This window comes from Nyctereutes procyonoides, unplaced genomic scaffold (genome assembly GCF_905146905.1).
Source record: "Nyctereutes procyonoides isolate TBG_1078 unplaced genomic scaffold, NYPRO_anot_genome, whole genome shotgun sequence".
NCBI lineage: Eukaryota > Metazoa > Chordata > Mammalia > Carnivora > Canidae > Nyctereutes > Nyctereutes procyonoides.
This window is the reverse complement of record NW_026575126.1, coordinates 30,782,597-30,854,685: the sequence shown is the minus strand read 5'-3', so window position 1 is coordinate 30,854,685 and position 72,089 is coordinate 30,782,597. Positions and strand designations below refer to the sequence as shown.

Here is a 72,089-nt window from a genome sequence, read left to right as displayed (position 1 = left end):
TCTATCAACCCTGTCACTTAACTCTCTCTCCTATATTGTTCATCTCTTATTATTGGCAGCCTCCCCAAATAAGATATTTAGTTAAAAATCTAACAAGATAGATATACAAAATCTATGTGAAGAAAGTCACAAAAGTCTGATAAACAAAATCAAGGAAGAACTAAATAAATGGAGAGATACTCCATGTCCAAAAGTAAAAAGAACCAATATTACCAAGATAGTAGTTCTTCTCAATTTGATCTATAGAGTCAATTCAATCCCAATAAAAATACTAACAAATTATTTTGTGGATATCTACAAATTCTAATGCTTACATGGAGATTCGAAAGACAGAATAGCTAACACAATATTAAAGAACAACAGGATAACAGGCCTACCTGACATTAAGACCAAATAAATCTACAGTATTCAGGAGAGTGATATTTGGGGGAGAAGGGTAAAAAAGGGACAAACCAATGGAACAGAATAAAGAGATTATAAATAGATCTACAAATATAGTCATCTGATCTTTCACAAGGTACTAAAGGCAATATATTTGAGAAAAGACCATCTTTTCAACAAATTGCACTGGAACAACTCGACATCTAAATGCCCCAAAACAGGGTGAGGGTGAAGAATGCTAGACAGAGTTTATACCCTTTACAAAAATAAACTCAAAATGGACTATGGACTTAAATGTAAAATGTGAAACTATAAAACTCCCAGAAGACAGCACAGGAGAAAATCTAGATAGCCTTGGGTTTGAGAATCACTTTTTAGATGCAATATCAAAGGCACAATCCATGGAAGAAATAATTGATAAGTTTGACTTTATTAAAAATTTAAAACCTGTTCTGAGAAAAATAATGTCAAGAGATTCAGAAGAAAAGCCATAGACTGGGAGAACATATATGCATAAGACATATCTGATGAGTATAATTATACAAAATATACAAAGAACTTTTAAAACTCAATAAGAAAATGAACAATGCAATTAAAGAATGAGCAAAAGATCTAAACAAACAATGAGGAAGATATGAAGACGGCAGGCAAGCATATGAAAAGATCCACAACATCATTTATCATTAGGGAATTACAAATTAAAACAAGATACCACTACACACTGATTAAAATGACAAAAAACCAGAACACTGACAACAAATGCTGAGGATGTGAAGCAACAGGAATTCCCCTTCACTGCTGGAGCAAATGCAAAATGGTACAAACACCTCGGGAGGCAATTTGGCAGTTTCTTGTAAAACTAAACATACTCTTACTATACAATCCAGCAAAGCTGCTCCTTGGTATTTACCCAAATAAATGGAAAACTTATGTTCACAGAAATTGTACACACAGATGTTCATAGCAGCTCTATTCCTAATCTCCAAAATGTCAAAGCAACATGTCTTTCAGTAGGTGGATTGATAAATAAACTGCGTACATCCAGACAGTGAAAAATTATTCTGTGCTGAAAAGAAATGAGCTATCAAGCCATGAAAAGACATGGAGGAGTCTTGTATGCATATTACTAAGTGAAAAATCCAGTATGAAAAAGCTACATACCGTAACAGAATATGACATTCTGGAAAAGGCAAGTTTGGAAACAGTAAAAAGGTTAGTAGTTGCCAGAAGTTAGAGGGAAGGAGGGATAAATAGGTGGAGCTCAAAAGTCTTTAGAGCAATGGATCTATTCTGTCTGATAATGGTGGATACATATTATGCATTTATAAAAACAACACATACAATGCCAAGAGTAAATCTTAATGTAAACTTTGGGTGATAACAATGTGTCAGTGTAGGTACATTATTATGATGCAGAATGTTGACAGGAGCCAAGGTTGTACATGTGTGAGGGCAGGTATTATCTGGGAACTCTGTAGTTTCTCTCAATTTTGCTGCGAACCTAAAACTGCTTTTAAAAAAAAAAGATGATTGTTTTAAATAAATAAATATTTTGTTAAAAAGACATAAGGCCCTATTCCCTAGAACCTATAAATGTTTCCTTATTTGGAAAAAGTTTTTGTAGTTGTAAGGATCTTGAGATGACTAGAGTAACCTGAATTATCTGGCTGGGTCATGAATATCATCAAATGTATGAGAAAGAGGAAGAAAGAGTTAATAGACATAAAAATAGAAAAGGCATGAATCATATGACCATGGAGGCATAGATTGAAGTGATGCAGCCAAGAGCCAAGGAATGCTGGCAGTCACCAAAGCTGAAAGGAAGGTTTTGTTTTTCCTTAAAGCCTCTAGAGGTTGCATGGCCCTGACAACATTTTGATTAGAGAAAAGGATTTTGGATTTCTGCCTTCCAGAACTGTAAAAAAAATAAATTTCTGTTGTTCGAAGCCATTAAGATTATAGTAATTTGTTACAATAGTGATAGGAAACTAATACAAATATGTATTCTTTGTACTTCAGTAGTTGTTTCAAAAATATTTACTATTGTGGGTTTGGTATAGTGATGTCAGACTCAGATCAAGAGAGAGAAACCAGAAAGTTTTGCAGTGTGTTATGCTTACAGTCTCTTGAGGAGAAACAGGACACCACACAGGCCCGCTCAAAAGAAGAATCAAGGTTGTTTACTCAACAGAGGAAGGGAAAGAAATTATGTGCAAGTTCCTTTTTTGATGGTTTCCATAGGAAGGAATGGGTGAGGAAGGGTAGGCAGGTTTAGGATGTCTAAATAATTTTAGTGGGCTCTGGAGTACAAGGATATTCCTGGTCCCTAGGTGATTAGGGAAGGTAATATACTGACTCAGGGTGTGAAAGTCTGATAAGAGTAGTTTGGGATGTGGACATAACCAGATGCCCAAGAAGGTCTGATTGATCTGTAGTCAGGGCCTCAAAATTGGATCAGAAAGCATTTGTAAGAAAATATATTACAGTAGTCTGCTACTGAATGGTAGTTTATTATATGCATGTACCATCATTTGTTTATCTAATGTGTTGATGGACATATAGGCTGTTTATATTTTTTGGCAAACATGAATAAAGACTTTTTATAGACATGTATTTTCATATCACATGGGTTAAACCTAGTTGTAAAATTGTTGGTTCTTATTGTAACTGTATGTAAAATGTATAAAGATTGCCAAACTATTTCCAAAGTGATTATACCACTTCATACTCCCACTAGCAATCTACAAGTAATCCAGTAAGATTATTATTTTTTTTGTAGAAATCAGAGCTTTAATAAATGCATAGCATAGACTCACCTCAACCACCACATACAATATTCCATCACACCCCAAAACACCCTCATCCCTTTGTAGTCCATTCATCCACTCACCTACCCCCTGGCAACCACTTAGAAGATCTCTAATGAGTTTAGTCTTTATATAATTTCATGAAAATGGAGTCACACAGTGTGTGACTTTGTGAGTCTGGCTTCTTTTACCTACAATCTGTTTGAGATATATCCATATTGTCACATGTATGTCATTGACATTTCATATAGAGATATGATAGTTGAAGAACATTTGGGTTATTTTCACTTTGGAGAATGATGTTTAAACCACTATAAATGTTCACATCATGTTATTCATGTTATCTTTTATTAAAAATTTTATATTGTGGTAAAATGCATGTAACAAAGTTTAACATTTTAATTTTGTTAAATGCATAGTGCAGTGTCATTAAATATATTCATACTGTTGTGCAACCATCACCACTATCAATCTCTACAGTTTTTTTCATCTTATACAACTGAAACTTTTTTCCTATTAAACAGAAACTCTCCATTCCTCCCTCTCCCCAGCCACTGGCAATTACTATTCTATTTTCTGTCTCTATGATTTTGACCACTCTAAGTATCTAAGTGGAATTATAGAGAAGTTGTCTTTTTGTGACTGGCTTAGTTTATCATCATAACATCAAGTTTTACCTCCATTGTAGCATACTGCAAAATTTCCTTCTTTTCAAAGGCTGAATAATACTCCCTGGTATGAACATTACCACATGTGACTTATCCATCTGTTCATGTACACTTGAGTTGCTTCCACCTTTTTGGCTACTGTGATAATGCTGTTATAAACATGGGTGCATCACTGTCACTGAGAACTTGCTTTCATTTCTTTTGGGTGTGTATCTAGAAGTGGAATTGCTGAATCATATGGTAATTCTCTTGTAGTTTTATTAAAAACTGCTCCACTGTTTTCCACAACAGCTATACAATTTTACCTTCCCACCAACAATGCACAGGGTTCAATTTTACCACATCCTCAAAAGCATTGTTTCTTGTTTTTTTTTTTATAGTAAACATTCTGAGAGTGAGTTGATATATATGCATTTGATAAATTGTACATCTTCTTTAGAGAAAACTCTACTCAAATTGTTTTTTAAAAAATATTTTATTTATTTATTCATGAGAGACACACACACACACACACACAGAGGTAGAGACATAAGCAGAGGGAGAAGTAGGCTTCATGAAGGAAGCCCGATGTGGGACTTGATCCCAAGACTCCAGGATCGCACCCTGGGCTGAAGGTGACGCTAAACCACTGGGCCACTGGGGCTGCCCTCAAATTCTTTGCCCATTTTTTTAATTAGGTTGATTTTTGTTGTTGAATGTTAGGTATTTATATATTCTAGGTATCAATATCATCAGGTTTCTGATTTGAAATATTTTCCTTCTGTATACATCTTTTGATGTACAAACTTAAAAAATTTTTTGTTAAGTCTAATTTGTCTATTTTTTTCTTGTTATCCATGTCTATGGTATCATATCTAATGAATCACCTGTAAAATCCAAGGTTGTGAAAATTTTGTTCTAAGAGGTTTTTTAGTTCTTAAATTTAGATATTTGATCCATTCTAATTTTTATATACAGTCTTAGGTAAGAGTTCAAATTCAATCTTTTGTGTGTGGATATCTAATTTTGCCATAGCCATTTTTGAAAAGACTGTCCTTTCCCAATAAATGGTCCTGTTATCACCCTTGTCAAGAATCATTTGACCAGAGGTGCCTGGGTGGCACAACAGGTTAAGTGTCCAACTCTTGGTTTTGACTCAGGTTGTGATCTTGGGGTCCTGGGGTTGAGCCCCGAATCAGGCTCCATGCTGAGCATGGATTCTGCTTGGGATTCTCTCTCTCCCTTTGCCCCTCCCAATTGTTCAGGCTTTCTCTAATAAATACAATAAATAAATCTTAAAAAAATCATTTGACCATATATGAGAAGACAGTTTTCTGGATTTTATTCTAGTCCATAGATTTATGTCTGTCTTTATCACAGTACCACAATGTTTGATTATTATAGGCTTATAATTGGTTTTAAAACCAGAAGAAAGTCCTCCAGTTTTGTTGTTCTTTTTCAAGATTGTTTTGGCTACTCAGGATCCCTTGAGAAACAAATTTTAGGATAGGATTTCTTTTTTCTTTTTTAAGTCAGTGGGATTTGGATAGAGACTGCTATAGATCATTTGGGGTAAACTGACATTTTGATATTATTAAGTATTCCAACCCATGAAAATAGGAATGTTTCAATTTATTTATGTCTTCTTTAATATCGTTCAGTAATATTCTATAGTTTTCATTGTACATGTTTTTCACCTCATTGGCTGATTCCTAAGTATTTTATTCGTTTTCATGCTATTATAAATGATTTTTCCCATAACTTCATTTTCAGATTGTTCATTAGCTTACAGAAATACAACTGACTTAACGCATGTTGACTTTGTATCCCACTTCTTTGCTGAATTCGTTTATTCTTAAAAGTTTTTTTTTTTCTATCAAGTTTTTTTTGGTGGAATCTTTAGGGTTTACTATATATAAGATTATATTTAAAACTCAAGTAAAACCCAAATATCTTAATTAAGAAGTGGACAAGGGCCTAACTAGACATTTTTCCAAAGAAGAAATACAAATAGAACACTGGTATACAAAAGGTACTCAATATCACCAAACATCAGGAAAATGTAAATCAAAACCACATAGAGCGACCTCTTCACACCTGTTAGAATAGTTATCATAAAAAAAAAATCTGAGATAACAAATGCAGGCAAAGATGTGGAAAAAGGAGAACCTGTACACTGTAGATGTTAATGTAAAGTAATACAACCACTATGGAAAACATTAAGGGGGTTCCTCAAAAAAGTAAAAACAGAATTACCATATGGTACACCAATGCCAGTAATTTGTGACTACATGGATGTACTTGAAGAACATTATGCTTATTGAAATAAGCCAGAGAGAAAGAAAAATACTGTATAGTATCACTTGTAAGTAGAATCTAAAAAAAGAGAGGGAAGAAGTCAAACTTAGAGAGTAGAAGATTAAATGAGACTGGTGATGACATAAATACAAAAAATTTTGGTAGAACTGGGTTGAAGAGAAATGGTGAAAGTGAGATTCCTTGACCTGCTCCTGATTGCACAAGAAAACATTTCCCTACTTTTTCAGCATGGAGTATGATGTTCACTGTGATTTTCCATATATGGCTTTTATTATGTTGAGTAGTTTCCTTTTATTCCTAGTTTATTGAATGCTTTGGTCATGAAAAAGTATTAAGATTGTGTGAAATGCATTTTCTGTATCAATTGAGATGATCATGTGGTTTCTGTTCTTCATTCTGTTAATGTGGTGTATTATAGCAGTAAGTTTTCATGTGTTGAACCATCCCTGCATTCCAGGAATAGATCCCACTTGGTCATGATGTATAATCCTTATAATATGCAGCTGAATTCAGTTTGCTAGTATTTTGTTGAGAGGTTCTGTGTGTGTGTGTGTGTGTGTGTGTGTGTTGTGTTTTGCATCAATGTTCGTAAGGGATGTTGGTATATATCTTTTCTCTTATAGTGTTTTTGTCTGGTTTTGTTATCAGAGTAATGTTGGTTTCACAGCATGAGTCCAGACTGTTCCCTCTTCTTCAAAATTTAGGACAGTTTTAAGGAAGGATTGGTATTATTTTTCCCTTGAATGTTTGGTAGAACTCAATAGTAAAGCTGTCATTTCCAGGATTTTTCATTGTCAGATTTTTGATTACTGATTCAATCTCCTTACTAGTTATAGGTCTATTCAGAATTTCTATTTTTGTGTGTAATTTAGTCCTAGTAGGTTTTGTATTTCTAGGAGCTTGTCCACTTCATCTAGTTATCCAGTTTGAGAATTGTTCTTCACACTCTTATAATCCTATTTCTGTAGGAGCTGTAGTAATGTACCCACCTTCACTTCTGATTTCAGTAATTTGAGTCTTTTTTTACTAGTTCATCCAGTTCTAAATGTGTCAAATTTGCTGATGCTTTCAAACAATTTTTGGTTTCAGCGATTTTCTCTATTATTTTTCTATTCTATTTCATTTGTCTGTAATCTTTGTCATTTCCTCCTTCTACTAGCTTTGGATTTATTTTACTTTTTCTATTTTCCTAAATTGTAAAATTTAGCTTGTTGGTTTGGGAGCTTTGTCTCCCCTTAGCACCACTTTTGCTGCATTCCATAGTTTTGGTACATTGTTTCATTTTCAGTTGTAAGTATTTTCTAATTTCCCATGTGATTTCTTTTTTCACCTATTGGTTGTTCAAGAATGTTGCCTAATATTAATGGTAAAGTGAATTTTCCAACTTTCCTTCTGTTAATTGACTTCTAACTGAATCCTACTGTGTTAGACAACTACTTTGTATGCCTCTTTTCATAAACCTACTGAAACTTAATTTGTGGCTTGATATGAGGTCTTAGAAAATGTCTCATTTGCTTTTGGGAAGAATGTGTATGCTGCTGTTCTTAGGTAGTGTTCTGTATATGTTAGATGTTGTTAATCTATTGTTTGTGTCATCTATTACCTTCTCTTCTATCTCAGTATATCCATGATCATAAAAGGAGTACTAAAGTTTTGAAGTTTATTTAAAATTGTCTATTTCACTCTTCAATTCTTCAGTTTTGCTTCGTATTTCATTTCATATTCATTGGGCACATAAATATTTACAATTTATGTATTTATAGATTTACAATTTGTTTATAATTCATAAATACATTTTGCTGTAATGAAACTTTTATTAAAATCTTGTCTCTTGCAATCTTTTCGATTTAAACTCTTCTGTCTGATATCAGTAAAACCACCCCTGCTTTCTTTTGATTACTGTTTGCATGCAGTAACTTTTCCTATCTTTTCACTTTTTTAAAAAACTTTTTTCCATCCTTACACTTTAAATCTGTCTTTCCAGGGATCCCTGGGTGGTGCAGTGGTTTAGCGCCTGCCTTTGGCCCAGGGTGCGATCCTGGAGACCTGGGATCGAATCCCACGTCGGGCACCCGGTGCATGGAGCCTGCTTCTCCCTCTGCCTATGTCTCTGCCTCTCTCTCTCTCTCTCTGTGACTATCATAAATAAATAAAAATAAATAAAAAAAATCTGTCTTTCCATCTAAAGTGTTTCTTGTGGACAGCATGTAGGTGAATTAAGTATCTTCATACATTCTGCCAATTGTTTTGATCAAGGAGTTAAATTCATTTATACTTACTTAAAATGAGAGACTCATGCCAATTTGCCTGTTTTCTATATGCTCTACAGCTTTTTTGTTCCTCACTCCCTGCCTTATAGTCTTATGCTGAGTTAATTTTTTTGTTGTGACATGTTTACTTTCTCATTCATTTCCTTCCATGTTTATTCTGTAGCTCTTTCATTTGTGGTTATCATGAGGTTTAGGTTTAGCAACCCTAAAGCTTTAACACTTAACTTCAATATACAAAAACTCTGACTTAACTGATGTCCTCACTTCTTTTCATTGTTGAAGTCCCCCAAATCACATCTTCATATATGTGTATCCCAAAACATAAAACTAATTATTTTAAATGTCATTAGTCTCAAATTATGTAGAAAACAACAGATAAAGTTACTAGCCACAATCACAATTCTGACTTAAAAACTAATAATTGTTTAAAAAATGTATTAGCCTCTTCAGTCATGTAGAAAACAGGTGTAGTTATAAACCACTATTACGATATTAACTTTTATAACTGCCCATATATTTCCCTTTATTGAGATCTGTATTTCTCCAAACATCTTTGAATTACTGTCATGTCCTTTAAGTTCACTCTGCAAGACTCCCTTGAGTACTTCTTGCAGAACCGATGTGATATTCACAAACTCTCAAACTTTTTTGAAATTATCTTAATTTCTCCCTCACTTTTGAAGAATGGTTTTGCTTATAGGATTCCTGGTTGACAGTTTTTTTTTTTTCTTTTTACCACTTTGTAACTATCATCCCATTTCCTTCTAGTTCTCCAAAGTTTGTGATGGAAAAAAAAAAATCCCCTGATAATCTCATTAAGTATCCCCCTGCATGTGACAATTCAATTATTTCTTGCTGTTTTCCAGATTCTTTGTCTGTTGAATGTCTGAGTACAGTGTGTCTTGATGTGGGTTTCTGAGTTCATCCTACTGGAAATTTGTTGAGCTTCTTGGATCTCTATATTCATAATTTTCATCAGATTCAGAAAATTCCCATTATTTTTTCAAATATTGTCTCTTTCTCTCTCCTTTTGGGACTCCCGCACAATGTGTACACATCTGCTTGATGGTGTCCCGTAAGTCCCTCAGCCTCTGTTCACCTTTCTTCAATCTTTTTTGCTTCTGTTCTTCAGACTTAATAATGTCGTCTCTTTCTTCTGCCTACTCATATCTTTCTTGGAGCCCTTTTAGTGATTTTTTTTTTTCATTTATTTTTCAGCTACAGAATTCCTTTGGCTTTTTTAGCCTTCTGAACATCTTTCTGTAGTCTTCTGAGTATCTTTATACGTTGTTTTAAAGTCTCTTTGTCAGGACGCCTGGGTGGCTCCATGGTTGAGCATCTGTCTTTGGCTCAGGTCATGATCCCAGGGTCCAAAGTTTAAGTCCCAAGTTGGGCTCCCTGCACAGAGCCTGCTTCTCCCTCTGCCTGTGTGTATCTCATGAAAAAATAAAATAAAATTTATAAAAAAAAAAAAAAAGTCTATGTGTCTAGTAAATGTCACCAGGTCTATTTCAGGTAGTTTTTGTTTCCCATTTGAATGGGTCATATATTCCTGTTTTTGTTATGGTTTTCTGTTGAAAGTGACATTTTAACAATATCTTAATCCTGGAAATCAGATTTTTTTTTTTCTTTTCCTGGGGTTTGCTGTTTTGGGTTATTTTTTTAGAGAGAGAGTGCACACATATGCCTTCCCATGAGTGTGGGGGGGGGGGGGCGCTGAGGGAGAAGAATCCTAAGCAGGCTTCACCCCCAGTGTGGATGGAGCCTGATACAAGGCTCGATCTCAAGAGTCTGAGATCATGAACTGAGCCAAAATCAAGAATGAGATGCTTAACCAACTGAGCCACCCAGGCACCCTATTGTTTGCTGGTTGTTTTTTTCCCCCTCTGTGCTAACGATCATCAAAGGTATAAAACCCAAGTTCTCAGATCTTGTTTGGATCATTCCCTGGACATTCATGTTCAATTTCTAATTTTTCCCATATGTGCAGTTGTTTTTGAATGGCCTGGCCTTTAATGTCTGGCCCCCAAAAGAAAAAAGAAACCGAAAGGAAATAAAGGGGATGTCAGTCCTTTTATATCCTTGGAAGTCACTTCACAAAGTGTAGGGGTGTGTGGTTACAATTGAAAGAGGTAGAACCACCATGGTTTCCCACTTTGCACCTCTGTAATTGAATGCAGAAGTCAGCTATCAGCACGGATTCCCAATATTTGGAGTTGAAGGTTCTTTTTGCCTACCCTGGCTCCTATGGACTGTACGCAAGCTCTTTAAGGAACACATGCAGTTGCCTGCTACATGGCTGAAGTTGGGAAATGGGTAGCTGCTGTGTTAAGGGCCAAATTTGAATGAAATTAACAACTTACTGTTCAACTTACTTACTTTTCCCTGTTGAATTGCAAAGCCTTAATATGACTCCAGTTCCAAAATAATTACATCAAATAAATTCTACCACTGCAATTGTCATCTAGGTGGGTTAATGGATTCCTGACACTTCCTATGCCATGTTCCCAGTACCCTTTCACGTACAAGTTTTTTTTTTTCTGTGAACATTTATCTTTTTATTTTTTTTAATTATTGTTCCTCTTAAATACTCCGAAGTGCGATAGCTAGGTCACACATAAGTGTCATATTTAACCTTTTAACCTTAACAAACTTCTTCAATCTGGTTTTCAAAGCAGCTGTACCATTTTGTACTTCCATTAGCAATGTATGAAAACTGTAGTGCTCCATTCTTGACAAGTGTTGGTACTGTCAGAATTCCTTTTAAGGCATTCTGATAGGTGTGTAGTGCTGTATTATTGTGGCTGTTTTACATTTTTCTAAGGACTAATGGGCTAGGGCATCTTGTCACGTGCTTATTGGCTATCTCTAAGTCTTTGGTAAATTATATTCAAATTTATTGTCCTTTTTATTTTCGAAGTTTTGAAAATTCTTTATATATTCTGGATAAAATTGAAACACATACTTTGCAAAGATTTTTCCCACTGTGTGATTTGCGTTTTCAATTTACTAGTGTCTTCTGAAAAGTTCAAGGTTTTTATTTGATGAAGGCACATTTATTTTTAATGGTGTTGTATATAAGAACTTGTCTAAGGTCATGCAGACTTTATCCTGTTTTTTTCTCCCTCGGATTCTATACTTTTACACTTTATACTTAGGACTATGACTCATTTTTGAAAGTTTTTGCATGAGAGCAACATACTGGGTTTTTTCTTTTTTTTTTTTTTTTTAGCATATAGATATCCAATTACTCTAGCATCATATGTCGAAATGACTATCCTTTCTCCAATTGCCTTGTCACTTTTGTAAAAAATTATTGTTCATGTGTGGGTTTATTCCTGGATTTTTACATTCCAGCGTTCTGTGTGTCCATCTCTTTGTCAATACCAAATCCATTTGATTATTCTAGCTTTGTAGAAAGTCTTAGAATTAGGTAGTCTAAGTCATCCAATTTTTTTTTCTTTCAAAATTGTGCTGCCTATTCTCATTGTTGCTTTTCCAGAGAAATTTAATTCAGCTTGGCAAAAGCAAAATACTATACTGCTAAGATTTTTAAATAGTAATGAGTCAAATTTGGAAAAATTGATATTCTTAAAAATCCTGAGCTTTCTGACTCATACACAGTATCTCTCCCACTTAGATCTTCTTCATCTTTCATTATCAAAATTGGTGAAGGGATGTCAGGTCTAGTACACATTTTGGTAGACTATATAGGTTTGTTTTGGTATTACTGCAAGTACTATTTTTAGAAAAAAATTTCAATATCCAGTTATTGTCTTTTTATTTTGCAACCTTGCTTACCTCACTAGTTATAGGAGTCATTTTAATCCTTTGGGATTTTCTACATAAACAATTGTCATCTCTGAATGGGGACAATTTTACATCTTCATTTCCAATTACAATGGCTTTTCGTTTTATGTACTGGCTGTCAGTAGATGTTGAATAGGAGGGATTAGTGTGCACTTTGTTAACTTGTTCTCAATTTTGGAGAAAAACATTCCATTTTTAACCATTAGGATAGCTGTAAGTTTTGTAAACACTATTTACCAGATTAAGAAAGCTCTCTTCCATTCTTGTATTATTGAGTTATTAGGAATGTTTATCAAATGCTTTCATTTATTAAAATGATCATATGCTTTTTCTTCCTTAGTCTGTTGCTATGGATTACATTTGATTTTCAAAGGTTGGACTAGCCTGCATATCCCAATAAAAACTGCATTTGATCATGATTTATAATATGCTTTCCACATATTACTCAATTCAACTTAGTATTTTGATGGGATTTTTACATTTATTTTCATGAGAAATAGTTTTCGTGTGTCTTACCGTATTTCAGCATCAGGGTACAGGACTCATAAAATGAATTTGGAAGTTCTGTCTTGTAGAATTGTTGGTTTTTTCATTTAATGTTTAGCAAAATTCACCAGTGAAAGTATTTATCTAGGCCTTAAGTTTTCTTTGCAGGAAGATTTTTAACTACAAAGTAAATTTATTAAGTAGGCATAGGATTGTTCAGGTTACCTACTTCTCAAACAAGCTTTGGTAGTTTGTCACTTTTATGATATTAGCCCATTTTATCAAAGTTAGAAATTTATATAAATACATTTGTTCAAAATATTCCAAATATTTTCTTACAATTTTAGGGGCGTTTTTTTTCTTTGCATCTGGCTAGAACTTTTTCAACGTTATCAATCTTTTCAGGAACTAGTTTTATTTACAATATTTTCTACTGTTCTGGTTACAAATTCATTGACTTATGCTTTACTTCCTTTTTCTGTTTGCTCTGGGTTTAATTTGCTCTTCTTTTTCTAGTTCCTTAAAGTTGAATCAGCAATCTGCGATTTTTCTTTTCTAATATAAGCAAATTCCCTTTAAATACTCCTTTGGTGTATTCCATAAATTTTTGATGAATTTTCACTTTAATTCAGTTTAAAAACTTTCTAATTTCCCTTAAGAATTCTGCCCTGATTCATGTTATTTAGAAATATTATTTAATATTCATAAATTTAAACATTTTTCAAACGTATTACTGACACCTAATTTATAAGTTAGTTCAGCTAAGGTCAGAGAACATATGATCTGAAATTGTTAATGTCTTATGGTACCAAATCATGTATTCACCGTTTAGTTCTTGGCTGGAAGAAAATCTTCCTATTTTTATCCAAAAAGACAGATACACATACAGTTCAAAATCAAAAAATACACTGTGATATTAAAATTTCACGTAGAGCAAGTAGTGAAAAAAAATTCTAAAAATGTTCCTTTGGGGAGGGCAATATGAAAACATAGCTGCAAAACACTGGATTAGAGGTGTTCCACTATTTTATTTTCATTCAAGTTGTGATTTACGTCATACAGAAAAATTTATCAGCCCCCCAAAAATTATCAGCCCCATTTCCCAAGACCCAGATTTAATGTTAACATTTTATCAAAATATCCTTCAAATAATTTTTTAAAGAAATGTACAATATATACAGAGCTGCCCACTCAAACCTCAATCTTTCTTTCCCTTCCATCCGTTTCTTACACAGCAAGATATTAAATGTCTCCATAAACAATATTTAATGGTACTTTGTATATCTTTTTCTAAGCTCTGAGAAGCCTCATACAATAATCTCTTGTACAGACTTTCTTCTTGAATTCTTAAGATTTTCAAGTATCCTGGTAGATAAGTGCTACATCATTTTAAAAAATTAAAATTTCTTCTGTGTAGTCAAATACCTTTTCTCATTTCAGTTGATGTAATGTTTTAGTAGATATAACTCCTTTTAATCAGATGTTCTGAAGTTTTGTTTGATCCCCTAGCTTCACCGCAAGCCATTAAAGCCTATGCTTGTTGAGTACAGGGTCTCTCTTTCCTAGTATTTTTTTCTTTTTCCTATACTAACAGTATAGGAGGCAGAGCCATGCTAGACTGGGATGAAGAGCACTTGCATTATTCTCACAATTACTTCTTAAATTTTACACTATATGTGCCTCACTTGCCTCATACCATTCCCAGCTCTTATAGAAGGCACAAGTGAAAAACCACTACATGGAAATATGTGTTTTATATATTATAAACTTTAGTATCACATTTGTTTTTGGTTGTGTAGTACCTACTTTCTCTTAATATCTCTATGCTTTTCCTTTGGGGAACAAGGCCTTTCTCTCACTTCACGTGTTCCATATGAAACTTCACTCCTTATACCATAAGGGTGACATATATGACCTATAGTTAGCCTATGCCAAATCCCTCCAGCAAAAGGAAAAAAAAAAAAAACTTATTTCAAGTTTACTTCATATGAACTAAAAAAAAAAAAAATCCATGAAACACTAGCTGTTAGGGCTTATGCTGTTGGTTTAAGCTATTAGCACTTCTCCATGATGAATTTTTTAAAAAAAAACTGATAATGAACTGTCATCCTAATTATCAGGATAATGTTTATTAGCAGCACCAGGCACAGCTCTACCTAGTTAAAAAAAAAAAAAAAAATCTGTACAAGCCCTGGAAATTCCTCTAATTGGATCTATTTGGGTCACATTCTCAATTTATGAAATAGAGTGGAATGGTTTTGCATTATTCACGAATAGTTAATTCCTAGACACCAACATTCTTACCCTTGTCAAAGTTTCATGGTCCAATTGTGCCAAGGAAATGTAGCGGCTGAGCACAGACAGTCCCAAATGTGCCACTTTGGCATACTGATTAAGAATGTTCTTCCCCTTCCCACTTCATTTCCAGAAAGCAGGAAATAAATCTCCCACGTGAAAGGCACTCTCCCTAAGATATCCTTATCACAAGACAGGAAACTCAGAGGTAAAGCCTATTAATTTTAATAATTTATAATCTTAGTCCAAATTGTTTAAAATCCTTTACTATGTAAAGCTCCCAAACAAGTTTTCTTTATCCTGTCAATTCCTCGTTATGTCTCATATTGGAGTAGGCAGTTAGGTTCTAATAAAATACTTGGTGGCCAGCTATTAAGAAAGTCAGAGGCCTGTCCTGGTAGCATTCTACAAGAAACCTGATCAAATCTGGCCCAAGATTATGGATGTCATGATAAGAAACCCTTGACCAGGTCAGGCTCGGTGGCGCAGTGGTTTAGCGCCGCCTGCAGCCCGGGGTGCGATTCTGGAGACCCGGGATCGAGTTCCACATCAGGCTTCCTGCATGGAGGCTGCTTCTCCCTCTGCCTGTGTCTCTGCCTCTCTCTGTCTCTGTATCTTTCATGAATTAATAAATAAAATCTTTTTAAAAAATAAAAAAATAAATAAAACTCTTAAAAAAAAAAGATGCCCTCACCAAAATAGGAAGAAAAAGTACAAAACCCTACTTCCTGCTTTAAGTAATAAATATTCCACCCTCTAGTTAACAATGGTCAATAAAAGAACCTTCAGGGCATGCAGTTCTTGCTCTCTCAAGCCCCCCTGCTCTCATATCTCTAGAGTGTACTTTTCATTTTATTAAATTTTCGCACTTATGTCACTTATTCACTGTTACATGTCTGTCCTTGAATTCTTTCTCAAGACGTGAGAGAATTTTTTTTTTTCTTTGAGAAAGAACTTTTAATGACTCCAAGATGGGCTGGGTTGAGGACTCAGGGCCCAGGGTCTCCCCATCACCTGTCTAATATGTATACAATAAAAGCACAAGACTTGGACGTTTCATTGAGACTGTATTAGGACTCCATGTGCACGTAATTATAGTATGTTTTTTCCTACTATTAATCTGTCCCATGTCAATTTAATTCTTAGACCAGTTAGAAGAATCTTGAAGGAAATTTTTTTCGGCCCTAACAGTTGGCTAGTTGGCAGGATAAACTTCAAATGGGTAAATACTGCTCACCCTGAGATCGCTGTAGTTAAGAAATACTGGGTCATTTGACAAATGACATTTGACAAAGCTAGCAAAAGGTATGATTTCTTACCATGCCACACTCCTGGAAATTGTCTGTAAGACCTAGTGGTACAAGAGTGTTTTTTCTTTTTAAATTAAGATGAGCAGAAAATATTTTTGGAAATAGTTCCTTTGGCTCAGCATCTCTGATAAATTTGGTAATCTTGGTTTTATTGATCCATTTCCACCCAGAGATGATCACTATTTTTGTCTTTTGTGTTGTTATAAAAAGGAATTACTATAGGGAAAGAATACCAGCATAGACCCTTATATGCCTGCTGTTCAAACTAACATTATAGACTGCTGAGGTTCATGGTTCTTATCAGACTAGTATGTTCCCACAAACCTTGCTGTGGGTCTCACATATGAAATCTGGATAAGGTTTTTCCTTGTCCTGAGAACTTGCTTTGTGACCAGTGAAAATATTATCTGGTCTCCACCAGGCAGATAGTGCACTTACTGGGATACACCTTGGTACCTAAAGTTGCTAGCAGCACTCTTTGTCCAGCCATGCCAGCTCTCAAAAAGGTAAATAATAAGAGGTACCAGTCCATAAGGGACTTTTATGCTCTCAAACTTTGTTGCCTATTAGTACTGAAAAGTCCCATTCCAGTAGCACCCACCTTATGTCACACATTAGTAGATCTGTGACTTTGTTGCCTATTAGTACTGAAAAGTCCCATTCCAGTAGCACCCACCTTATGTCACACATTAGTAGATCTGCGACTGGAGGCATTTCAGGATTTTTTGGGTAATCAAAGACACGATTTTCACTAACCCATACTTACTGCCTGTGTAACAAAGGCTTTTGCTTTCTTAAGACTATTTTTGGGAGTAAACTTTTGGATCATGGGGACTGTATCATCCATGTCCTCTCTAGGGATGCCTCTTACTTCCATGGTCTAAGCCTAGAAACTTGCTTTTGGGTCTTTCCAAAAAAAATGGCATACTGGTTTGAGTTGTTAATTAAAATGAGTAAGATCCGAGGAGACTGGCAAGATGACAAAAGAGCAGGGGTCCTCAACTCACCTGGTCCCACACTTACCTAGATAAGTTTCAAAACATCCTGAATACCTACCTATGCATTCGCTGTGAGATGTAAAGAGAGAACAGCTGGAATGCTACCGAGAGGAAAGCTTTTGCTTCTAAAAACTTTTGAAGGCAAAAAAAAAAAAAAAAAAAAAAGAAGTGGCGGAGGGGAACCGTGACTAGCATGGCTGAAGTGGAGTGGCGAATGCTTTCAGGGAACAAAAGCCCGGCCCGTACAAACAGAAACTTTAAAAATCCACGCCTGAGTGTTACCTGACGAAAAGCGCGTAGCAGGAAAATGGGCAGAACTGCAGGAGGGCCAGTTAAGTATCAAGATTCTCTGAGACACTGTTAAGACTGGGGCACCCAGGAAAAAGCTCACCCCAAACTGCGGTCCAATCTCAGTAAAGGGCTGGAGTGCCACAGCCCTCCGGGGCATTTGCAGAAGTAAACCGGTTACTCCTGGAGTTCCCTTGACCCTAGAGCCCAGCAACAATGGAGACGGCTGTCCTCCATTCCCTTCGGGAGAGGCGGACCCTAGGAGTATGGGTTCAATGGCACAGAGCCCTCGATTTGAGGGCACCAAAGTGGACAAAGCTGGCTATCCTCCGTTTCCCCTGGGACAGGTGGAAGTGGGGAGGGCATAGGAAAGCAAGAACTCTCCTGCCACTGGGCACCCCGCAAGCTGTGCAGATCAGAGGACCCACACCTGCCCCCAGGAGCAGCTAGGCCAGTGTGGACTGGAAGACTGCAGTTAATTACTCTTGGAAACTCCACACCAGAGCAGGACCTCCTGCTGCCACCATTTTTTTTTTCCTCTTCAATTCACCTTGCATCTGGGAGAGGAGGGGCATCTATGGAACAAACGCCCCACATGATAAACAGCTCACACTGAGCCCAGCACCTGGCAAGGGGCAGGGCATCTCCACCCAGGCACAGACACTTGAGAATCAGCACAGCAGACCACTCCCCCAGAAGAACTGCAGAAAGTACAAGGAAAAAGCAAGTTTACTTAAGAAACAGCACTGGAAAGCTCCAGGACTATGGGAAAACAGTATATAGAACCTTGAGGGCCCTTCCCCCCCCATTATGACTCAATTTTTTTATCAGGCTAAAAATTTCCAATATATTTTCTCTTTTCCCATCTTAACTACAATATTTTACCAACTCTGCATTTTTAATTTCTTTTCCTTTTTGACTTTCATATTTCTACAATTACGTATCTTATATTTATTTTTCACTTCTGGATTCCCTTCAACATATTCAATTTAATTTTGGTAGATATACCAGATACGGCTTTTTTGTTTTTGTTTTTTCTGTCTTGTTTTCTGATGGTGAAAGTTTAGTACCTTCTAACACAGGACCAAAACACACCCAGAACCAAGTGGAACACCAAGCTGGTTCATTCTGTGAGATTAAATTCTCTCTTCCTTCCCATTTTGCCTCCTTCTTTTATCTTACGTTTTTGTGGTCAATGTAGGGGCTTTCTTATAAGTATTGCTGGTTTATATAAATTTGGGATTGAGCATCTTCTAACATACAAAACAGAACACAATTGGAACCCAGAGGATCACCCTCTAGATCCCCTCAGGGAGACACATTCATTCTCCACTACCACTTCCTCACCACAACCATCTACCCCCATTTTTTCTTTTTCTCCTTTTTTTTTTTTATTCTTACTACTTTTTCACTTTAGTGGTTCTTTTATTTTCTTCTGTTCTTTTTCTTTTATTTTCTGGTCTCTGATCTCTTCGGAATCATCTAGGGTGTATTTTATGTAGGTCGTGGTTGGTATTTTTTTACTCAGGTCACTCATACACTCTGCACTGGACAAAATGACTAGAAGGAAGAATTCACCACAAAATAAAGAACCAGAAGCAATACTCTCTGCCATAGAATTACAGAATGTGGATTTCAACTAGATGTCAGAAATTCAATTCAGAAGCACAATCATAAAGTTACTGGTGGCTCTGGAAAAGAGCATAAAGGACTCCAGAGACTTTGTTACTGAAGAACTGAGATCTAATCAGGCCAAAATTAAAAACAGTTTAACTTAGATGCAATCCAAACTGGATGCTCTGCTAGGTTTCCTGAGTTAGAAGAGAGAGTGAGTGACAAAGACGACAAGTTGATGGAAAGGAAGGAAGTAGAGGAAAAAACAGAAAAACAATTAAGAGCCCACGAGGAAAGGCTTAAGAAATAAATGATAGCCTGAGAAGGAAGCTTATACATCTAATTGGGATTCCAGGAGAGGCTGAGAGAGGACCACAAAGTATATTTGAAGAAATCATAGCTGAGAACTTCCCTAATCTGTGGAAGGAAACAGGCATTCAGATCCAAGAGACAGAGAGGACCCCCACCAAAATCAATAAAAAACATTCAACACCTTGACATTTAATAGTGAAACTACAAATATCAAAGATAAAGAGTAAATTCTTAAAGCAGCTCAAAACAGGAGATTATTAACTTATATGGGGAGAAATATCAGATTAACTGCAGACCTATCAAAGGACACCTGGGAGGCCAGAAAGGGCTGCATGATATATACAGGGTACTAAATAAGAAGAACATGTAGCCAAGAATACTTTATTCAGCAAGGCTGTCATTCAGAATAGAAGGAGAGATAAAGAGCTTCCAGGATAGGTAGAAACTGAAAGAATAGTAACCACCAAACCTGCTCTGCAAGAAATATTAAGGGGGACCTTGTAAGCAAAGGGAGCCCAAAGAAACAATCCATAGAAACAGGAACAGTATAGGTAATACTATGACACTAAATTCGTATCTTTCAATAGTTACTCTAAACATGAATGGACTAAATGATGTCATCAAAAGACACAAGGTATTAGACTGGATAAAATAGCAAGACCCATCTATATGCTGTCTTAAAGAGACTCATTTTAGACCTAAGGACACCTCCAGCCTGAAAATGAAGGGGTGGAAAACCATTTACCATTCAAATGGTCCTCAAAAGAAAGTTGGGGTAGCAATCCTCATATTAGATAAATTAAAGTTTATCCCAAAGACTGTAGTAAGAGATGAAGAGGAACACTCTATCATACTTAAAGGGCCTATCCAACAAGAGGACCTAAAAATCACGAATATTTATGCACCTACTGTGGGAGCCAAGTATATCAATCAATTAATAACCAATGTAAACAGATTACTTAGATAATAACACACTAATTGTTGATTTCAACATGGCATTTTCAGCAAAGGAGAGAGATTCTAAGCAGAACATCACCAAAGAAACAAGGGCCTTAAATGATACACTGGACCAAATGGATTTCAGATATATATAGGACTTTCCATCCGAACGCAACTGAATACATTCTTCTCAAGTGCACATGGAACTTTCTCCAGAATAGACCACATACTGGGTTACAAAACTGATCTTAACTGATCAGGTCTTAACTGATACCAAAAGATTGAGATTGTCCCCTGCATATTTTCAGACCATAATGCTTTGAAACTAGAACTCAATCACAAGAAGAAATTTGGAAGAAACTCAAAACTCGGAGGTTAAAGAGCATTCTGCTAAAAGAAGAATGGCTCAACCAGGAAATTAGAGAAGAATTAAAAAGATTCATAGAAACTAATGAAAATGAAGATACAACTATTCAAAATCTTTGGGATACAGCAAAAGCGATCCTAAGAGGGAAATACATTGTAATACAAGTCTCCCTCAAAAAAATCAGAAAAAAACTCAAATACACAAACTAACTTCACACCTAAAGGAATTGGAGGAAGAACAGCAAATAAAGCCTAAACCAAGCAGAAGAGAGATAATAAAGATTAGGGCAAAACTCAATGAAGTAGAGACCAGAAAAACTGTAGACAGATTAACACACCAGGAGCTGGTTCTTAGAAACAGTAAGATAGATAAACCCCTAGCCAGATTTATTAAAAAGAAAACATAAAAAACTCAAATTAGTAAAATCACAAACAAGAGTAGAGATCACATCCAATACCAAGGAAATACAAATGATTTTAAAATGTATTATGAGCAACTGTATGCCAACAAATTACCAATCTAGAAGAAATGGATGCATTTCTGGAAACACACAAATTACCAAACTAGAACAGCAAGAAATAGAAAACCTGAACAGGGCAGTATAACCAGTGAGGAAATTGAAGCCATCAATAAAAACCTCCCAAGACACAAAAATCCAGGGCCAGATGGCTTCCCAGGGGAATTCTATCAAATGTTTAAAGAAGTAATACCTATTCTACAAAGCTGTTTCGAAGGATGAAAGAGACGGAATACTTCCAAACTTGTCCTATGAGGTCAGCACTACCTTGCTCCCAAAACCAGACAATGACTCCACCAAAAAAGGAGAATTATAGACTAATACCCTTGATGGACATGGATGCAAAAATTCTCACCAAGACATAGCCAATAGGATACAACAGTACATTAAAAAGATTATTCACCACAACCAAATGGGATTTATCCCTGGGATGCAAGGGTGCTTTAACACGTGTAAAACAACCAACAGGATAGAGCACATTAAGTAAAAGAAAAAACAAGAATCATATGATCCACTCTAGATGCAGAGAAAGCATTTGAAAAAATACAGCACCCATTCCACCACCTATTCTTCAAAGTGTAGGGATAGAGGGAACCTTCCTCAATATCTTAAAAGCCATTTATGAAAGGTCCACAGTAAGTATCATTCTCAATGAGGAAAAACTGAGACCTTTTCCCTAAGATCAGGAACATGACAGGAATGTCCACTCTCACCACTGTTATTCAACATAGTACTAGAAGACCTAGCCTCAGCAATCAGGCAACAAAAAGAAATAAAAGGCATTCAAATTGGCAAAGAAGAAGTTAAACTCTTCCTCTTCACAGATGACATGATACTGTACCTAGAAAACCCAGAAGACTCCACCCCAAGATTGCTAGAACTCATACAGCAATTCGGCAGCGTGGCAGGATACAAAAGCAATGCCCAGAAATGCCACTGGGCACACTAACAATGAGACTGAAGAAAGAGAAATTAAGGAGTCAACCTTATTTACAATTGCACCCAAAAGCGTAAGATACCTAGGAATAAACCTAACCGAACAGGTAAAGGATCTATATTCTAAACAATACAGAACACTTCTGAAAGAAATAGAGGAAAACATAAAGAGATGGAAAAACAGTCCATGCTCACGAATTGGAAGAATAAATATAATGAAAATGTCAATGCTACTCAGGGTAATTTACACATTCAGTGCAATCCCTAACAAAATACCATGGACTTTCTTCACAGAATTGGGAACAAATCATCTTAAGATTTGTGTGGAATCAGAAAAGACTCCAAATAGCCAGGGGAATATTGAAAAAGAAAACCAGAGCCGGGGGCATCGCAATGGTGGATTTCAGGCTGTATTACAAACAAAGCTGTAGTCATCAAGACAGTGTGGTACTGGCACAAAAAGACACACATAGATCAATGGAACAGAATGGAGAACCTAGAAATGGTCCCTCAATTCTATGGTCAATTAATATTCAACAAAACAGGAAAGACCACCCACTGAAAAAATGACAGTCTCTTCAATAAATGGTGTTGGGAAAATTGGACAGCCATGTGCAGAAGAATGAACTGGACGATTCTCTTATACCATACACAAAGAGAAACTCAAAATGATTGAAAGATTTGAATGTGAGGTAAGGATCCATCAAAATCCTAGAGGAGAACACCAGCAACAACCGTTTTGAACTTGGCCACAGCAATTTCTTGCAAGACACATCTACAAAAGGCAAGGGAAACAAAAGCAAAAATGAACCATTGGGACTTCATCAAGATAAGCTTTTGCACAGCAAAGGATACAGTCAACAAAACTAAAAGACAGACAACCTACAGAATGGGAGAAGATATTTGCAGATGACCTATCAGATGAAGGGCTAATATCCAAGATCTATAAAGAACTTACTAAACTCAACAGAAAAGAAACAGTCCAGTCATGAAATGGGCAGAAGACATGAACAGATAGTTCTCCAAAGAAGACAGAGACATGGCCAACAAGCAGGTGAAACAATGCTCCGCATCACTTGCCATCAGGGCAATACAAATCAAAACCACAATGAGATACCACCTCACACCAGTGAGAATGGGGAAAATTAACAAGACAGGAAACAACAAATGTTGGAGAGGATGTGGAGAAAGGGGAATCCTCTTGCACTGTTGGTGGGAATGCGAACTGGTACAGCCACTCTGGAAAACAGTGTGGAGATTCCTCAAGAAGTTAAAAAAAAAGTTATCCTACAACCCAGCAATTGCACTACTGGGTATTTACCCCAAAGATACTGATGAAGTGAAATGCTGGGATATGGGCACCCCAAAGATTACAGCATCAGTGTCCACAATAGCCAAACTGTGGAAGGAGCCATGATGTCCTTCGACAGATAAATGGATAAAGATGTGGTCTATATATACAATGGAATATTACTCGGCTATCAGAAAGGACAAATACCCACCATTTGCTTTGATGTGGATGGAACTAGAGGGTATTATGCTGAGTGAAATAAGTCAATCAGAGGACAATCATCATATGGTTTCACTCATACGTGGAATATAAGAAATAGTGAAAGGGATTAAAAGGGAAAGGAAGGTAACGGAGTGGGAAAAATCAGAGAGGGAGACAAACCATGAGAGACTCCTAACTCTGGGAAATGAACAAAGGGTTGTGGAAGGGAAGAGGATGGGGTAACTTGGTGATGGGCAACGAGGAGGGCATGTGATGAGATAACCAATGGGTATTACACTGTATGTTGCCAAATTGAATTTAAATTAAAAAAATGTAAAAAAAAATTAGTAAGATCCTACTTATCAATGGTCAGACAATAAATCCTTTAAATTAGCTACATTTCAAAGAAAAAAATCCTTATACAGAGCTCTCAACTGTCTTACTAGTGTATCTACTAGCCTTAGGGACTTCCTTGACAAGGTGAAAGAACAGAAGTTAGACTTAAGAGAAAAACTGATGTTCACATCCAAGGTAAATTCCCTTCTTAAAAACCAGCTCCATCTGCCTGTTTTAACTTACCCTTCCTTACAAGATTTAGAGAGAGCACGCCAGCCTAAACTCTAGATTTAAAGTATACAGGTTACTCATGTGAATGCTAAAAACCATGAAGTGAGGGACGCCTGGGTGGCTCAGCGGTTGAGGGTCTGCCTTTGGCCCAGGGCGTGATCCTAGTCCCAGGATTAAGTCCCATATTGGGTTCCCTGCATGGAGCCTGCTTCTCCCTCTGTCTGTGTCTCTGCCTCTCTCTGTCTCTCATGAATAAATAAAACCTTTTTAAAAAAATAAATAAATAAAATAAAATTCATGAAGTAAATTTAATAGAAGCACTGGAGACAAGTAATAGGACTTACTTTGCTATTTCTTACAATTCCTACTTTCCAAAGCTCTATAATCAGGCTCTGCCAGTTTTAGGCATTCTTATGCCATGTCCTTTGCAGATGTACCCTGGACCTCCCACCCCCAACCCAGGAGGGAAAAAATTTTGTGTCTCTTGGATAGCAACGAATCTTATAAATTATAAAGCCCATTTTTACCTCCACTTTCAGAAGTTCCCACCAAATTTACAGAGAAATTGGAAAGATTAGCGGCTTTTCATATCCTCCCCACTACAAAAGAAACAGATGACACTAATTTTTTCTGGCCCTGCTACAAACAAACAGCAAAGGTTGATATTCAGGGGCTAACAGAAGCCAAGACTGGACTGGCTTTTGTTAAAATGCTTTATACAGATTCCTTTTTTTTTTTTTTTTTTTTTTTACAAAGATATAAACCTTCTGATTTCTACATTTGTTGGAAATCTTGCTCTAAAAAAGGCTGATCAATCTCTTGATATTCAGGCTATAAATCAGCTCTTCATGGGAATGAGAAACAACTTTGCCTGGCAAATCTCTACAAAACCAGAAATGCAAATCAAAGCTCCCCACATCTCTATCAATCCCAAAACTTCATCTATTCGTCTCAAAACACTTATAGATATTACAAAAAAATCAGGTTACTGAAACAAAATTATCCTGTACTTAAGGAAAGTAAATTCTAAATAGCAATTACCTTATAATTCTTAGGGAAAAAAAAAAAACCCACAACTTATATTACATTCTTTCTCTGTCCCTTAAAGTTATAAATCTTCTATCTCTGAAGTATAAACACAGCCCATAATTGCTTGAGTAAAAGAAAAAAAGATGGAAGGTCTTTTTAAAAAATACGAACTGCAAAAGGTTCTCCTGCCTTTTTTCTCCTCAAATATTAATTAACAGTAAGAGTTCTGCATCTGTCAGTATGTCTATTGTGGATATTAGGCATTTTTCCACCTCTGGTTAGAACTGCTAAAATTAATTTGTAAAAGAGTTCTATTTAATTGGCTTAAAGAAAATTAAGCACTTATATAAAGTTTTGAATTCATAAAATTTTTCAAAAATAAAAAAAAGAAACTCAATTCAATGAATTTCAAGTTCCTGTGTGCTGGGAAAATATTCAGTATTAAAGCTAACAACGTTGTTGGTTTAATTAAAATAGACGTGTCCTTAGAGTTATCAGCATTAAAATAATACTTTTATTCTGCCTGGGTTTACTGAAAGTAAGTTCAAATTATCTCTAGCAAAATTTGTCAACCCCAAACAAAACAAATTTACAATAATGTCTGACTTTCTCTGATGTCTCATCAAGTTTTTGTGGATAACCTACACATAACTGCTAAGAACCAATAAATTAAGTATATAAAGGTTTTGGGTAAACTTTTAAAATATGAATCTCAAACCTTTTCGGTAATCTGAAACCTAAGTTTTACTAAGTGATAAGTTAAATTCATGGAAGTCTAATAAATCACTTCCAAATATGATAAAAACCCAAACATTAACTATTGAAATTATAGGTTCAAATTTGGCTTCATTATTGCAGAGAAACTAAAGATAAATTTGGATCTGATAGTAAATATTTTCTTGTGCTTTACTGAAAGATTTATTGGAAGAAGCACATATCTTGAAATTATGAATTACATGTCATGTCAATTTAATTTTTAGACTAAAGAACCTTGAATAAATCAAGGAAAATTTTCCTCCCTCAGAACTAAGAGAAGTGCTGGTCATCACAGTGGAAAAATGACTGAAATCTTGTCTGAGACACCAAAATCTTTATACCACCTTTGGAATTAGTATGAGCTGAGAACCAACCACAACCATCACAAGAGCTAATATTTACTAAAGAACTTGACTACACACACTTACATACACACATTATCATACTTGTTTTAAGTACTTTACATTCATCAAATCATATTTACAATAACCCTAAGATAAGTATCATGATTATCTCCTTGGGCACTGACAGAACTTGCCCAAGGCCACAAAGCAATAAACCTTAGAAACAACATCTAATGTTAGAATCTACACCTACAAAACCACAGTCATACACTAGTTTTCAGTAAATTAGGCTGAATTTCTTGTCTCTGTAGAAAGAGGGAGACACATAGGGATTTTATAAATTGTTATTTTTAAATACGGGTTTTGGCATACCTAACAGAATTACATGTTCTAAGGAATAATTTTATTTAGATCTTGGCTCACTATTCCTGTCATAATTCTTAATAATTTCAAAATCCGCTTAGATGATCCTTTTAATACTCAAGTTTCTCAATTTCTTTAATTTCACCTCTTTCCATGACTCTTCACTCAACTACCATGTTCACACCCTGGAATTTAGAGTCATTAATTACTGTATTCTCTCTACCTTTGTCAATTTGTCACCTTATTCTCTTATTTCAATCTCCCAAATTTCTACATCCTATCTCTAGTAAATAATTCCAATATATCTTCAATCATACTGCAATCTATAACTGATGATTATCATTTCTCCACTGTATCTCAACCTTCATTTTCTCACCTTGCTCTTTACCCAGACCTTTATGTCTTTTCTTTATAATCATTCTCTTGAATACATCAACACCTTTTCCTTTCTCCCGCTTTGTTGTCTTCATCTAGGTAAACTCCAACTTTTATTAAATTCAACTGTCTACTCAGTGATAGCATCAAGGCTAAACATAACTGGAGAAAAACACAAAGTAATTTGTCTACTATCACTTAAATTAACAACAGACTTCAATGACCACTTTAAGTATTGTCTAGCCATCCTTGTAAGAATGTCTTTACCACTTTTCCAAGTATCTATTTTACACTTTCTTTTCTTTCCTCAATCCAATACTCCTTCCCTCTGTGACCTTGCTTGTGTTTCACTGAAAAAATAGGAAGTTTTACATGCTCCTACTATGTACCTAGCAAACTACAAATATCTAGACCTACACAATCTGTCCTTTCTCCCATTGCTATTATGAGCCGTTTACATGCCCATCTTTAAATTATGAGCCGTTTACATGCCCATCCCAGGGTCCTGGGATCAAGTCCCACATCAAGCTCCCCACAAGAAGCCTGTCTCTCCCTTTCCCTATGTGTCTGCCTCTCTCTCTCTCTCATGAATAAATAAAATCTTAAAAAAAAAAAAACCCAAAACACACACAAAAAAAAACCTTTTTGATACTGTGTGTCCCTGAGAGCAAGGCTGCTCTCTAACACAGTTGTCTTCAATTCTCACTATATTAAATTCCTAATATTTTCTTTAATATCTCCTCTCATTTCTTCCATCCATCAAACCAATTTGTCAAGGAGAGGTCTGTCAAGAACAGATCTGACGTATTTCACCACCCCTTCCTACTTGAGATATTTTCATTTGGTCTATATATATTCCTAGTCCTCAGTCTATATATTGACATCTAAAAATGAGCTGTTACAGGATTCACTTCTCCATTCTCGTAATTCCTATCTTTAAAATTCCCAATTTCCTTATTTCACAATACTATGAGGAAGAAGCTGTGATTCACAACAGCATTCCAACAAAGACCAAATCTTTGGGCATTGATTCTGGTGAAATTATTATATACTCATAGGACACTATTAATATGCAAAGTTTTCTTATTAACACATAGCTAAAACTAATTTCACTAAGATACCAATACTTTTGTAGGAGAAACACTTACACCTTTACATGATAATCTAATAGATTTGGGAGCACCAAAATAAAAGACTAAATTAGGGTAGGAATACAAATTTCCTAAAGTGGGGAAAATCTACTACTACTAAAACAAAACAAAAAACAACAAAAAACAAAAGCCTCATAGCCAAATAAAACCACTCCATAAATAAATATAAGAAATAACATTACTATAAAAGACTATGTTTAAGTGTATTAGTATCCAGGTAATGAAAAAGGGCAGTATCTGTAATCATAAGAGAAAATTTCTATTTAGTATTGTAAAATTACCTCAAAAATTTTATGTGATTATCAAATTATACTTTCTAAATGTATTAAACATAAAGAAAAATTAAGAACAATATTTTATTGGAAAGAAAATAATTTATTATATATGAGGAAGATGATTAAAATACATGTAATATATCTCCAATAAACTGATTTAATGCATATAGATTTTAACTTTTAAATATACTTTAAAAGCTGGTACGCACAGTTCCATAGACCAGGTGTCATTTTCTTCTCCTTAAATTTGGAAAGCAGTTGGAAGACACGGAATCAAAAGGAACCTAAAATACCATAAGAACTCATTAAAAATAATGATTATAAAACAGTTCACTGGTTTTAAAATAACTAAAAGCATTCATATTTAGAAAATTAGTGAATCATGTCAGTACTACAAACTTTTAATTGTCTAAATAAATTGCTTATAAGGAAACTGATTAAAACATTAAAAAATAAAACATTTTAACTTCTATAAAAATAGCAATTTCAGTATCTGTAATTTTTTGTATTCTTAATGTGACAATAATTACTAACAGACTTTTTCATTGTTTTCATAGTATTAGCAATAGCGGGATTTGCAAGAAGTGCAGAGGCTCCAATTCTTGATTTTCCTACTTACAGGAGGTTGAATGACTAGGTTGGCATTAAGTATCTAACCATTTACTCTAACAAACTAGTATCCAAACTGGTCATCCCTTAGAATTACTAAAGAAATGTTTTCAAATTAGATTCTTGGTCCCATTACCAGAAATTCTGATTTATTAGTTTTAGGAGAGTGTCCAGGAATCTATCTAAAAATCCTTCTTCAGTGGTTCCCAACCTTCGTCACACATTAGGAGGTTTGAAAAATTCCAGTATCTATGCTGTGCACCAGACTAGTTAAATCAAAATGGGGAGAAACCTAGGCATTAGTACATTTTTAGCCTTTTATTTCATCATCATTTTTTTTTTTTTTTTAAGTTTCCCAGGTGATTCCAAAATGTGGTCATGACTAAGAATCACGGTTTCGGGGAATTCTGGTAATCAACCAGTCTGGAAACCATTGTTACTACATATACCTACCAGGACTGTTGTTTTTTTTTTTTTTTTGTTCCACTTAATGTGCTACCCTGAGTCAACATTATGTCTTCTTCCCTCTGTTCCTCTTTTCTTATTCCTTTAGTTTTGTTTAGAAAAAGAGGGAAAAAAAAAATACTTCTACTTGCTATCTCAAAGGAGATACCAATAATAAAACCTCAGATGTGAGGTCTGCTCTCTTACTTGGAATTTACAAAGAAATTCAGTTTTTTTCAGTATATATACTTTTTTAAAAGAAAAAAAGTCCTTTTTCCAAATTTTACAACATGTTATATAGAACACCTAAGCCAGATACATCATAAAACAGAAAGCATGTGTTACTGAATTAGGTTTAGGAAATACATAAATATAAGAAAGAAACAAGACTAAATTCTGTGTTAAAACAGATTAATACATTCTCCAAGTAAATAAGTTGACCTGATTCACTAACTTTCCCTGGAAAAATTACATAACCTCAAGAATAGCACAGAAAATTCACAGCAGATCTAAAAAGGACATAAATGATTTGTCCAATCAACACTGATAATTTTAGAAATATCTCTTCTGAATAAATTATAAAAAAATATTGCTTAATCTGAATCAATGGGGGAGGGACAAAACATTTCTAGGAAAAACAGAAAACACTGCCCCAAAAAGGATACAACAAGAAAGGATACACTTTGTATGACAGTATTACAGCAGTATTTACGCAGGAATGCTTCTAAAGAAGAACAGCAGAATGCAGTTTAATTTTTTTCTCAATTTTTACATTAGATTTATAAATGATATTTTTAAACACACACTGAAAATTGTTATTCTAACTGTTCCACTAAGGTACTCGTAAGAATTCTGATTCAATCAGTATAGATACTTCATAAAATTCAAATATTCAAGGCATTTCACAAAAGGAATAACATTAAGCAAAATTTTCCCTTATTTAGTTATACAATTTTTTCAGCTTAACATCAGTACTGTTGACTGAGTTACTTCATGTTTTTCCAGTTTATAAAGGTAGAAAGATTTTAAAATAAAAGGTATATTTCTACTTGTTAAGTCAATTACACAAACTTAGAAGTTTAAAATGGTTAATTCTGTTATTTTAATCATTAAATTACGTAAGTATGCATTTAAATTACTCCTATAAAAAGCAAAAGATTTCATTCCACAAAAAATATGTAAACATTTCTGTGACATGTGTAATTAGTAATGCAAATTCCTAGGCCCCATTAAGAGCAACCAATTTGTCTTGGCTTTCCAGTCTCAGCACAGGAAAATTGGCATGGTTGATGACACAAAGCTCCTACTCCAGACCTACTGAATCAGAACCTCTGGGTGAGGGTGAGGGGAAGCCTAGCAAACTGGTTTATTAGCCCTTCAGGTGACTGTAAGACATGTTAAAGTTTAAGAATCATTGCTTTCCTGTAAACTGAAAAGTTTTAGGACAAAGACATATAGTCCCCTCATAAATTCATTCTCTGAACTTCCTTTTAAAAACAGATGGGTTTTATTCTGTAGTTATAATTCTGAAATTTGTTGGGAATTGATTGCAGAGATAGTGACATAGAGTGAAACAGACATGGATGGATAGATGGATCAACTGATCTTATCTTTTAAAAACCTCAGAAGATACCTGAATTACCACTCTATCAAGCTTTATCCTTAACTTTATCTCAAGAAAGTCTTGTTCTTTTATTCTGTTATATTCACACTTACCTTTACTAATTTTTAACACTTCCTTTTTCCTTCTTTAGAATCTTGTTTTGGTCTAGCAGATCGAGCAAATTGCTAATATTTATAAATTAAGGTTTCTTCACAAACATGACAGTAATCTTCTCTAGATAAATAAGAACTTCCTAATGTAGGATAGGAGTAGTTTTTAAAATTTAACTCTTATATTTGTTTTCCTACTCTCAGCCGTCTATCAAATATTTTTTTTTGAGCGCCTCCTGTCTGCTGCCCATGATTTGCATGTAAAGTAAAAAATTTACTTTTTCTTTATAATCATTGTTTACACCTGGATCTTCACTTCATCTATCCCACTGATTTCTAGTTTGCAAACTGCATTAACTACTAGAAGCAGAATCTTTAATCCAAGTATACATTTTGGTTAAAATTTCCAAATAGAAATATGAATTATACTACAATAAAACATTAAAAACTACAATGAACTGTATCTTTTCTAATGACTACAACTGTACCTGTAGATACTTTAGTCTTTTAGGCTTAGCCTAAAAATGTACTTCTGAGCTATATAAATGAAATGTTTAGATATTCTAATAATCTCATGCTGCTAAGGTTCTTTTATTTTCTAATAAAAGTCTAAACAACAGCCATGTCACTCAGCTAAGTATGTTTATAACGGAGTATCTCAAGCTAGAATACCAGCGGTTGAAATTTCTAAAAGATAACATAAAAATTAGTTTCAGGTATACCTTTCTACTAAAAAACACATTTTCTTTGGAATGGATTATTTAAAGGATACAACCACCATAGGTTTTCCAAAAAGAACATATCCATTAGCTTCCTTTAAGGCTTTTGCTGCTGCTTTTTCATTTGGAAGTCCAATGAAAGCTTGTCCTTTCATGCGACCTTCTTTCATCAAACGTATATCAAACCTAGAAGTCAAGGAAGAAAAAGAGGTTTTGATTTAAAGAATGCCAAATAATTCTGATCATGGGAATAGAAATGTACTAAACATTTAAAATGCTTGCTATTTCATTTTTTTTAAAGATGTTATTTATTTATTCACGAGAGACAGAGAGAGAGAGAGAGAAAGAGAGGCAGAGGCACAGGCAGAGGGAGAAGCAGGCTCCATGCAGGGAGCCTGACATGGGACTCTCAATCCCAGGTTTCCAGGATCCCACCCCGGGCCAAAGGTAGCGCTAAACCGCTGAGCCACCAGGGCTGCCCAATGCTTGCTATTTCAGAGTAAAAATGACTGTGTCTGAATAAAACATTAGACTTTATAAAATTATGTTTTGTATTCTGTTCTAAAATTGATTCTAAGTAATAAAAGTTTGATAATGACCTTGTATCTATCCTTCTAAGCTATGTTAAATGTATTTATGTAATTTAAAAACTACTGCAAACTACAAAAGCAAACTTAAACCTTTATTTCATATCTCTATGTTTAAAAAATTCCATACAGCCAACTCAATATTGTTTACTCACATGACAAAAAAACAAATAACCAAGAATAGAAAGGCTGAAAGGAACTACAGAAAAGTGACACAGAACTTCAGAGTAGAAAGGGAAGGGACCTTATTGATCATCTAGTCAAAAATCATTATTTTACAGGTGATGTCTACAGATTATGAGTGACTGCTTCCAGGTAATACAGATAGCTAAAACTAGAGCAGAAATACAAGCCAGATTTTTTTTTTTATTCCAAGTATAATGTTCTATTATTCCATAATTATTCATTTTTCAAAAATTCTGGGAAAACTATAATTTATCATTTGATGTATATAGCTTTCTCCATATAAAATTATTTTCCCCCTCAAATTCTAATTGCAGCAATACTAAAAAACAGACGTAAACTAGTATGTATTTATGTATGTAAAACATTTCATACATATATACTTTTTTTCTGTATCTTATAATCATGATTTAAGGTAGCAACAAAAATAAAGGGCCAGTATTTTGCATGCCTAGCAAAAGAAACTTTTGATAGACTGATAAGGAAAGATTTCTGCCACTAATGAGTATAAACAGGCTAGCTAAGATTTAAAAGATTAAAACAAAACTAACTAGTTCCAGTTACTCCTCCATTTTACCACCACTCAAGTCTATCTCTCTACCTTTTCTACTTTTCTCTACTTCTAACTTATATGGCCAAGGATCTTATATACTTTGGAGCTAACTAACTATGGCATTTTAAAGAACAAAATTTTAACTCTAAATATTAGCTTTTATAGCATTTACAGATCATATTCCTATCTTTTACACCCATAAAATCGGGAGCCTTGCTTAACGTAGACTAATTAAACGAAGGGAACTTACTGTCAAGGTTAAGAATCTGAAAAATTCTGCTGGATTCTATATATACTGCTGAATGAGTCATTAAAACAGTAGTTTTCAGAGTGCAATCTTTGAAACAGCAGTTTTGGCATGATCAATGAGCTTTTTAGAAATATAAATTCATAGGCCCTACCTTAACCTAGATGTGCCTAGGAAACGGTACCAAGCTCTCCAGGTGATTCTTATGCAGGTTAAAGTTTGAGAACTACTAATTTAGAAATGGGGATTAGGGCTGCAATTTAGGCTGTTTGTATAAAATTTTATGGGAACTCAGCCATAAATATTAGTGTGTGTATTGTTAATGCCTACTTTCATGATACAAAGATAGAACTGAGTAGATCCAACAGACCCTGTATGGCCTATAATAAAATAAAAATATGAAATGGTTACTATCTTCCCATTTACAAAGATTTTTGCGGACTACTGCTTTAGACATCTAAAAATCATGTAACAGATAAGAGCAATTTCTTCCTATAATTATTATCTCTAAAGGGAAACTGCTGGGATTTAAGAAGAGCTAATTCATAACAGATAAAAACAAAACATAATTTGAGAATATGACTCCTACTTACATTATCCGTTGTGTTTCTGATGAAAAGTCAACATATCTCCCAAAAATAAATTTAAGGTCCTAGAATTTTAATAAGAAAAAGACAAATAAGAAGGTTCAGGAAAAAAGAAGTAAAACAATAATGCCAATTTACAAATTTCAACTTACCTTTTCTTGAACATGTTTAGCTAAATTCTTTACATAAACTCTACAGTTTGGTTCACCAGGTTCATAACTTCTGAAAACTGACAGTGTTTCCATTTCTTATTTAAAAACAAAACAAAAGGAGGATATAAATTAGGATTTTTTCATTAATTTTCTCAAAGAAAAGCTTTAACAACATTCAAATACAAGCACTAAATAAAGCATTATGAAACTGTCACAACCATAATAACCATTAATAGCAATGTCATGAATAAAAACACTAATTAAAAATCTGAATTGATAATATGCAAATAAGCTTAAAAATTTCAGGCCATCTAGCATAACCAAAATTTGTCCAATAAAATATCTACTATTGAAGCTCCTTTACAATAAAAGCTTTTTACTTTATTAAAAAGATTGAAGCAAAAAAAAAAAAATGAAGCAGATAAGTACGTTATCAACCGTTTGTGTCACTTTTTAACTTAAAGTCAATTTCCCAAACCACCAGGCACCAATGGTCAAACAGGAGAATAAATTACTCAAACCTAATTAAGTACTTCATATAAACTGTGGCTTCTGGATCCCTATATAGCTACTGCTAGTTCAATAATCAGTTCCTGGCAACTGATGTTCTATGCGAAAATGTTAATTGGAAGTTTATTCCCCATTTTTGTAGGAAAAATTATAATGTTAGATGTCAATCTCTAAATAACTTCCTAAAAAGTACAAAACAGGAAAATTTCTTTTTTATTTTTTTCAAGATTTTACTTATTCATGAGAGAGAGAAAGAGAGAGAGAGAGAGAGAGAGAGAGGCAGAGACAGAGACAGAGGGAGAAGCAGGCTCCATGCAGGGAGCCCGACGTGGGACTTGATCCTGGGTCTCCAGGATCACACCCTAAGCTGAAGGTGGCCCTAAACCACTGAGCCACCTGGGCTGCCCAGAAAATTTCTTTAGAAGTAAAAAAATCTATCACTTTAGGATATAAAATCCTTAAACACAGACTTTTAACCACCAAATAACTGAAACTATTCTTTTTTAAACTGCATTGCATGCATCTCAAACACAAAACTATGATGACATATCCACTGTATTTGGAACACAAAACTCCAGACAATGGGTCACTTGATTTTTTTTAATGTTATATAAAAAGTTTTAGGAATGAAAACAATTTTTTTTCCTAATAAACCGAAAACACTGTATTGAGAGAGACTTTTCTCCCTACAAAATATGGGTATTAAAACAAAAAGCAGTGATTAAAAACATTAACCGGAAAGATGTGTTGAAATACATGCCTTAATCAAAATAAAGAACACGAAATTTGTTGTTTCTGACACATCAAAGAAATGGAATAAACATTTATTTCATGCAGTTACCTTCTCTAGAAATTCTGCCTTTTTCCAACTCCCTTCTAGAAATACATTCTGATGGCATTTCATCACAGTCCTCTTTAATCTCTTCTGTGATGTTCAAATTAGGTTTGGGGAAGATTTTTCCAAATCCTACATTGGGGGCATCACCTTCAGGAGCACGCAAATCTGAAAGTTAACATTAACATAAGCCATTAAAAATTCCCACTTTTTAAAACAGGCTTTGTTTTCCATTTTTAACTTTAAGATATCTTTTGGCAGGGACCCCTGGGTGGCTCAGCGGTTGAGCACCTTCCGTCGGCCCAGGATGTGATGATCGAGTCCCATGTTGGGCTCCCTGTATAGGGCCTGCTTCTCCCTTTGCCTATGTCTCTGCCTATCTGTGTGTCTCTTATGAATAAATAAAATCTTAAAAAAAAAAAATTCAGTATCTTTTGGCACTAAAACTTTGGTATTTTTCTCAATGCTTCAGAACAGGGATAGGCAAACTTTTTTTGTAAAAGGTCAAATAGCAAATATTTTAGGCTTTGTAGGCCATATGGTTTCTGTCATGGCTATTAAGCTCTGTCACAATAATATGAAAACAGGCACACAGCTGCTTTGTGGTGTTACTTATAGGGCCTGCAAAGTGGAAAGAAAATGAATTCTTTTTCAACGTATTTATTAGTTTGAGGTGCCAGAGGGGCACCTAAAAAAATAAAATGTATTGGCAAGATTGGCAGAATGAAGGTTGGTGGGGGTCAATAATAAATATTTTGTTTAACCTATTCACTTTGAAAAATTAATAATTACATGAAAGAAATTTGTACTTCATTACTGTAATGGAATGTCATCATTCAAGATTATTTATACAATGGGTCTGAAGACATCAGAGTGCTACATCAAAATATTATCAAACAGCCTTCAATCTTATCAAAGATGATTAAAAGATTAAGATCAGTACCTATGATGAAATCATGTCATTTCCATTTGACGATACCAAAAAAGCTTCATAAAAGCTTTACAAGTAGTAAAGGAAAACAAGTATCCATACTTAAGAAATTATTCAATTAGGAAAATTCAAAAACACTGCAGAAATTAAACTGTCACAGCAAGGATAGTGTTAAATGTTCACTAGAAAAATTAGTCATACTACCAAAAAACAAACAAAAAACACTCTAAAAAGCTATGAGCATGATGCAAGGAATATGCTACACTTAAGATCATAAAAGTCTCTTAATAATGTCAAAAAATTGTTATAGAAACAGATCTCCTTCCTGTAGCCTGAAAACATCCATAAGAGAAAAACTTAAGACTGCTTCTACTGTTACTTCAACATTGCTACTTGTCACTGATGTTGAATGGGAGGACTATCACCCTGCCAAAATCACCTAGACCCCTGAGTAATTTAAGCTTAAAAAAACAAAAATATTGTGTCTAAGGGTGATTAACATGAAATGAAGAAAAATATTCAAAAAGAAAAAAATATATACATATTGAAACAAAAATGGAGCCATCTGTGTGCCCTATGTACTGTTCATTTATTCAACACACAATAGGGCAGCCCGGGTGGCTCAGTGGTTTAGAGCTGCCTTCAGCAGAGGGCCCAATCTCGGAGACCCAGGATCAAATCCCATGTCGGGCTCCCTGCATGGAGCCTGCTTCTCCCTTTGCCTGTGTCTCTGCCTCTCTCTCTCTCTGTCTCTCATGAATAAATAAATAAAATCTTAAAAAACAAACAATAATAGCTAATATTTAGACATTTGCACCATGCATTTTTACTTGGATCATCTTGTCTCACAGCCAATATTTGTCATATGCTCCACAGGCACTGCGCTCTGGGGCAGAGGTTCTGCACATGCTGCCCCTCTGGAGGAGATTATGGTCCAATGGCCGACCCGAGCCCACTTCTAATGCCGATAGGGCCAGGACAAGAGTACAAACGGCAGCCTCATACCATACAGCGAAATAGTGTAAAGTTACAAATAAGGTTTAGCTGTTAAATAAATTATCTATTTCCCTAAGAAAGAGAAAAAAACAAGAAGCTATCTGAAAAGGCAATGCATTCTAACCATGAGAAAGAAATTAAAATTAGTTTTTCACTCGCTACATTTGCAATACTTACTAGAACTCTATAATCTCATATTCACACAAATGGTCAAAGATATATGTGCAAAAATGTACGACGAGTAGTTTCTCAAATAGTAAAAAAACAGAAATAACCTCAACTTCTATCAACAGAGCATAATTAAAGATTGATGTAGCTATATTATGTAGTATAATGCAGCCATTAAAAAAATAAGGTATATATTTTTTGTTGATATAGTAAGCTACTCCCACTAGACTTTAAACTCCTAAAGATCACAGACCACATCTAACTTGTCCTTTAGTGCCCAGCACAAAGCTGTTATGCTGTATGATTTCAATAAGTCAATATTAAGTCAACAACAAACATTACACAAAACATGATGCTCATTTAAAACAAGAAGAGAAAATGTGTTTACACATGTATAGGGATAAGATCTGGATGAATAGCTATATTCTAAATTATTAACAATGGTAGTGAGGGGAAAGTGGGGTTTGAGGTGTTAACCTTTTAAATTTTTACTCTATAAGCTCCTGTTTTACTGTTTCTAGAAACCTGTTTTATGAAATTAAAATGAAACAAAGGAATGCCACTATAGTATTAAATTAATGCCTAAAACAAATAAATATCTGTAATTTTAATAAGCTTTTTTTTTAGATTTTATTTATTTATTCATGAGAATCAGAGAGAGACTGAGACAGAGACACAGGCAGAGGGAGAAGCAAGCTCCATGCAGGGAGCCCGACGTGGGACTTGATCCTGGTCTCCAGGATCACGCCCTGGGCCGAAGGCGGCGCTAAACCACTGAACCACCCGGGCTGCCCAATAAACTGTCTTTAAACTTAAGAAGAGTATCTTAGTAAATAATCTATGACTTTTGGATAAAAAAAAAAATTTACATTAAATCTACAATACACACAATAGTCACATTGCTTGTTTACTTAGCAATAATATAAATATACTAATAAAGCCACAGAATATCACATCTAACAATGAAAAAAAAATAATTGTTCTATTGCATCTTTAGTGTAAACAACAAAAACCAGACTAAATTTCAACCTGAAGTTCATTACTAGCAAAAGGCAACAGTGATGGTCTCATCATTAAGCATTTTTTTTAGTTATATGAAAAAGTTCAAAATGGACAGTATTCCATATTAAAAAAGACTAACTGCGTATTTTTAAAATTTAATTCTAACAAAAAGGCAGAATGAGAAGAATTTTTACATAGCATATAAACAACTAGAATATACTCACCATAACTTTGTTCTTCACAATTTTGTTCTTTTTCTAGATCTTTCTTAAATGCAGATGGCATGTCAGTAGATATATGAAATTCAATTTTCTTATTACCTACAGGCTGTGGTTGGTCAAATACATCCGAAGGTAACAGCACTGGATGTAAACTGCTGTTTATAAATAGTGACAACATTATTTTGCAAATGCAAATAAAATCTTGAGTAAAACATTACTCATATTTACCTTAAATTAACACTGACAAAGTATTCATAATACTATAGGCATTGCACAAACTTATATTTACCACTTCAAGAAACCCCAACAAATTTTCTAATATGAATACTGTTAAATTACTATTTAGACTAGAAGACTATAAGATTAAGGGATATCACTCACTAATGACAGAAACAGTACCTGGGGACTAATGAATCCAAACTTAAGGATATTTACCAATATACAAAGACATTCATTTTATGTTTAATATAAGCATTTTTATGTACTGTGTACTATATAAAAAAGCTATATCTCTGAAAGAATTGCCACTAGCCACATGTATGGCTAATGAGCACCTGAAATATAGCTGCCAAATTAAAATATAAGTACATAAAATACACACTAGACTTATAACAACTCTGTACAAAAAAAGGTGACATATCAATAATTTTTATATTAATTATATGCTGAAATATTTTGGATATAATGGGTTAAATAAAATATATTATCAAAATTAATTTCATCTGCTTCCTGTTACTCCTTTATTTTTTATTTTTATTTTTATTTTATTTTTTTTGTTACTCCTTTAATGTGGCTACTGGAAAACTGAATTTGGTTCACGTTATTTTTAACTGTTCAGTGTTGCTATAGAGATCAAAAGCATGGGATTGCAGTATTAGACATACATAGGTGAGAAACATAGATCATATTTATACTTAATGTTAAATTTTAAAAAACACAGATTAAAGACATTACTTTAAAAGGGAAAAAAGATTTCTAACAAACCCATTCTCAATTTATGAAGTTACTTACAAATTCGAGTGAAATTTACATTGTAGAATTGCTAAATGAAATTAAAATTGCAATTAATATTAATTTTATGTGATCATTAAAGTACATAGAATTCCATGGCAAACAGGCAAGTAAAATGTCTGCCGTAATTGTTTATAAATGACACAAGTTAAGCAAATAGACAAATTATACAGAAAAATCTTATTTCAGAATTCAAAACAAAATTACCCATGTGAAGCAGATGAAGGTGTTTTCAACATATCCTTTATTTTTTGTTTTTTTCTCACATGGTGCTGCTTTATTGCTTTTGGTCTTTTGGGCTGAAGATTTGCTAATTCCATTAGTTTGGTCATTCTACATTATGAAAAGAGTAAGTAAAAACAGAAATTCTTCATGTAGAAGCATATAGTATAATTAAACTATAAATTATACATGTTACATAATAAGATAGGATTTACATAGAAGTATAGTTTCTAAACCATCAATTAAGATAATTTAAAATAAGCTCAAGTTCTAAATTTCCTTGGCCAACTTTCATTTTACTTTAAAAGGAACTGGTCATTTACTTAGTTTCAATTATCTTTTTGTTTCTTAAAGATTTATTTGGGACACACACACACACACACACACAAACACACACGGCACTCTGCGCACAACACAAGCAGGAGGAGGAGAAGGGAGAGAGAATCTTAAGTAGCCTCCCGGAGCCCAATGAGAAGTTATCTCACAACTCTGAGAGCATGATATGAGCAGAAATCAAGAGTCAGATGCTCAGCCAACTGAGCCACCCAGGTGCTTCTCCATTTATCTGTTAAAGATATGTATTATTATGAAAATTATTAGTTGTCCAAATAAAATGGCTGCATTTGATGCCAAAAAGTTGAACAGGATATAGTAACATATGTAACTTTATTACTTTTCTTGACTGATATTCAAAATACCTTACAAATACAGTATGATTATTTTGATTCTTATTCTAATTAAAAAGAGCCTAAGCTGAAGTTATTTTTATTTTAAAGCATTTTCGTAATTGTTGCACATGAATCAATACACAAACAAGATAACTTACTTAAGAACAAAGTTTTCAATACTATACTCTGAAGTTGCTTTTTATAAGTAATTATCAAGGTGTGGTAATTAATACATTGTACCCAGTTTATCCTCATTATGTGTGATATTTCAAATAGATCTTGTCTAGGCATTTTTGTATCTTCCACAGAATCAGATACAGTGTTTCCACTGAGCACAAGCTCAAAATCAGTAGTCACAGCTCTATTTCTGTTATCCTCATTATGTGTGATATTTCAAATAGATCTTGTCTAGGCATTTTTGTATCTTCCACAGAATCAGATACAGTGTTTCCACTGAGCACAAGCTCAAAATCAGTAGTCACAGCTCTATTTCTGTTACATTTGTGGAATTTAAAAGCAAAATAAACATGCAAACAAAATGCAAGAAAGGAGAATGTGGTTAAAATAAGCTTTAAACCCAAGTGAGGAAAAAATATAAACATGAATTTGGTTAAAATAAGCTTTAAACTAAATGACAAAAAAAATGTAAACACGTTATACATTTGTAAGGTTCTTTAATGATCAAGGTTTACCCAAAATTTTATGAATAAATCTAATTATACAAAACATGTTTCTACTCATGAATTGCTCACCCAAAATATACTAAGTCTCTCAACAGTGCCCGCCATAAGATAAATATTTGCTGAATAATATGTTTTGTTTTTTAAATTTCCAGAAGATAGTAGAAAAGCATGAAACCAGAGATTGTTTCTTGCAAGGATTCTATTCTCATTACTTAAGATGAATTACTTGCAGAATTCCTCACTACATCCCTAAATAGAAACCCAAATAAAGCAAAACAAAAAAGATTTTGGCCAGTCTGCATAAAGCATTCCTGATTACTATCATTTTTATAAAGAAAGTAAAATTTATTGAGATTATGTAATTAACCCAACGCAATACTTTATAATGTTGTTTACTTAGAAACAAGTTAAAGTTACAGTCTATCAAGAACTGCCAGCTTTCCTAAACGCCTCTATTCACACCATTTTTGTAGTTTTGGCACCACCTATATTTTTAACTCTTTCTCCAAAAGGAATGTCTATTGAGCCAGTGCTTAAGTTATCAGTGACGAGATAATAGCCACATTGTTGCTGATTATTTGTAAATATTGCCTGGATTCTCTGCTTGGGTTTTGACTCCTATCAACCACTTCCTGTGTCTGACTTCTATACAGTTACCTAAGATTCTCATCATTTGGGGTGCCTGGCTGGCTCAGTTGGTGACACTTGATCTTGGAGTTGTGAGTTCGAGCCCCAAACTGGGTCTAACAATCACTTAAAAATTTGAAAAATCTCAAAAAAGAAAAAAAAAAAAAAAAAAGAAAAGAAAAGAAAGGATTCCCTTCATATGCCCAGAGTAGTCTTCTAGGCTAGAGGATATCAATTATATCATTATAGCCCTAGGACCAAATTCAGCCAGCTGAATTCTGTTTACCTCTTTGTAAACAGAAAGTTTTGCTGAAACACAGCCATATTCACTCGCTTGGTATTGCCTATAGCTGCTTTCCTATTAAAACAAAACCCTAGCCCTATACAGAAAATGTTTAGCAATTCCTGTTCTAGGCTATGCTGTGGATTACACATCTAAACATTACTAATAACTTACTGCTTTTCACCAGAATATTTATTTTTTTAAAATTTTTATTTATTTATGATAGTCACACACAGAGATAGAGAGAGGCAGAGACACAGGCAGAGGGAGAAGAAGGCTCCATGCACTGGGAGCCCGACATGGGATTCGATCCCGGGTCTCCAGGACCGCGCCCTGGGCCAAAGGCAGGCACCAAACCGCTGCGCCACCCAGGGATCCCCACCAGAATATTTAAATAAAATATATGTAGTTTGTCAAGAACCATCGATAAAAAAGTTAATCTGCATTAGTACGAATTGTTTTGTATAAAATCCCACAGAAATGCTCTGGAAATTTATTCTGAGGTGAATAAAATTTAGGGGAATAAGCTGGAAAAAATATGAATATAATCTATTCTTATTCTTATTATTTGAGATAGTTATATTTTATAAATCTCCATAAATAATTAGTGAATAATGAATCAATGCCCCTAGGGGAAAGTCAGGATTGGGACCTGCAAGCCTATGCTCTAGAATTTCACCAACTGATCAATACACACCTTTTTTTTTTTAAAAAAAAAAAGATTTTATTTATTTAGAGCACCAGGGAGCACCAGCAGGGCGAACGGCAGAGGCAGAGGGAGAAGAGGGGTCCCGCTGAGCAGGGAGCCCGATGTGGGGCTCCATCCCAGGACCCTGGGATCACAACCTGAGCTGAAGGCAGACACTCAACCGACTGGAACACCCAGGCACCCCACACACCTTGTTTCATATCTGTCTCTGCTTAAGGACACCTTATTTTACGTATCGTTGATTCACTAACACTGAATTCATAATCCACAGCACTATAACTCAAGTCTGAACAAGGCTTATCTAACATGTTTTCTCTGTCAGGCACATCATAGCCTTCTTGATTTTGGAAACGTTAGCACTTTTAACACTGTGCTTAGGAACCACTGCTTGGGGACCACTGTAAATAGCAAAATCACCAAAAAACAGCATAAAAATGTGAAAGGCTTGGTATTGAACAGACCACAAAAAGGATACTTGTTTATAATATGGGAGCTAATGTAAGAAGACAGAATGTCACCCTGCTCTACCTCATCTAGGAATGTGCATGCCAAGTGACTCCAATTTTTCACCATTCTGTGCGTATATACCCACATTTGCAAAAGACCATAAAAACACTACAAGTATTGATTTTGGGGTTACAAATAAATTTTAGCATGTAGACAAATTCCCAAATACATAATCCACAAATTATGAGGATTAACTGCATTTTATAATACCATAATTATCAATCTAAAAAATTACTCATAATCTAAAATTTTCCTTAGGTCTGGATGCATAGTCTCAGAGCTTAATCTTTTTTTTTTTTTTTTTTAAAGATTTTATTTATTCATGAGAGACAGAGAGGCAGAGACATAGGCAGAGGGAGAAACAGGCTTCCCACAAGGAGCTGGGTGCGGGACTAGATCCTGAATCCTGGGATCATGATCTGACCCAAAGGCTGATGGTCAACTGCTGAGCCACCCAGGTGTCCCCCGTTAGATCTTAATCTATACCTATTCCTATTATATATGCTTGAGGGGTTGGGGGAGTTGGGGAAAAATTCTAATGACCCCAAATTATGAAGAATTACAGGCAAAATTTAAGAAGAGCAAAAACAATCTCTTTCTTGTATCTGTTCTTAGAATCTAAATAAATATCCTTTGATATTACAAACCTCTGTCGGTCTTCATCATCACTGCTTTCGTATTCTGATTCTTTACTTGATAATTCCTCATCCTCATCTGGCAAAGGTGGTTCCTCTGGTGGCTGAGGAGATGCAGGTGGAAGAGGTGCATGCAATGGCATATAGTCTTCATACTAATTAAAAGAAGATGGTATTCATATGGTAATCCATGATATTTATAGGATAGAAAAACCACTTCTGTTCAGATAGGTTATTCTCATCTTTCTCCCTAATGATATTCTTTCACACATTCAACACATATTAAGGGAACACCTGATACAGAAAGACCGCTAGTTGATCACAAAACTTGTTTATTATTCCTTGGCACCTAGCTGGAATAAATCTCCAAACCTCTTTTACAGTTAGATTCACCATGTAACTGAGTTTTAGCCAACAGAATGCTAACATTAAAAAAAAAAAGAAAAATCTACCCATAGTCTTCTCTTCCTTCTTGATCTGCAGGATATATGGTAATGCCCTCATCAATATGGGAATGCACATAGTGAAGAAAAGTTAGGTCTTTTGAATGACTAAGAGTAAGACATCATTCCGCTCTACTTTTGAAATGGACTTGACATGCACAAGTAACTTATACTGCTATATATACTTAAGTGACTAAGATTTGAGTTTTTTGTTTGTAGCAGTTAGCCTAATCTTAATGAATATTCCTGTAATGTACTAGGTAGGCATTGAGGTGTTGGGAATACAAAGAAAAATTATGAAGCCAATGGTATATATATTAGAAAAGCAGTCTATATGCAATACATAATAGAAAAGCAAATTTTCTATTTAAGTGTCAGGACTCAAATTACTTTCTCATTGCTATTATCTAAACAAGTAGTAAGGACTATAACAAAATAGTAACTAGAATGATTCAATAACAGACACAGATTGCCATCTAAAATGGATGTATCTGCATAGTATATTCTATATAAAAATTATTGGCTATCTTTCTTTTGTCTTCTGCAAATGAAACTCCATATGCAATAAAACCAGAACAACGGAAATTTTACATAGTTAAGTTAAATGTAATTATTTTATAAAATAGCAAAATGTTCCGAGTCAAGGACTGAACAACACTGGCAGAAATGACAGCCTCTAATATGAAAAGCGTCTCTTTCATGTTCTGGCTTTCCCCTACAGTTGCAGGTCTTCAACCGACTATTATTATCATAAAAACAAATTTGTCCCTTAATTTCAAAGCTCATTAGAGGTTAGTGGCACAATATTTGAGAAGGTCAGCCTCAATAATCCCACATCAGAAGAGAAGTTTTGAACCTTCAAAGTTTGTTTTTTTTTTTTCTTTAAAGATTTATTTAACCAGGAGTGGGAGGTAGGGGGTGGGGGTGTGTGAGGGGACAGCCTTAAACAGACTCTGCAGAGTGAGGATGGAGCCCAACGTAGGACTAGATTTCATGACCCTGAGATCACGATCCCAGCTGAAACCAAGAGTCAGACATTCAACTGACTGCACCACCCAGGCGCCCCATGAATCTTTAAAATTCTAAGATATTTCTTACCATGGGAGGTCGTGCCGTTATTGGTCCAAATGGTGTGGGCAAATTCATTTTATTCATAAGATGAAGCACCTTAAAGCAGCAAAACATTGAAAATCACATAGTAAAATGATAATTCAACTCACATCTTAGATTTTATGTACTTTAAAACTTTGCAGTAACACTCCTGATTTAGTGCAAAGGCTGGCCACTTCTCGCTTTATCACAAAAAAGGGCTATTACCACCACCTGTATATCTCAGAAGATTACCCCTTCCTAAAATGTTTGTCAGTTCTACAAATACTCATTATTTTCATTATTAAAAATACCATGTTCTTGCAATGTAAATGCTACCAAAATGTTGTCTTTCCCTTGATTACTATGGAATTATGAAACAAAAAGTACATTAAAGAAAATAAATAACACCTGTATTTTGTACTTCAAAGTATCTTACTACTGTTGATACTTTCAAGCATTTGCTGAGGGATCTATTATGTTTTTTCCTTTAAGAAAGAATCTCCACGTTAAAGGTATATGCTCAAGTAACAAAAATTGCCAGAAGTTTTATTTCCTAAGTTAGCTTATGTTTATTAGTATTAACATACTACACGTTAGTACGTTTACACCATAGTTTATATATATTTACTTGACTGCAGTAAATTTCATTACCTTTTGCAATGGACTTAACCCACATACAAATGCTGAAACCTAACCCTCAATGTGACGGCATCAGAAGGTAGGGTCTTTGGGAAATAATTAAATCATAAGGATAGACTCCTCTGAATGAGATTAGGGTTTCTTATAAAAGGGACCCCAGAGAGCTATCTCATCTCTTTTCAGCTAGGTGAAGATACAAAGAGAAAAGAGCCATTTGCAACCCAGGAGAGGACCCTTACCAGAACTCAATCTTGCTGGCACCCTAATCTCGGAGCTCCAATCTCCAGTATTCTGAGAAATAATTTTCTGTTGTTTATAAGCCACCCAATCCACGGTATTTAGTTATAGCAGCTCAAGCTGAGAAGATATCCTTAAATAATTGTAATATCATTGCCTGTCTGAATTAGTCTGATTAACAAACACTATTACGAAAAGTATAAAAATTAGCACGGAAAAAAACTTATCAAGCTATTCAAGCATTTTGGAAAGTAAGTTGCATTCTACTTACCTGTACATAGAACTTCGGCACACTTGCCAAAGCATTTACTATGTTTGCTAGGATTGTGCTTGAAGGTGGTGGGTACATATACTTGAGGCATGAATTCAGAGGAAAAGTCAGCCTAAAAAATATATTTAAAATGCTTATCATGTATTAAATAAGTTTCATATCAATAACTTATTTTTAGGTAACCTAAGGAAGTATATAACTGCTCAAATAATTCAGTACTTTTACCTTGTTCCTAATAATTCCAAATAAGTACATTTAAGAAGAAACTTGCTTTGGGGCACCTGGGTGGTCAGTTGGTTAAGTGCCTGCCTTTGGCTCAGGTCATGATCTCAGGGTCCTGAGATCAAGCTGCCTTTGGGCTCCTTGTTCAGCTCCCTGTCTGATTCTTCATCTTCCTCTGCCCACGTCCCCCATGGTTCATGTACGTGTGCACATGCCTGAGCATTCTCTTTCTCTCAAGTAAATAAAAACTTTAAAAAAGAAAAAGAAACTTGTTTTCTGACTGCACTAGTGAAAAGTAAGGTATTTCTTACCAGAGCTTATTTTATTCTCTGAACATTTTAATGGACCCAAATTCAGTGATAAACTCTAATAGCTCAAAACATTTAATCAATATATTGAAAATATACATGCCATAATAAAATATCCTTTGAAATATCTTATTCACAATATATATACACATCTATATATACGTACTCAAAACAAAACAAAACAAAACAGAAACAACAAAACAGAGAAAAAACTCTAACCCATGGTTTGGTGCAATTCCATTTTCTATGGTTATACAACCAAGTTCTTTCTTTTCTTTATCATCTTCCACAGGGTCATCAGATCTAGAAAATACAGAATTAAAGTTGATTTTATCTTTAGAAATAGAGTAAAAAATTGCATACAGAAAAGACATATTATCTTTTTAAACAGGGTATTATGAAAATAGTTCCATAATAAACTTTAAACCTTTTCTCAAGCAAATAGCAAAAAGAAAGGGAAATAGATTCAACCTTTATTATTCCTTCTCTATTCCAAACATACAAGGCACACATTTTCATTTATTCTTTTTATTCTTCAATGAAACCCTATGAAGATGGTATGATAAATTTCACTGACAGACAAAAAATAATTAAAACAAAAACACACACACACACGCCAAAAAAAAAAAAAAAAAAAAAAATCAACCCTGAAGTTCACATGGTATACAACAGTGATACACAAATGTCTCTAATGTGCATCAAAATCACTAAGAAGATTTGTTAAAACTCACACTGCTGAGCCTTATCTTCCCCTTCCACCCCTCAAATTTCAGATTCAGTGGAACTAGGGTAAGGTCCAAGAATCTGTATTCCAATAAAGATCCTACATAATGCAGCTAGCCCAGGGACTACTATGAGAACCACTAGTGGAAGGGCAAATTTGTAAAGGCTTTATAATTACAAAGAGTCACTGCTGGGAACCAAAGGCCATGCCTATTCATGACACCTTGCTGTCTGTAATACAACAAGGACTTTATACTAGTTATATTCCTCCACTTAAAGTTGAATGCTTTTCACCCCACCCTCTTCCCACTTCACACTGATTAATTCTTATTATTAAATGAACACTCAGATTCTTAGTGCACAATTAGAAACAAAATAAATATACTAGATTAAATAGAAACATATATAATTTATTATGTCAAGTTATTTACTTGCTAGTATGAAAACAACCCAATTGATGAAACCCAATTGATTAACCCAATACAAATGATTTAAAAACACTTTAAAATATTAGGACAACCTAACTACATACCTTTTCTTTTTTTCAGGGTCTGAAGGGGGACATGGGGAATGAACTCGATCTTGCTCTTTTGCAAATTCAACAACTAAAGTATGACCTAGAAGTTTCAGCTGATGTAGTCTTGTCAATGCCTTTAGTTGGAAAAACAAGAGTAAATATCTGATAATTGCGATAAAAAATTATTTGTTAGATAATATCTCCAAAATAATCTATACATGATCTTTGTGAATACTGCTAATATATCTCTGGCTATCTCTTAATCATTTCTAATCGCCAGGTGCTTAGCCTTTGTCATTTATTAAGGGACTGCTTCCTACCACTTAGCAAAACTAAAATCTGGATAAACCCAAATCCCTCTTCACCTATGCAACTGAAAATAGAAAAACATAATCAGCCTAGATTCACTTTAAAGTGAATGCAACTGAAAACAGAAAAACATAATCAGCCTAGATTCACTTTAAAGTCATGATCACAATTGCAAATCTGGGGGTGAAACTTAATGATGCCATACTTATTACATTTTTAGTTCATTTTTTCTAATCTCTTAGAATATTATTTTGTACTTTCTCCTGGTTTCTTAACCTCATAACATTCCTTTCCCATCCTTTTTAGCCTAGTACTTTGCTTCCTACTTTGGGAAAATTGAAATAACCAGATGAGAAGTTCAGATTGCCATCATAATTCCCATCTACCAGCAAATGAATCTACCTTCTGTTGTTAAAGTATTAACTATCCAAGTTTTTACCTAAATCTAATTGTTTGACTTGTATACTAAATCCCACCCTCCATCTACTCAAGAGTCTCTCTTCCACTCTGTATGGGGAGTGTTTTTAAGTACATTGTTAATTTTCTGGGAATACGGAATCATCCATATTAGCATACAAATATGCTTCTAACTTCTCCCATACTAATTTGTTTTTATTCATCTATTGATCCCATTTTGCTACCCTCCTTTCAATTACAGTTGCAGTAAAACTCCTTAAGAATTATCTAAGCCGGGGGAACTGGGTGGCTCAGTTCATGATCACAGAGTCCTGGGATCAAGCCCCACACCGCGCTCCCTGCTGGATGGGCAGCCCGCTTCTCTCTCTCTCCACTGCTTGTGCTCTCTAATTCATGTGCACACTCTCTCTTTCAAATAAATAAAATCTTAAAAAACAAAAGTTAGCCAAGTCTTTTACCTAAAACTCCTCTCCTCCCAAGCAGTCTCCAACTCATTTCAATAAGCCTTATGTCATATCATCAGTCCACTGGCACTGTTTGTCAAAGATGACAAATTCTGTACTGCCAAAGCAATGGTCTACTTTCCATCTTCATTTTGTTGCATTTAATACAGTTGATTGCTCTCTCCTTTATACATGTTGTTTGCTTGATGTCAACACATACTTCCTGCAGTTTTCTTCCTAGCTCACTGGCTTCTACTGTGATCTCTTGGTTTGTGCCTTCTTGAAGTCTGAAAGTTGGCATACTCCAGGGTTCTATTATTGGTCCTCTTTCTAGCTCTCTTAGTGATCTAATCACCATCCTAAATTTAAATTCCATGCCCACATTGCTCCTAATTCCCTAATTTATAACCTCAGCCCAAGCCTGTCCTAAACTCCAAGAAAACGTAACAGACAGCTCTCCTTACGTGTCTAACAAACATCTCAAAATTGACACTTCAGAAATTGAACCGCTATGTTCTCTCCTCATCCCCCCAAATGTTTTCTATCTGGAGCCTTTCATATTTCAGTTGATGGTAACGCCGTTCTTTCACTTACTCCTGTCAAAAATATTGGAATCATCTGTAAGACTTCTTTCCCATATTGCATATCCAAGCCATCAAGAAATTGTTTGCTTCTACATTCAAAATATATCCAGAATCTAATCACTTCTTACTACTTCAGTCTAAAAAGCCATCATCTCTGAGCTAAATTACCATAACTTTTTTACAGATTTCCCTGTTTTTACTCGTCCCTGTCTCCCATCTCTTCTCAACACAACATCCTTTTAAAGATATGTTAGATTAGGGCAGCCCGGGTGGCTCAGCAGTTTAGCGCCGCCTTCAGCCCAGGGCCTGATCCCGGAGATCTGGGATCGAATCCCACGTCATGCTCCCTGCATGGAACCTGCTTCTCCCTCTGCCCCTCCCCCATGAATAAATAAATAAAATCTTTAAAAAAATGTAAAAAAAAAAAAAAGATGTTACATTATGTTACTGCTTTGCTCAAAATACTACAAGAGCTCCCCATTTTATTCAGCATAAAATCCAGGATCTTTAGAGTACCTACATGAAATGGTCTCTTATTCTCTGACCTTAAATTCTAACTACATCCCCCTCATTCTGTCTGCCTATGCCATTCTGGCTTACTTGCACACGACAGGCATTCTCTTACCCTAGTGCCCTTGTTCCAGTCATTACGTTGACTGGAATGTACTTTCCCCATATATTTCTTTAGCTAACTTCAACTCTTTCAAATTGTTACTCAACTATGACCCTAAACACCTTAACTGCAACTTAACTATCCCCATCTTGTACTCTTTATCCTATTGCTCTTTTGCCTTTTTACCTCACAGTATTTAACATGTTCTAAAATAGTAAACAAGTTTATTATTTATAATCTGCCTTTTTTTTGAGAATGTTAGCCCCAATGAGGATGTAAGTGTTTATCTATTTTTTTGTAAATATTATTCATGGATTTATCCCAAGACCTAAAGCAGCATCTAGCATATTGTAAGCATTTCATATTTTTGAATAAATTGAACTATAAGCCTTAATTGGGACGATAATTTTGTTTTACTATGCTTATGTATCCTTATTTGATTCTTTCATTTTAAAATGTTTCAATAAAAAAATAAAATAAAATGTTTCAATATTTTTCAAGTCCCTAAATCAACTCTAGACCTCTTCATTATCAGTGAATCTTCGATTGTCTGAAATAAAAGGCATCTAAGCTCTAATTACTTCAACTTTCTTGTTTGCAAAATGGGTATCACACCTATTCTCTTTCAGGATATATGACTTTTCATTTTTACTGTTAACTAATTTCCTCAGTTCTCTCAGCTACTTTATTCTTAAACCCTGGTTTTTAAAAAAATCTATCAGTCACATGCACTGTAACTGAAACACCATATTGATGCTATCATCTTCTCATTCCTTCTCTACTATAAACATTTCCCAAAGACACTGGCTCCATACCCTCTCCTCTAAGTTAATCTTGACCATAAAACAATATGGGTTTCATTGCCATATTTTATTTATAACATCTTATGCTATATATATAAGAATCTTTTCTGGGGGCGGGGGGGGGGAACCTGTATGTTAAAAATATATATATAACGTGAAAGTCTTCTATAATCCCTCCTTGACAGAAAGACATTTATTAACCATTTGGTACACAGCTTTGCTACATTTTCTTCCTAGGCATAAACCAACATATGTACTACTGGATTTCCAAAAAGCCAATGTTACATCTCATACATAATGTGTTGTCAACTTTATTCATGTACTTTACCTAGGCTACATTACTTATTAATACATAATCATTTGACCTCATTCTCCAACAGTAGTCCAGCCTAGGAATAAAGGTATCCCTTCCCCCTTACTGATGAGAATTTGGGTGACTTCTATTGTTTCACAATAAAAAAAAAAATCCTTTATTGATACACTATTTGTTCCCTATTTTGTGTCATCACAAGATCTCATCTTGTGAAAACTCTCTTCTCTTCTCAACCATAATTTTTTTTCCCTAGTTCTACTTCCTTTTTGAATTTCTCCCTCTCATTCTCCTTTCCTGGCTCATCTTCCCTTGGACAACCACCACATCCATTCATCTGATTCAAGATACTTCATATTTGACCTTGTCTCAGCAATAGAGCCATATTTTTTAACTGCATCAAAAATATTCTGGGGTGCTTGGGATACTCGGTTGGTTAAGCGGTTGACTTCAGTTCCTGGGATCCAGTCCCCTGTAGGGTTCTCCACTCAGCAGGGAGTCTGCTTCTCCTTCCTTCGGCCCCTCCCCTTGCTCATGCTCTATGAGTCCATCTCAAACAAATAATCTTTAAAAAATTTTTCCATAGAAGTAGCTTAATGACTCTTCAAAGTTAACATCTGAATTCATTACCTACCTTTGCAAACATCCTCCGAATCCTGCCCTGTCAGCTAATGTAATAACCCAATACCTCAGTCCAAAAATCTTAAGTATTCCCTTTCTTAAGCTGTGTATCAATAGGGATCACGAGGCCTGCAAACTCAATCTCTATCAGGTATATACCTACTTCTTCCCTTTGCCTTTTTCTTGATTTATTAGGATCCTTTATCTTGCCTTGGCCATTATAAGAGTTCTCTTATCTTGAATTTCCACTTGGCCTTCCTACCTCCCATCTTTTCCACATCTAATCTACCACATCTTTCACAGGCCTGACCATATTGTGCAGCTCAAATTGTGACTATATGTGCACATGCCGGAAGTAGTATCTACTAAAAATTCAATCCCTTCCTCCCACCCAAATTTAAATTCAACCTACTTTCCACGTCCTAGTTCCATCTCAACCCTTAAGTTTTTGCTCTTACAACTTTTCGTGCCCTATAGCTTCACTTAAGTGTTCTCTCCACCTGACAGGCCCATCTCCCTTTGTTTTCTGCTCAAAATCCAACTAATCATTAAAGGTCTACCTCAAATGTCACCTCCTTTGTGAATGAATCTCTAGGATTTATTTTTTAATGTATGTTCCCTTTAATACTGAAAACATCTGTGGCAGTTAAAGAGTTATTAATCTTTGCATTCTTTAGAACTTATCTTTACTTGCATATAAAATTACGATTCAATTTTAATTTGCTTTAAGTTAATCTATTCTTACATCTAAATACCTAAAATTTGGGGAAGATTTGAGAATAAACCAAATGCAGTCTGTGGAATAAACTCCTGAAATACAGAAACTTTTGCTTTTGAAAACCATAGTTCAACAATGTCTCACTTTTGACCAAACATTAGTGAATAGGAAATTGTTGATAACTTTAATAATGATAATAAAGTCATACCTTTATAGCTGCCTTTTCATTAGGGAAAGTAGCAAAAGCTGTATGTTTCTGAAAAAGAATTAAGGAACAAATTATTTCTTTTTTTTTAATTTTTTTTAATTTATGAGAGAGAGAGAGAGAGAGAGAGAGAGAGAGACAGACGGGCAGAGACATAAGCAGAGGGAGAAGCAGGCTCCATGCACCGGAAGCCCGATGTGGGATTCATTCCCAGGTCTCCAGGATCGTGCCCTGGGCCAAAGGTAGGCGCCAAACCGCTGCGCCACCCAGGGATCCCGAACAAATTATTTCTAATACAATTTCATTTTCTCATAAGAAGTCTGATTTTACCAGCTGACAGTTATTTATTTCACAAATTAATAAAGTCATGGAAAATCGGATCACTGTAACTGTTCATTAATTTCAGCACTGTAGTTCTGAATCTTTTTTGAATCAGAGTTCCTTCAGTTGATAGCTATGGAGGCTCTTATATAAAGGTGTATACACAGAGGCATCTGGGTGGCTCAGCGGTTACAGCCTTGGGCTCACTTCGTGATCCCAGAGTCCTGGGATCAAGTCCTGAATTGGGCTCCCTGCATGGAGCCTGCTTCTCCCTCTGCCTGTGTCTCTGCCTTCCTCTCTCAGTGTCTCTTACGAATAAATAAAACCTTTTAAAAAAAAATAAAGGTGTACACACTTATACAGCATGTTTTATATATGTTTTCAAATAGTTTAACAGACCAGAAGTTTAAAAACCCCTACTATACACAGAGGATGGCCTTTAAACTATCCCAATATACAAAAGATCTTTAATTTATAATACATCTAAAGATCTTAAGCGTACTTCTGTACAGCCAAATGCAAAGTTTAAAAATGTTTGTCAACAAAAAAGCATTCCTAAGTGCATAGTTCCTTTGTGCTTTATCCCTGTAATAAGGATTCAATGGGAGAAGTGTATTTTTAAATATAAATTGTAAATAGTGTAAAAGCCATCAGAAAAAAAAAAAAAGGTAAGTCGAGAGTAAATGAATCATTATGCTACGGATAATGTTACTAGAGCTTATTAAAGCATTTACAAGTTGCTTGAGTAATTATATCACATTCTAATTTCGTCTACTCTGATCCAAGATGACCTCATTAAGAGTACTTACATTAACGACAGAGAATATTAGTATTTGCTGGTGTACTTGACACTTTGATCACAAGTGGTCAGTCTTCCCGGTACTTAACGCTGGTTCATACCAGAACCACGTGAGAAGACTAAAACCACTGATATTTTGCACAGACTATCTGGCAGAAACTTAACATCCTCATTACTAGTGTAACGGAGAGAAATCCACCTAAAACATCTTCGGATATGAAAGTAAATAGAATAATCCCGTAAATACCTACGTAGAAACCTTAAAATACTATTCCAACGGATTCCGTCAAAAATTTCACGAAGAATTTTTTTCCTAAAACATCTAGTAGAAATGCTGTTACCCGGTTTACTGAGGTTTCTACTGTACTTTCTCCTCTACTTTAATGACTGTCTTAACAGCTGCTAACAAGTGAATCGACATTTCTTTGTAGTTCATCCCCGAGAGTACTCGGAGTCCAAAGGAAACGCTCTCAAACTCGGAGGAGTGTGGAGATTCCCCCGGGGGGTGAGGGGAGGGAAGACGCCCTTCGGCCTCCTCGGGCCCCGACTCTCAGCCGCCCGGTCCGACAGCGCCGTGACGAGCACAGGCGCCAGCCCCCGCAGCTTCCCGCGGCCTCACGACGTCTGGACGTGAGCGCGGACGGGCACGACCCTGCTCCACAGGCGCACTTCCGCACTCGGCTCGGCCTCCAGCTGTCACAGCCGCCCCCCCCGCCCCCCCGCCCCCCCGCCCCCCCCGAGGCGCCCGCAGCCGCGGGCCTTCCGGAGCGCGGGACCGGCGCGCCCTTACCAGCCGTCCCTTATCCGACAGGACGCGCACCGACTGAGCCCCGAAGTACTTAAGCAAGTCCTCTTTCTCCTCGGCGGTCAGCTCGGCCGGCAGGTGCCTCACTAGAAGGGTCCGGTCGCCCCGCGGCGGAGAGAGCGAGGCGGAGCTCTGGCATCCCCTGGACATGGGCGGTAGCGGCTGCTCGGGAGCCGCCATTTCCCACGGCGACGGCGACGCGAGAAGAGCTTGCAGCGCCCGGCCCCAGAGGCTGAGGGAAATGAGTGTTTTTCCGCCTCGCGCTAGGGATTCTGGAAACAAGGAAGTACCGCGATAGATGGTCTCCTTCTCGCGAGACTTGCGCCCGGGGCGGGGCGGGGCGGGGGGGCGGCTGACCCCTCTTCGGAGGCGGTCTCCTTAAAGCGAAGGACCAGGTTGCACCGCGGTGGGAAGGCGAAGGGACTTAAATTCCAGGGAGCGGGCGCAAGGATTGGGAAGGAAACGTCGCCCCAGAGAAGCGCGGGGATTTAAAACCCTGTCAGAGGAGGAGGAAGGGGCGTCGGCCGCGTGAAGGAGAAGGTTGTGAAGCCGAGGAGCGGAAGCGCCGGCGGGGCGGTGCGTGTGGGCGCGGCGGCCGGTCTGCGGCGGAGCGTCGGTCGGAAGCCCGGTGCCGGGCCGCGGCGGGCGGGCGCCGGGAGGGCGCGGGCAGGGCGCCGGGAGAGCGCGGGCAGGGCGCGGGCACGGCCGGGCAGGGCGCGGGCAGGGCCGGGGCGGCGTCGGGGCCGCGTGGAGCCTCAAGAGGGCGGGCTCCCTCCCCGCAGGCCGAGCTCAGCAAAAGGAGCAAGAATCGTCGTGCATGCAGCCGTTGAATAGGCTCAGCTCAGTGTTCCTTTCACGGACTGGCAGCCTAATGACTATAGACAATCCGTTTTTTTTTTTTTTTAAGGTTTTATTTACTCATGAAAGACACAGACGCAGAGAGGCAGAGACCCAGGCGGAGGGAGAAGCAGGCTCCATGCCGGGAGCCCGACGCAGGACTCGAACCCGGGACCCCAGGATCACGCCCTGGGGCCGAAGGCAGGGGGCTCAACCGCTGGGCCACCCGGGCTGCCCAGAGAATCCTATGGATAAATTAATCGATAGATGGATCTTCACATACTTGATTCTCATAAAACCTTAAAAGGCGCCGACGTGTCCCCGTCTTAGCGCTGAGGATACTGATGCTCCGAGACCTGGAGCCGCATGGCCGGCAGGCGGCAGGCGGCAGGCGGACGTCCGAGCTGCTAGCGGGACCGGCCGGCGCCCCCGCCCGCCCTGCGCCTCGTGTCCGCCCGCCCGCGGTGAAGCCGAGATTGCCCTGGAGCTGCATGCGCAGCCGGCCCCGCCGGGTACAGTGAGGGCCTGCGGGCCCGGGGAGGCCCCCTCGGCCTCGGCTCTTCGCGCTCGGGTAGCCACGGCCCGCAGACCCGGGGGCCTCGGCCCGCGCTTTGTGTTTTCTTCCTAATTAGATGTTAAAGATGCTACAGTAAACATTGTGTCAAACTTCTGCTTTCATGGCGCCTTGTTTGAGAAGCAAAGGAGGGACAGACATTAATAGAAACAGATAAAAACATGGGAAAACCCCCAAAGGTCAGGTAAAGCCAGACCCTGATGGCCCTGTAGGTTTGTTTGGAGCCTTGATTATCTGGAGAGTAATTGGAAACAGACAGATTTTTCTAATAGGCGCGCGCGCGTGTGTGTGTGTGTGTGTGTGTGTGTGTGTGTGTGTGTGTGTGTGTGTGAGAGAGAGAGAGAGAGATGATTAAATTTTGGACATGAACATTTCTCTTTGGTTACAGTTGTAAAAAACCGAGTAGAAGCCAGAAGATAGTTGGACTACTACAGTAGTCTGGCCAAAAAACGTTGCTTGAAATAGTTTAGTAACTGTGGATATAGAGAAATTCCAATTTCTATTGGAATTGAGATACATTTTGGAAGTAGAATTGATAGACTTATAGGTGGAAAAAAGTAATTAAGGATAATTCTGGGGTTTTGGCTTGAGCCTCTCAAACTGTCACCGTCTGGGTGGATGATGATGCTCTGTTGAGCATGAGAAGAGGCACTAGGGAGCCCTAGATTAGGGACTGCAGTGAAGGGTAGGAGAGGGAGGAGTATGCATTAGAGCTAAAGTACCTATTCAGTGCCTGTGTTTCAAGAAGGCAACTGGATGTACATTTGGTATTCTAGAGAAGTATCAACAGGATACACGTACAGCATCAACACATATAATACTTATATTCAAAGATAAGAGGTATTGTAGGCAGGGAGACAGGGACCCAGTATTGATTTATGAAGCATCCCAATGTGGAGAGATGGAGGAGAGGGGAAGACCAAGATAATAATCCTTTCTCTCTTGGCCCTGACACTCTAGATAGACCATAACCTGTAAGTAAGTGAGTAAATTCCTTTGGAGATTATTCTTTGAAGGAAAAAAGGCAGAGACAGGATAGAGGGATAAACTGATTGGAGAAGGCATGCTACGCTAAACACTATCCTCTGTGGGCTTTTGTCCATGTCTTTTACCATCAGTAAAATGATTAGCATATAATAGACATATATGTTCAGCGAATGAATGTGGGAATGGATTAACTTTAATATTTATAACTGCCTCTTTTGGTCAAGAATTGCTTCATAGGCCATCAAAATAAATTTAAGGGTCCTTCTCTACTATGATTGAGACATCACAACTCTTCGGGATAGTAAAGGGGCAGAATTTTCTCTCTCCACTTAATTACTTTCAGTTGTACTGACTTAAATCTGTCTTACCCATGTCTTGTCAATAGTTTAGGCAGATTTCATGATTTCTTAGTCCTTTCCAGTTAATAGTCCTGGGGGGCTCGAAATGTTGACTCCGGATTTTACGTTCAGGCCTCAATTTTTACCCTCTTCTCATATCAGGCTTCACCTAAGAGGAGAGAGATTAATTTGCTTTCATTTCTCCCACCTTTGAGTAGAAGTGAGTGTGGTCTGCTCTGTGTTGCACATTTCTCTTTCTTTTCTTGGGATGCCTGGGATACCACAGAGGTTCCCAAACTTCCTTAGGTAATGGTGCATTTATTGTCTTAGTAGTGTTGTTTTGTTTTGCTTTCTTAACAGCATCCCTTGGTGCCTCCTTGCTTCCTGTTCCACCCAGATTCTCAAGAGGCGTTTGTTCTTTATCAAAACAACAGAAAAAAAAAAAAAAAAAAAAACAACCCAGCTTTGCAAAAATTTTTAAATCCAAAACTATTTCAAGCTGGGGTTTCATGTAGTGTCTGGCAGATAGGATTGCTGTTTCCCTCGAATATATAAAATACTCCATAGCAGGGCGTCTGGCTGGCTCAGTTTTGATCTTGGGGTCATGAGTTCAAACCCTATTAAAAAAATTCCACAGCACCCCTGTGGGATAGCTGGGACACCTGGGATACCTCAGCACATAGTCTCAAAACTGTGGCTCTACTAGCATATAATGTTTTAGTTTTGATTTTCTTCACTACAGAGTAGGAGAGAAAGTTAGAGGCTGGGAGTATCTTTCTTCATTGACCAAATGTTGGTTCTTTATCTCACTCTGATTTTGATTCTGGTGATAGAAGCCTCTACTAATGTGGTTTCTTGGGGTCTCATATTCATCAATTCCCCTTCTATCACTGCATACCCTTTCAGGCAAGAGTAGCTTTCCCCTCTTTGGCCTTTAGTTGGTATCTCTCTACCTCACTTAGCCATGTGTCTATTTGGACATTCCTTTCAATGTTTGAGTTCCCTATTTTTTCTTATGAAGCCAGGAGAACTCCCGGGCCCTGTTTCTACTATTTCTGGAATGCCTTGGAGAACCAATCTGAAAAAGGAATTTACTCCTTTTATTTTTCTTTTCTTTTTTTTTTTACTTAAGATACAATTGATATAGAACATTGTATTAGTTTCAGATATACAGCATAATGATATGTTTGTATACTGCAAAATGTTCACCACAATAAATCTAGTTTACATTCATCATACATAGTTACAAGACTTTTCTTATGAAGAGAACTTTTGAGATCTCTCTTAGCAACTTTTAACTATAGTCACCATGCAATACATTATATCCCCAGGATTTATTGATTTTATTGCTAGAAGTTTATGTCTTTGACACCCTTGACCAGTTTCTCCCATCTTCCATTCTTGCCTCTGGCAACCATCAATCTATTCTCTGTATCTGTGAGCTTGGTTTTGCTTTCTTTTGTTTTTGAGCCCCATATAAGTGAGATCAGATGGCATTTGTCTTTCTCTGTTTGACTTATTTCACTTAGCAAAATGCCCTCGAGAGCCATCTGTTTTGCCACAAATTTTTATTTCTGAAAAATAATTCAAAATACTTCATTATACTCATTCATTCATTCATTCAGGGATACATAGGTTGTTTAGCCTATATCTTGGCTATTGTAAATACTGCTGCAGTGGATTTGAGGATACACATATCTTTTTGAGTTAGTTTTCTTCAGCTAAATACCCAGAAGTAGAATTACTGGATCATATAGTAGTTCTATCTTTAATTGTTTGAGGAGCCCCCATACTGTTTTCCATAGGGGCTATACCAGTATACATTTCTGCCAACATGGCACAGGGATCCCATTTTCTTTACATCCATGCTAACACTTGTTATTTCTTGTTTGTTTGTTGATAATAGCCATTCTAAAAAGTGAGTGATATTTCATTGTGGTTTTGATTTGCATTTCTCTGAAGTTTAGTAATGTTGAGCATCTTTTTTGTTTATCTGCTAGCCATCAGTATGTCTTCTTTGGAAAAATGTCTACTTAGATTTTCTGCTCATTTTTAATTAAATTATTATTGTATATATTTTTTGCAATTGAGTTCTATGAATTCTTTTCCTAATTTTTAGCTAAAGCATTCACTTCCTTCACAGCAAACTTGTAAAGATTTGATATGGGAAGCAAAGGCAAAAGAAAAATTAAATTCCATTACTACTTATAGCCAGCCTATTAATAAACACTTGAGACAGGCTAACATTCCTGTATGAACTCAGCTGCCTCAATATTAATACTTTGCTAAGGTTAAAAGGCGACCTTTGCCTATCTCCAGAATCCTAGAAGTCTACTTAAACATAAAAAATACCTTTGGAGGGGCGGCTGTGTGGCTCAGTCAGTTGAGTATCTGCCTTTGTCTCAGATCATGATCTCAGTGTCCTGGAATTGAGCCCCATATTGGGCTCCATGCTTAGCCCCCTGCTCATGCTTTCTCTCTCTCTCTCCCTCTCTCTCTCTCAAATAAGTAAATAAAATATTTTTAAAAATACCTCTGGAAGTGTCCTTTATCTGTGCCCACCAAGATATTTTTTGGCAGTCATCCCCTAAGCATGACTCATGGATATACATCTAAAGGGTCTCATGACTCAGGTTATATTAGTAATAAATGACCTTTTTAAACCATAGCTGGTCCCCTCAAGGTCCTGGAAACCTTGCTTCCAAAATTCCTCAGAGACTTACACTGTCCGTAACCCCCTCTCGATTTGAAAGTATATAATTGGCCAATCCTCATGACTCCAGTGCAGCTCTTTCTGTCCATGGGTCCTATTTCTGTGCTTTAACAAAACCACCTTTTTGCTCCAAAGATGTCTCAAGACTTTTTGACTGTTCAGTCTGAACCTCCACATCTTTCCTACATCAAGAGATGTAAGTTATCCTTATTTCTTTACCTTCTGCTCACTCCAGAATATACTTCCGTCTGGGGCTCCTGATCCCATCAGTCCATAAAATAATTCTTGCTAGGATTAACAATTACCTCCAAATCGCTAAATTGATTGGACTTTTTCAGTTCTCATTTTAGCTTTTCAGTAGTACTTGAGACCTTTGACCACATTCTTTTTTTTTTTTTAAGATTTTATTTATTCATGGTAGTCACAGAGAGAGAGAGAGAGGCAGAGACACAGGCAGAGGGAGAAGCAGGCTCCATGCAGGGATCCCGGCGCGGGACTCGATCCCGGGTCTCCAGGATCGTGCCCTGGGCCAAAGGCAGGCACTAAACTGCTGCGCCACCCAGGGATCCCCTTTGACCACATTCTTTTTGAAACATCATCTTCCCTTGGTTTACAAAACATACAATTTGGGATCCCTGGGTGGCGCAGTGGTTTGGCGCCTGCCTTTGCCCCGGGGCGCGATCCTGAAGACCCGGGATCGGGTCCCACGTCGGGCTCCCGGTGCATGGAGCCTGCTTCTCCCTCTGCCTGTGTCTCTGCCTCTCTCTCTCTCTCTCTCTCTCTCTCTCTCTCTCTCTCTCTGTGGCTATCATAAAAAAAAAAAAAAACAAACATACAATTTCTCTTTTTTTATTCTAGCTCACTTTCTCTTTGGACTGATTTTGGTAAATTTTCAACATTTTTTTTTTCTCCTCTGTCCCCTTTGAACCTTCTTTCTACCTTTACTCTTAAATGATAACCTTGTTTCTTATTCTAACTGAAAAAAATTGAAGACTTCCATACCCATCAATTATACTTGAATTTGTGCTCCTTGGTTAAGGCAACCTCTCACTTCAGAAGTAGATCCCTTGCCTTCTCATGTACTCTACTGAATCATTTAGTATATATGCTACTATCATTTTGATTTTTAAAAAAGCAAAGTGAATAATATGGGGAAAAAAAGGCAAAAGAAATATAGAAAAAAAATTAAACTTCCTTGTGACCTATAGCCATTGGCAGATTCTTGGAACAAGCAAAGTGACCTTCCTCCAGATAATCAACTACCTCAATGTTAATACTTTGCTAGAGGCAAAAGGCAACCTTAGCTTGATAATCTCTCAACCTCCAGGACCCTATAAGTCTTAGTTAACATATAAAAGTCCCTTTTGAAACTTCCTTTATCTCTACACCCATATTGAAGGAGCAAAAGGCAAAATGAGGGCAAAGCACAAGCTAACACCCAACAACCCAATCCTACCCCTATGGAAGATGTGTGACATTCCTCAGGCACCCCTGGCTTGCCTAGAACTAAGGAAAGGAAAAAACGAGTGGTTAGCTCATAGAGATCACAGTCATGCAGGACATGAGACTCAGTTAGTTTGCATTGTCTTAATGATTTACAAGAAAAAAGTGATCTCCAAAAACCTATAGACTCAAATTCCTGGAGCCCTAATATCACCCTCCTCTCCATAGAATAAAAAGTCTTATATAATCAATCACTCCTTACATTCCCAACGCAACTCTTTTCTGCCCTCAGATTCTGTCCCCCTACTATAATAACACCTTTTTGCACCAAGGACATTTCAAGAATTCTTTCTTGACCATTTTCTCCCAAACCCCAATATTTTATAGCACCAAGTATACAGATTTAAAAAAGCTTTTGTTTCCACTTCCTCTCCAGCTACCGCTCCCATCTCTTTCTGTTTATAGCAAAACTCCTAGAAATAGTGGTTTGTATTTGTTGTCTCCCTGGAAGACATATTTCCCCCATATTTTCTTTAGATTTGTTAAGAAAAAAATCCTGCAGGCCCAAAATGACATCACTGGGTCAAGTCACTGAAACAAGGCTTAATATGTAACCTAATTATAGTTTCAAGCTCCCCTGGACATATAATCTTAATTGGTCAGTCAGGAATTTCCTGTTAAGTATCAGTGAAGTAATCTGTCAGATGGGCCCTTCCCAGCCCCCAAATAAAGATGAGGTAAGCTACCTAATAAGCCCTCCTACCATTCCCCCATAAGGGAAAGTGACCTTGCCAGGGAAAATCCTTTCTTTTCTTTTACTAATAAGTTGCTCCACTCTCCTTCCTATGAAAACATTTTATTTTGTACAATTTCTTGGAGCTCCCCTCCACTTGCTCGATGGGATACTCCCTGGTTTATGAATCACTTACTAAAACCAATTAAATCTTTAAATTTAACCAATTGAATTTTTGTTCTTTAACAGATTTGGTGGCAGCAACGGGATCTGAAGTAAGTCTCCATCAACATTCAGGGAGAGTGAGAAACACAAGCACAGCATCTTGTGAACCCTTTTTAATTCATGCTCTTTCTAGCTGTTTCCAAAGGCCGTTGTTGAGTTCCTCTCAGTTTGAACTCTGATGTAGCATTCCCCAAAATGGCCATTATAATTTTTGGTTGTTTTTAGTAAAATTGTTCCATCTTTCTAGATATCTCTTAACTACCAAAACTATAGTTCTGAGTCACAAAATAAGCAGGTGTGCCAGAGGCAGTGTGCTCAACTCCCTAAAGTATCCTATTTCTTTTAGTTTGCCTCCAAAAAATGTAGCTAAAAGGCCCAGCTAATGGCCATTTTGGGGAATGCTACAATTAGGTAAGAAACGTTTAAGAAGAATACATGTAGGGCAGCCCCAGTGGCTCAGCAGTTTAGTGCTCCCTTTAGCCTAGGGCGTGATCCTGGAGACTTGGGATGGAGTCCCATGTCAGGCTCCCTGCATGGAACCTGCTTCTCCCTCTACCTTTTATCTCTGCCTCTCTCTCTGTGTGTCTCTCATGAATAAATAAATAAAATCTTAAAAAAGAAAAGAAGACATGTAATTAATGGTTCCCAAATTAAGTAGAACGTGATACTTATTTTAATTTGCACACAGAAGTCCTCAAAAGTTTTCAAACTTCCAAAATCATTTCAGTGGAAGGTTCATTGCAAAAGGTTAATAAAAAATTAAAGAGAGAAAAGGTACCTAAAAGATTTTAATATTTGTATTCATTCTGAGGAGACTATTAAACAGTTGCCTTTTAAATTAAGACCACTCAATGCTACAGGTAATCTTCAGGTATCTTTTACTCTTTAGTCAAAGACCAAACTAAGGGCTATCATTAAGATTTTTTTAAACCCAGGGAGGATCTTCAAAAAAATTTTTTTAATTTTTATTTATTTATGATAGTCACACAGAGAGAGAGAGAGAGAGAGAGAGGCAGAGACACAGGCAGAGGGAGAAGCAGGCTCCATGTACCGGGAGCCCGACGTGGGATTCTATCCCGGGTCTCCAGGATTGCGCCCTGGGCCAAAAGCAGGCGCCAAACCGCTGCACCACCCAGGGATCCCCTTCAAAATTTTTTGTAAAAAGAATTGCCTCCTGAGCCCAGTCAACAGAGGAAAATAAAATTTCACACTGTCTCTCTCTTTCCAAATCCAGGCCAATTGGTCATTGATTCTTTCTCTCCCAGGATAGCTATTCCCTTTTTGTTTAACTACTTTTTGCATCCTAAGAATTTGACTTGGCTTTTTGCCTGCCTGGGACGTGCAGGTTATTGGTTCTTTCTCTATCTTTGACAGTAACTCTAGATCTTGTGAAGATACAATCATTGCACCCTCTTTGAGGACACCTCATAGGTCCCTGAGGTTGTTTAACACTGCTAGAAATATTGATTGTCCAGGGCTGAAACCTAACAAGATACTTGGAAGGATTTAATAACTATGATCAGAAATTTGGACAAAGTGGAAGCTGATCTTCAGAGCCTGACAGAAAGTTTTTTAGGCATTCTCCCATAGGCTAAATGTAACCAAAAGGAAAGAAGATATTCTAACATAGGTGGATGGGTACATCAGTCCTGTGATATCATTGGTAGCAACCAAACTAATTGTTTGAGGAATTTAAAATAGTTGCCTTTGTTTTACAAATCTAGTGTTTATAGGACCAATGGTGTGAGTCCAGAAGCGATTTGCAGTGCACTGAATCTTTTTACCTATCCCCAACCACCCTTATTTATCTCAAAAAGATTGTAAGTAAAACTTGTAAAAGCACTGGCCACAAGGGAACAAAGGAAACAAACATTCTAAGAGCATCTTGCTTTATTTTTTCCTTTGAATTATAAATGTTTTACCCAAGGTCTTCTCCAAAACTTTTATCTAGACCATCTTTTTAAAAAGCAAATTTTGGGGAAATAGTTCTTATTAGGAAAAAAGTGAAAACAAAAAGATTACTTAGAACTTGATTTGTTAAGGATAAATAACAAATCTTAGGTGTCTTCTCCACAAATACTACAAAAATCTTTAGCCATCTAAACAGGTAATTTTAACTTATTCCATTTACCCGAAAAACAAACCTAGATCCAGCTTTTATAACTAGTGAATTTTGCACCAATTTCATGGCAATAATTTTAAAACAGAAGCTATAAAATCTCTGTTGCATCTGAACATACATTTCATGTGTATCTATGACTATGTTGTAGATGTGTGGTATTTTCTACCTCCAGATAGTATTGCCAAAATTAATTTCAAAAAGCTCTGCTTAATTGACTTAAACAGGCACTTTACATAAATTAGTATTCCTAAAAGTTCTCAGAAATATAATAGAAAGTAACCTAAATGTTTTTTAAGTTCTTGTGATCTGGGATTATCTTCAGTAAATTAGTGAGTTTAATAAATTCATTGGTTTAATTAAAACAAGCATGTCTTTAGAGTTATCAACATTGAATATAATTCTGGTAAACAACATTTATTCTACTAGTTAAATTTATTTACTAATTAAATTCATGTAATATCATTTTCAGTTTGTCAGCAAAACTAATTTAGAATTATAGTTGACTTTGGTGTCTCATGAAGTTTTTGTGCATAATCTAAACAGAATTGTTAAGAACAAGTAGATTGAATAAGTAAAATTTAGGTACATTTTAAAAATAGTTTCCCCAAATCTTAGTAACTTGAAACCTTAAGGTTTTGCTAAGTGATGTGTTAAGTTAAATTCATTGAATTTCAGGATCATTTTCTAATAAGATAATAATGGAACATTAATTACTGAAGATAGATTTATCTATTTTCCACTTCTTACATAGAAACTAAAAGATATTTGGATGTGTTAGTGCTCTTTCGAAAAAGGCACCTGCTTCTCGAAATTATGAAATGTATTCATAAATTTGCCAATCTAAAGAATGCTGGTGTTACAGGGTTGCAGTTTTCTTGTCTCTAGAAGTTGAAAAATGAATCTCAGGGACATAAAAGGGTGTAGTGATAGTTTATTAAGTGAAGATGAGAACCCAAAGAAAGCCCACTGGAGTGAGAGGGCCCCCAAATGGGTTGCCACTAGGGCTTTAATGGTCATAGAAAATGGATCCATAGAAAATGATCCATAGAAAATGGATCAGGGAACTTAAATCTTCTTGATGTCACCACTGAAAGCACCATGATTACTTCTTTGAATATCTCATCAGTAATGTTTAACGAGGCTGTCTGATTATATTCCCTGATTTCTGGTTTCTGTATATTTCAGCATTTCTGGGATTTCTGTGAGCTTGTCACCTAGCCCCCTACCTGTCTTTTCCTACCTGGTCCCACTTGTCTCTTACTTACAACTCTCAGGTATAATGGTTCACAATTGCTAACTTAAAATTTTCACTATAAATTAAGGTTTTAAGGGTTAAGAATTTTAATATGTGTGATTAAAACTACTAGAAATAATAAATGAAACATATCCTTATACCGTGAAAGTAGCATGTATTTTCAATAAGAGAAAGTATGAGAAATCAAGATGCATTTTTTTGTTGATAGAAAAGAAAGTAATTTTGTTGTAAAATGAGCCTGGTTGTCTAAAGAGGAAAAACAGACAGGGGCTCCTGGATGGCTCAGTCAGTTAAGTCTCTGGCTCTTGATTTTGGCTCAGGTCATGATCTCGGGGTCCTTGGGATCGAGCCCCATTCCAAAGTGTTGGACTTTTGGTCTGCCTTTGATAACAGATTATGAAAATTTCTTTACCTTTTAAGAAAACAAAGATTTTGTTTTAAAAAATAATTTCCTATGTCTGCTGTTTTTATTAGTTCTTTGATTACCTAGGAAAACAGAGTCTTCTTAATAGTAAAAGAGCTAAATTTTGCTAATAGATAATTATTGCTTCATAATAATTTATGATACTGTTCAGACAAGTGCTTTAAAATTTTTGTCTGTGTGTGATTTTGACGAACTTACCAAAATCAAATTCTAAATAGTCTTTTTTTGTCCTAGATGAAGTTTCCTTTAACATTCCAAAGGCTTTGTTAAACAAATTAAACTTACTTGATATGGTAAATTATATGGAAAATATTGTCAAATAAGAACTAATACCATGCCTTCCTTGTGTTGTGTTTGTATCGGTATGTAAGAGTTCTAGAAATTATGTGAAATTCCTAGACACATGTGACTTGATATAACATTATTACTTTATATTATTCTTTTATCTTCTGAAGTTGTTCTCATCAAGATTGAGGCTCATACTAAAAGGACTAAATCTGAGTATCAGGGAAATGCTTTTTCTGTAAAAAAAGCAACAGAATCTGTAAAGATTGTGGCACATATGGATGAAATCTATTCTACTTCTGCAGCAAATGACCCCTTGGTGCCAGACTTTTGCCATCCTGATGTCCTTGTCACATGGCAACAGTCTGCTTCTAAATCAAAGAAACAATAATTGTAAATTAAATGAACAGTTAGGGCCATGGGAAGCCCAGGATGGCTGTGCAGTTCTTTCTGGCTCTCAGGCAAGGCTTATTTTTGGTGTTTACACATCTGCACATACTCTTGTGCATTCAAGATGACTCAAATTATTAATAAACATTGTTGGGAAAACTTTTATATAATTGCAAACATAGTCTACCAACAATGTCTGACTCATCACACTGATAATCCTGGATAAACCATTTCACATTCATAATCCTGGATAAACCATTTTGTTTTATTTTTCAAGAGGCTTCACACCTCCCTCTGGACCCTTTGATCACCTCCAGTTGGATGGACTTCATTCAACTGTCACTTAATATGGGTTACCACTATGTTCTTATTCTTTTTTTTTAATTTAATTTTTTAAAAGATTGTATTTTTTTATTTATTTAACAGAGAGAGAGCACAGGCAGGGCGAGCAGCAGGCAGAGGGAGAGGGAGAAGTTGGGTCCCCGCTGAGCAGGAAGACTGATATGGGGCTCGATCCCAAGACCCTGAGATAATGACTTGAGCCAAAGGCAGATGCTTAACCAACTAAGCCACCTAGGCATCCTTTTTCGATATTCTTATATGTGTGTTTTCTGGATGGGTTGAAGATTTCCCTTACTCTAATATTAATGTCCTCACAGTGGCAAAAAACTGTTAGAAAATGTGTTTCCTACTTAGTATACTTTCCATGATCTCCAGTGATCAAGACACCTGTGCTTTACTGGGAAAATCATATAAGCCTTAATGAAAACCTTGAAAACTTTTTGGAATTATCACTATCCCTATCACTTCAATCATCAGACAAGGTTGAGAGAATTAATGGGATCCTCAAACTGAACATTTCTAAACTTGCCAAAACTATTGGACTTCCCTGTTCTAAGGTATTGCCCATGGTCTTACTGACTATTAGAAGTTCCCCATTTGGGAAGTATAATCTCATACCATGTGAGATAGTCATAGGCAGACCAGTATCTATTGGTGTACAACCTTCTGCTGATCCCTTGTTGTCTCATGCTAGTATGACTGACTATTGTTAAATCTCTTGTATCTTATGCTCAAGCCTGTTAGCAGGTTATAGAAGCCTTTCTGGATCCCAATTCAAAGGATCCTGATGTTTGGGTGACTAGATGTTCTGGAAAAACTGCTGGGTACCACACCTTTCTATGTTTTCCCTCCATTCTGGTCACTATCTTTGTTTCTTTTGCTGATTCCTCCTCATTTTGACCTCCAAATGTAGGAATTTCTCAGGATTCAATCTTTTTTTCTCACTCTACTCATCCTAAAGGCAATATCAACAAGTTTCATGGCTTTAAAAAACATGCATATATTGATGACTCCTAATTTATATCTCTAGCCTGTACCTCTTCTCCGTACAACTTGAAACCATAAATCTAAGTGCTTACTTTGACACCTCCTCCATGTTCTATAATAATTTCAATCATAGCATGTTTAAAACTGAGCTCTTGATATTCTTTAAGTCTCTGAAGCCTTTTCTTTTTTTTTTAAATTTTTTAAAAATTTATTTATTTATTTGTTTATTTATTTATTTATTTATTTATTTTTATTTATGATAGTCACAGAGAGAGAGAGAGAGAGGCAGAGATATAGGTAAAGGGAGAAGCAGGCTCCATGCACCGGGAGCCCGATGTGGGCTCGATCCCGGGTCTCCAGGATCACGCCCTGGGCCAAAGGCAGGCGCTAAACCACCGCGCCACCCAGGGATCCCTCTGAAGCTTTTTGTAACTCAATTTTGATTTTATCTTTTATATTCCATGACTCCCCATTCAGCAAATACTGATTTTACCTTTAAAATATATAATAAATTGAATCGTTTTTCTCCATCTTCACTGTTACCACTCTGTCAAAGCCACCATGAACTTTGTGAAATTAGAGTAGCCTCATGGCTATGCTACTTTTGTCCTTGACCCCTGGGCAGACACAATCAGGCTCAACAGTTATTCTATGCGTTCTTCATTTCCCAACTCCCTTGTTCTTAGGTGGGACTATGTAATTCATTCTGGTCAGTGGGCTGTTACTGAAAGTAACATGTGTCAATTCCAGACTATAGCATGGAAGAGTAGATGTGAAAGCAGTGATCATGGAGGTCACATAATGAGATTATAGAGATAAGGCAAACATAGGCAGACAGGTAAACATAACAAAATACCGAGTTATCATGTCAATAACAACTGCATTACAAAATTACTGGATACCCATCAAACTTTGCATAATTAAGAAATAACTTTTATTATGTTAAATGCACTAATAGTTTAGGGTTAATATTTTTTAACTATAGCAAAGCTAATTCTATCATGATTAAAAATACACTCTGATGGTTCATTTTATGTATCAACTTGACTGGCTGCAGGATGCCCAGATTAAACATTATTTCTTGGTTTGTCTCTGAAAGTGGTATTATATGAGATTAGCATTTGATTTGGTGGACTCAATAAAGTAGCTTGTCTAATCTAATATAGATGGGGATCACACAATCCTTTGAGGGCCTGGGTAAAATAAAAGATGGATGAAGGAAAAGTCTACCTCTTTTTTCTTATCTCACTGTTAAGCTGAAATATCTCACCTCTGATCTTTACTGGGATTTATGCCATCAGCTCCCCTGGTTCTCAGGCTTTCAGATTTGGTCTGATTTATATCACCAGCTTTCCTAGATCTCCAGCTGACAGAAGAAAAACTCTGGGACTTTTCAGCCTCCATAATCACAGGAGTCAATGCTTCAAAACTAGTATCTATCTTCTCCATGTGAATATATAATTTTTATGTATTACAAGATTTTAAAATTTAATTTCTATACATAGTAAGACTTTATATTATAACTTATATTAGTCTTATAATAAGAATATATTTGGGAGGGGGAAGATGACAGCAGACTTATTCTGCCTCCTTCTGGCAGTAGGAGGACTTTAGGCTGGCCTTATCCCACAAATACAACTAGATAACTACCAAACCATCCTAAGTACTCCAGAAGTTGATCTGAAGATTGGTAAAACAAAATCCACAACTAAAGATAGAAAAGAAGCCACACTGAAGAAGGTAGAAAGAACAAAGATGTGGCTTAGGAGAGAAATGTATTGTGGCCACTGTAGTGGGAGGGAGCCATGGTTGTGGAGAAGGTCAAGAGATAGACTAACACTCAGGAGCACATGAGAAAAATGAATCCCTGTAGCATTTGGCTTGGAAAGTGAGAGAGTCCGAATTTTTTAAGTTCCTGCAATCAGTGGGGCTTAAAGCCTGGAATTTTAAAGGTTAGCATGCTTGGCTCTGGGAGACCTCCGAGAACACTGGGGCTTCTCTTGGAGAGAAGGCAAGCAAACAGGCCACAGACATATAGCAGAGAAACAGCCATCTGAAGAGTGCCTGGGGAAGAGTGGGGAGGTTAGTTGTTTATCTTGGAGCATTTCCCAAAGAAGCAGCATTCACAAAGAGAACCCTCTGGGAACAAAGGAATTGGCAAGCACCATTTTCCTCTCCCTGTCCCTCAGCATAAACACAGAGCCAGGAACAGTAACCAGTACAGTGCTGGCTTCCTTACCTAATTTGCTTATGCACCCCATGCTCTGCAAGAACCACCCTTCCCACTCATGAATGCTTCGGTCCCAGTGCTGAGGACCCCCTCTCCTAGAAAACTAGCCAAAACCCCTGCCAACATAGCATCTCTGAGTCCAGGAGTTAATAGGATCTTGCTTCCAGTGGCAGGTCTCATTTTACAAGCAGACTAGAACACACCCAGTTAAAACATGCCGCATTCAGGCCAGGGACCAAACACTGCCTACAACAGACAAAAAGCCTCTGCAGATGATTGGCTTGAAGGATAAAGCAGCCATGATAGAAAAGCAAAGTGCATGCAGCAGAACTGGCTGTATTTCTGAAAGTGCCA

At 36.3% G+C, this 72,089-nt stretch overlaps 1 protein-coding gene and 1 long non-coding RNA gene across 5 annotated transcripts; one reads left to right on the top strand and one right to left on the bottom strand.

Annotated features, from left to right (window-relative positions):
* Positions 1-18,293: 18,293 nt before the first annotated feature.
* RNPC3 (RNA binding region (RNP1, RRM) containing 3) lies at positions 18,294-56,111 on the bottom strand. 4 transcript variants are annotated; one of them, XR_008666411.1, is made up of 16 exons: positions 55,836-56,110; positions 53,929-53,976; positions 48,918-49,036; positions 47,882-47,965; positions 47,133-47,244; positions 45,992-46,060; positions 44,463-44,605; positions 40,324-40,449; positions 39,109-39,260; positions 35,794-35,955; positions 34,443-34,537; positions 34,297-34,355; positions 32,187-32,319; positions 31,418-31,489; positions 28,858-28,932; positions 18,294-18,312 (listed from the first exon to the last, which is right to left on the bottom strand). XR_008666411.1 is itself a non-coding variant. In XM_055339979.1 (15 exons), the coding sequence occupies exons 1-14, from the start codon at positions 56,028-56,030 to the stop codon at positions 31,430-31,432; spliced, it is 1,557 nt and encodes a 518-aa protein (XP_055195954.1). In that variant the 5' UTR covers positions 56,031-56,110; the 3' UTR covers positions 28,734-28,932; positions 31,418-31,429. The 4 variants fall into 4 exon arrangements, 3 of the variants coding, with proteins under 3 accessions (XP_055195954.1, XP_055195955.1, XP_055195953.1); XM_055339979.1 differs by lacking the exon at positions 18,294-18,312 and having other exon boundaries at positions 28,734-28,932; XM_055339980.1 differs by lacking the exons at positions 18,294-18,312; positions 28,858-28,932 and adding an exon at positions 29,027-30,425 and having other exon boundaries at positions 39,109-39,257; positions 55,836-56,111.
* Positions 56,112-56,205: 94 nt separating this feature from the next.
* Positions 56,206-57,357, top strand: LOC129519129 (uncharacterized). Its single transcript, XR_008666356.1, has 2 exons — positions 56,206-56,426; positions 56,758-57,357. It is a non-coding gene; the product is annotated as an uncharacterized LOC129519129 (long non-coding RNA).
* The last annotated feature ends 14,732 nt before the right edge of the window (positions 57,358-72,089 follow it).

What these genes read in the sequence shown, in the direction of transcription:
- RNPC3 (XM_055339979.1), bottom strand. Translation starts at nt 56,030, where the DNA reads ATGGCGGCTCCCGAGCAGCCGCTACCGCCCATGTCCAGGGGATGCCAG. An exon ending in TGTCGGATAAGGGACGGCTG is followed by an intron (nt 53,977 to 55,835) that starts GTAAGGGCGCGC and finishes ATTCTTTTTCAG; the next exon opens with AAACATACAGCTTTTGCTAC. An exon ending in TGCCGAAGTTCTATGTACAG is followed by an intron (nt 46,061 to 47,132) that starts GTAAGTAGAATG and finishes TGCTGCTTTAAG; the next exon opens with GTGCTTCATCTTATGAATAA.